Source organism: Saccostrea cucullata, unplaced genomic scaffold (genome assembly GCF_032062105.1).
Source record: "Saccostrea cucullata isolate Sc308-1 unplaced genomic scaffold, CSIRO_AGI_Scuc_v1 ctg2398, whole genome shotgun sequence".
NCBI classification, from domain to species: Eukaryota; Metazoa; Mollusca; class Bivalvia; order Ostreida; family Ostreidae; genus Saccostrea; species Saccostrea cuccullata.
The window spans coordinates 1-72,089 of NW_026941668.1; the positions used below are offsets into that span (position 1 = coordinate 1).

General features: G+C 33.6%; 4 protein-coding genes across 4 annotated transcripts; all 4 read right to left on the bottom strand.

Moving 5' to 3' along the window:
• Nucleotides 1-4,306: 4,306 nt before the first annotated feature.
• LOC134258225 (uncharacterized) lies at nt 4,307-7,953 on the bottom strand. The gene is made up of 4 exons (XM_062740763.1): nt 7,567-7,953; nt 7,275-7,414; nt 6,809-6,984; nt 4,307-5,172 (listed from the first exon to the last, which is right to left on the bottom strand). Exons 1-4 carry the CDS (start codon nt 7,951-7,953, stop codon nt 4,364-4,366), a joined length of 1,512 nt encoding a protein of 503 aa, XP_062596747.1. The 3' UTR covers nt 4,307-4,363.
• Nucleotides 7,954-8,065: 112 nt separating this feature from the next.
• LOC134258226 (uncharacterized) lies at nt 8,066-11,147 on the bottom strand. The gene is made up of 4 exons (XM_062740764.1): nt 11,041-11,147; nt 10,495-10,674; nt 10,140-10,225; nt 8,066-8,361 (listed from the first exon to the last, which is right to left on the bottom strand). The coding sequence occupies exons 1-4, from the start codon at nt 11,067-11,069 to the stop codon at nt 8,066-8,068; spliced, it is 591 nt and encodes a 196-aa protein (XP_062596748.1). The 5' UTR covers nt 11,070-11,147.
• Nucleotides 11,148-32,182: 21,035 nt separating this feature from the next.
• Nucleotides 32,183-32,698, bottom strand: LOC134258228 (uncharacterized). The gene has a single exon (XM_062740766.1). The coding sequence runs from the start codon at nt 32,696-32,698 to the stop codon at nt 32,183-32,185; it is 516 nt and encodes a 171-aa protein (XP_062596750.1).
• A 22,768-nt stretch (nt 32,699-55,466) lies between these two features.
• Nucleotides 55,467-66,889, bottom strand: LOC134258227 (uncharacterized). Its single transcript, XM_062740765.1, has 12 exons — nt 66,864-66,889; nt 66,529-66,748; nt 65,803-65,910; nt 65,423-65,552; nt 64,005-64,090; nt 63,696-63,749; nt 63,461-63,513; nt 62,837-62,939; nt 62,204-62,253; nt 56,167-56,257; nt 55,801-55,862; nt 55,467-55,711 (listed from the first exon to the last, which is right to left on the bottom strand). The coding sequence occupies exons 4-12, from the start codon at nt 65,527-65,529 to the stop codon at nt 55,550-55,552; spliced, it is 768 nt and encodes a 255-aa protein (XP_062596749.1). The 5' UTR covers nt 65,530-65,552; nt 65,803-65,910; nt 66,529-66,748; nt 66,864-66,889; the 3' UTR covers nt 55,467-55,549.
• Between the last annotated feature and the right edge of the window lie 5,200 nt (nt 66,890-72,089).

Sequence of the window (72,089 nt, forward strand, 5' to 3'; positions counted from 1 at the left end):
AGAGTTATGAATTTCTAAAAGTTGTTTCAGATTGAGGGTTTGTCTTGACAAAGAGCCAAGGTTATTCTGTTAAAATCAAGGTCACTGACAGAAGAAATCCGTTCTTTTCCAGGCTATGAACTAGTAAGTGAAAATCATTGGAGGCTCTTACTTGAAACATAGATTACTTATGATTGGAGGTTGTGTCATGTCACCCTGATCAAAGGTCTTTCTGGCAAATCAAGGTCACTGAGAGAGAAAAAATGTTTAAGCATAACCTTGTAATTAAGATTCACTGGAGGCTCATGATGAGAAGAAAAGGTTGTTTACATAAGAAAGTGCAGTGACCTTGACCCAAGGTCGGTACTTCCTGTCCACAGCTCCAACGGAAGACCTACTCGTTGCTTTGCAACGAGCTCGGCTCTAGTTTACTTTAGTTTTGTTTTGTTTTTTTTTGCTATTTAAAAGAATCAAAATATTAAAGATATAAATAATATAGAAATGAATCATTCATTAATAAAAGTGTCTTTGTTAGTTTTCATGTTTTTTCAAAGCCTGCACGAGGTTTTAAAACTATATTTGTTTAATACACACGATGAAAAGAAAACTAATTCAATTCTTGCTTAACATCAAGTTATTGTATTTTAGAAGTATGCTATCTTTGTAGAAGCTGTTGTGATGGTTATAGATTTGATCCTGAGGAAGACAGATGTATAGGTAAGAAAATATTTGTATTTAATTTTTAAAAAAGTTACATATCTAATTATTTGACTAATTATTAAACTTGCACAACACAATTGACTCCACACAACTTGAAAATGTTTACAAATGGATGGATCTATTGTAATTCTTGAGAATATTCCAAAACATTCTACAGGTGTATTCATATTTAAAATTTTAATCCCATTTTGTGACCACATCCTATCACAAGGGAACCATGCTGTCAAGAACATTTCAATCTATACTATGTAAAAAGGCTACCATTTCTCCGGGGAGCGTACAGTCCCTTTGTTTTTGAGATTTATTCAAAAATTATTCAATATAAATTTCTCATCCCTAGGCCTACTTTGACGCAAACTATCTTCGGCACTTTTGCTTCGAACAATTAGGAAATTATTAGGAAGCTTTTCAAGTCTTGTGGCTATTAAATAGAGGATATGTTTTTAAATTTTTTTTTAAATGAGTTATGAGTAATCTAGAATCCTCACTATGTCATAAAGCTTACATATATATTTTCTACATTTTCTGTTCTGGTGATTTCTTTTTCTTTTCATTTCAATGTAAAACAGACCCTTTATTGAGACTTATTGCTACCCCTGGGGGCAATGTTTGATATGAAATGCACACTTAATTCCCCATAAAGTTTTGACAAAAAATTCATCTGATCATTTTTTGTATGTTATTGACTCTATTTTTGAAGTAAGCTGGGTCTTTCATTTGAATAATAATTTTAAATCCCTTTACCAAATGATGCTTGTAAAAACGTTGGTTGAATAAGCCCCTGACAGTGGTTTTTAACAAATTTTAAAAAAAGTGAAAATGCAAAAGACGGAAAAACATAATTTAGGAAATACAGACGGACAAACAGACACTGGGACAACATAAATTTAAAAAAAAAAACTTTCTGTATAAATCTCTGAAAGAATGAATAACAATTCGTCGCAGCACAAAAAATTGGGATATTTCCGTTTACTCTTAACCATAAATAGGTCTGTCAGAAGGAACATTATACCTATCCACAGAAATGTCACTTCTTCGTTAATAAAGAACAATTTTCACTTAAACAAAAACAAACGCCAATTATATTTCAAGAGTTGTTCAAAAACTTCGTGGACGATGTCAATCTTCGTTACATCATCATCTAAAGTTTAAATTTAGCACAATATTATATATGTGAAATTTTATGCTTTGTTGATGTATGAAGTTTCATTCCATTCGATTCGACAGAAATCAATTTACTTAATTTTAAAATCAATATGTTTTGTAGCCGCAGAGCACACTCAACAGCAATGTAAAGTCAAAACATAGCGTCAAGAATTTCTAAAAAATACCATTCCTAAAGTAAAACATTTCATACAGTGTAATCCAAAGACCACTCATTAAGTCCCTCTAATACCTGGCATTTATTTTTTTAAGAATTGCTCTCGTTGTATAATTTTCTTTGTTAAGGTTTTAATTTCCGTTATAACTTAACACTGCTTTCACAGGATAAGAAACTATGTCTTTCCTTGACGTTCCAACTTTTTGTTCAGATTTTTACAGTTAAACAATTTCTTAACAGATTGCCCTTATCCGATACAGAGTTTCCGGCACACAAATACTGCATGTACTATTTGGACACACATGCACAACTCGCTTGTTACATATTTTTTTTATTCCTCTTAAATATTTTAGAGTTTATACAGGATTTTTCCTGAGTAAAACACAAAACTGCATCATCTGCTGCTCCGTGACTTTATAAAACGTCATTGTTTTGTCGTTTTCAATGCAAGGATTTCTTTTCAACAAATCAAATTATTAAGGATGTATCTTATGACACGCGGAAAAACGTGCATTAAACTTTTCAAATGCTTCTATTTTTCTGAAAGTGTAATATCCAAGGAATAATTTAAAAACAAGAAAAGTGTATGTTAGTGTTCATCTAAGAGAGATTCAACCCTTCGAACATAGGCCAAAATAGAGCATGCGAAATTTCATTAAAAATGCTATTAGACCATAAAATACCCCCATAAACTTATAAATACAATCAATTAAAACTTAATTTTGCTTAGATTTACTTGAAAGTATTGCATAGTTGATTTTTTAAGCAAAATATGAGCCAATAAATACCATTTAAATAAATTATGCCCAAAAATGTTGTTCACCGGTGTCAAAATTAGGCAAATTTTTCCCTATAAAATTGCTCGAAAAACCAAAGAAAAACATATTTCTACAATTAAACTTTTTGAGAAAATTGTTGTACAGTTTCTTTAGGTAATATGGCTCCTTTTCATAGCAAGAAAAGTAGGGGTTAGTGCACATATTAGAAAGTTTTGATATTTTTTATATCCCCACCCCCCCTTTTTCTTTTTCAGCATTTCATGGGAAAAAAACGTTGTTTACGCAGCAAATTATGCATTTTTTTTCACCAGATATCGAAAAAAGTGTGATAATGTAAAAAAAAAATTTGCTATTTCATTTTCAAAAGCTTTAATGAACATACAATAAACATACAATAAATATATTTTCATAATAATTTCATTTACAAGCAATTTTAGTGCAAATAGTGACCTTGACCTTTGTGTAAATACCCTTGAATTTCATATTGCTTCTGGTTATCACACTGAATGTTCTCATTTTAAAAATTCAGGAACACATTATGAAGATTAAAATGTAATATTTGGTCATTTTCTGAAATAAAAAAGGATGAACAGGTATTTGATGAACAGCAATTCTAAAGGAATACATAAAGATCAATTATGACAAAGAAAAAAGTTCATGTTCTGAAGAAATAGTTTTAATCAGTTTAATTAGTTTCTACCACTTCCATTCCATATCAATAAAATAAAAAGAAACCTAAAATAGCCATCAGAAGTCTCTGATGAGACTAGAGCTCTACTGGTGTGCATCTTAGCATCATACTGACGAGTTTCTGAGTATACATGGAAGTGGTACTGTATACTGGGTTATTTTGACCCGTGTTATTTTCGCCATATAACACTTGCAATACAAATTTGTTCCATTTTAAATTCGCCAAGTCCCAGTTCTGCTTAAGAATTTATAATGTGTTCTTTAAATTTGCGCCATTTTAAATTCGCCCACTTGTGACAAGGGCGAAAGAGGCAAAAATAAAATGGGCGAAAATTTCCCTGTAGACAGTATTCATATCAATTTCACAGTTGGCTTACTAAAAAAGCACAGCAAAAATAAAAATATATCACAAAGTACATGGTTACTGTCTTGAAATATAAGTGATATATGGGCTCGGCAAGCGTCGTCCTCCATCATGCTTGGTTACCCCCACCCATACATTGCTTATATTTCAGGACTAAGTATCAAAGACCATTTGACCAGTTCAACTAAAATGAGGTTCAAACTATCATTTTATACTGTAGATCACTATATTCTTGTGACACCTTATTTTCAAGAGTTAGCTATTTCGTATTTATTTGGGTAGAATAAATTTCCGTAAGCTATTGTATATAATCCTTAAAGTTTATAATACAAATACATGTATACACAAGAATAACTTTCATAAACAGACAGACTGGTGTAATAACACGAAAATTAAGTTCTCACAAATATTTTAGAAATACTTTTTCAACTTTCACTTGCATTTGCAAACAGACAGACTGGTGTAATTACACAAAATTTAAGTTCTCGCAAATATTTTAGAAATACTTTTTCAACTTTCACTTGCAAATGTATTTCCAAAGTGTTCAGCTACAGCATGTATAATCTTTGATGATTTAGTTACTCTAGGACCACCCCCACACTCCTCCGAAAAAACTTGTCTTATGCCCTCTTCTCCTCCCCTGTGAAATGCTAATTTCAACGCTGCATAGTTCAAGTCACTGGTGGCTATTTTTTTACCCATTGACATTGTTATGATCTTGTCACTGACAAGTCCTTGAAGTGATGGCAAATTGGCAGCCAGTACTTTCAGACTCTGATGTGAAAAAATGGCGCTTGACACTGAGATGGAAGCCTTCCTTTTGTTTTCCTCACAGATTTCAATTGAAGACACAAGTCTTTGAAGGTAGATCACATCCTGGAGAGCATCGTGTGCAGGGTATTCACATTCCAAGAACGACGCTACCAAAGCCTGTTGAGTATATGAAGGCAAACCTGGGAACTGTGACTGAAACAAAAGCTTTGTATCAAAAAATCCTGGAACAATAGTCTCGAAATCCTCCAGCTTTCCACTAGCCTCCAAGGCATGGAACAACACATGGCAATCAAATGACTTTATGTTATGTCCACAAAGAATGGTACCATTTCCTTGTTTAGAAATGAACTGCATGAAGGATTCCAAAGCATCTGAAATATTGCTGGATTGCACAGGTTTGCCTCTGTGAAACATTAGGCCATTTCTCACTGTTATTCCTGTCACATCAGATGCACTGGAAGAAATGGGGATTTTTGGTCGGACAAAACGCTGCCACTGTTCATCGACACATACTGCAGCTATCTGTGTAATATGGGAATTACGACCTGCAAAATAAAAGTGAATATATAATAAACAATGATATTAATTTTTGCTCATTTCATGAGATAACAATACTTTATTACATTTTTACAAGTGAAATACTGTAATTTATTCAATGAATAAAAATGACATCCTGTCACAGTGTGAAATGATCTCAAAATGATATCCTGTCACAGTGTGACAAATATCAAAAGTGTGGTAAAACTCTCAATTTTTCTTCCCATAATGGAGAGTGTTGTAAAAAAAATCTTCCTTGACCTGATATAAGATAGATAGAAATAAATAAACCATTCTGACAGAGAATGAAACTGCCAATATAGCCAAAAATATGATGCTAAATTCAAAGTTTTCACTTCACTTAGCTATTTCGTCTCAACCGCTCAACTATGACGTCATGTAGCCTATGACTGTATTACAAAAAGACAGAGGCAAAGGAAAAATCAAAGATATTTTTAAAAATGTAATAAACAGAAATTTTTTTTGTTTTTAGTTGAATATGGAATTTATTTCACTCGTGCTTCACACTCATGAAAATATTTTTAAAAAATCCTGTCCCACTCATGAAATAAATTCCATATTAAACTACAAAACATTGAATATCCTTAATCTATTTTTGGCAGTAATCCCTTTTTAACTCACCTGAGCCGAAGGCTCAAATGAGCTTTTCTGATCACATTTTGTCCGGCGTCTGTTTGTCCGTCCGTCTGTCTGTCTGTCTGTCTGTCTGTAAACTTTTCACATTTTCAACTTCTTCTCAAGAACAGCTGGGCCAATTTCAACCAAACTTGCCACAAAGTATCCTTGGGTGAAGGGGATTCAAGTTTGTTCAAATGAAGGGCCATGCCCTCATTCAAGGGGAGATAATTGGGAATTAATGAAAATTTGGTGGCATATTTTAAAAATCTTCTTCTCAAGAACCACTGTGCCAGGAAAAATGAAACTTATGGGGAAACATCCTCAGGTAGTGTAGATTCAAGTTTGTTCAAATCATGACCCCCGGGGGTAGGGCGGGGCCAAAATGGCCGTCCAAAGTTTTACATAGAAATACATTGTATATAGGAAAATTCATTAAAAATCTTCTCAAGAATGAAAAAGCCATTATTCATCATATTTATAAGGAAGCATGCTCAGATAGTGTAGTTTCAAGTTTGTTCAAATCATGACCCCCGCGATAGGGCGGGGCCAAAATGGCCGACCAAAGTTTTACTTAGAAACATATAGGAAAATTCTTTAAAAATTTTCTTCTCAAGAATGACAAAGCCATAATTCATCATATTTATATGGAAGCATGCTCAGGTAGTGTAGATTCAAGTTTGTTCAAATCATGACCCCCGGGGGTAGGGCGGGGCCAAAATGGCCGACTAAAGTCTTTAAAAATTATTTTCTAAAAAATAGCAAATCCATAATTGGTCATGGGACTACTTTTGGATTTAAACTTTACAATAAAAAGCCATTTTCTACTTTTTCCTACCCTTAGTGCTCAGGTGAGCGATGTGGCCCATGGGCCTCGTTTTTTTTGGCAAGCTTTTTTAGATCACAGAAAAACTGAAAGTTGCATAAAATTGGGTTCTTTTTAGATTACAAAGAGATTACGTGTCATAATGACCAACATAAGTGGTGTAAATTGAGTTGAATATTCACCTAATCCTGTGGTCTCTAAATCAAAATACACAGGTTTTGTGACTGCTGACAGAGTCCCCTCTACTGGTGGTCTCCTTGGAGGAGGGATCTCTGTGATATCTGGTTGAGTTTTGAGGTCCACTGAGCTGCTGTAGCTCTCCCCCTCTCTGAGTTCTGAGACTGCATTTGACTTGGCACTAAATAAATAAAAGAAAAATATTATTTCAGGACAATCTGATGAAATATCAAGCCCAAGGAGATCTTTGCTTTTAGTAACAAGGTGTAATTTTAAGTTCTTTGGCAATGGTTTGGGAAAAGGTAGTTACGACTTCTAGCTCACTTTGCCATACCCATGGTATGAGATATTAATGCTCAATGTACCAAAGTTCATGTGTATATTTTTTTTTGAAAGTTATTTTATCAAAAGCAAGTGATGAATAGTATTTTTCACTTCTTTTTTTTTTTAACTGACAACACTAAAAAATACCTTCTGTTCTTGAGTTGAATTCTCCTCAATTTATACTGCCTTGATGAACATATTGCTTTTCTCTTTCTGGCCTGCATATCACGAAGTGAAGCAAGTCTCCTAGTGTGGCATCCAGGGGAAAGTCCTAGCTCTTTGTACACCTTAAATGAACAGACAATTATACAGGTAATAGAATTGGAAAGAAACCTCTACAGTATTCACTGATAAGAAACATTTGACATGTATAATAAATAAAACACTATGAAGACTTGCTAAAAAATAACTTATAATATATACAAACACCACTGAATACCTTTAATAAATAACTCTGTCCATCATTCTTTTGTGCAACAGCAGAAGCTACCCTCCTGTTCAAACTGGCTGATCCTCCATAAAAGTGTGTTTTAGGGGCTTTCGATGCAACGGTTTTATTAAAGCTCTCGTTGCCTTGGGTGCTGCCCATTGTAGATAGCTTTTGGCTCTGGGCTTTATATTTGCACATAATATCTCCAAGAGCTGTCTGGAGTGGAATATCTCGCAGAGGTTTTCCATACGGAAATGATGTATATTTTCTGCCAGGGGTGTCAATATGTTGGCACCATGTAGACTCACAAAAGGTATGGTCTCCAAATGGATGCCGATACATTGCGTTGAATCCTTTCTCTATACCTTGGGCATTTCCTTGGTTTTGTGCAAGCATATAGTCCAGACACCTCTGCAAATACTTGAAAATCTTTGGGTTTTGCAACTTCTTATGCTTGTTTCTCAAGGAGTACAAGGCATTACCTATATTCTTCTTCACATGGTTTTTGTCACATTTTTTTTTTAATATCAGGATTCACATTTTGTTTTATTCTAGCAATGGTTGTAGTGTCATCATCCGCAATTATTGTTTCAATACTGGCTCCGTTTTCTTTACATGTTCCCATCAATTCTACAACCATGTCCTGCTCCATTCCTTTGGCGCTTCCGGTCCAGTTCATGCGACAGTCATGCTTTTTAGGTGTTTTTCCTTTCCGAGCCGCTTCATCACATGTCTTGCAGTACTTACTGCGTACACTGCACCCAATTACTTTTCCAGTCTGGGCTCCTATCATAGAGCAGTGACCTACAAGATAAAATATAAAAATACACTATCAATTATAGTATGTATGAACAAAATGAGTCAATTAGCCTTGATTAATAACATCCTCCTAAAAATCAAAACCAGATCTTTCCATGAACAAAATATCATTCATATTGAAACAAAAATGGTGGCATTTGCAACTTCCTCTTAAGAAGCACAGGGCCAATTTTATCCATACTTGGTACAAAGGAGAACTAGAATTTCATAGTGACAACATAAGTGATCAAGGTGTTCAATTCATTCAATTTATTCCATAGAGGTTTGAAAAAAAATAGCATTTTATGGGTTTGAAACTATAGTCCCAAACTGTTGTTAATAATTTAATCACAAATTTAAATACAAGAGGCCCATGAGCCTTAAAGGTCAATGGAGCATTATAAAACAACTTTCCAGTGATTGAATTTGATTTGTGTTTTAAGCCAGATGCCAGGGCATTTACAATGTTGAAAGAGGCACCATTGATCATCATAACTATACAGTTAGCAGTTGCTTAGTTTGGTTACTCAATACCCATGGGCAGGGTAGGGGAACAAAAAATGCATTTCAACTAATCAGTAATATTCAGCAATAATCAGTAGTGCCCCTACCACACATGAACCCCTGACCCTTAGGCCTAGATCCACACATTGCACAATTTTTGAAAAGGCATCCTTGCTTTTTAAAAATATTTGATTAATACCAAGGAGCAGATTTCAAACAATCCATTCATTTTTAGTATAAAAGTACAGCCCCCCCCCATCTATAGTTCTCCTGACCCTGGTGCTTGAAATTCACAATTCTGGAAGATTATGGCCCTTACTCATCATAACTATAAAGGTAGTTCATCTGCTTAATACCCAGGAGCAGAAAAGTAAATTTTCAAAGATTTAATGTATTTTCACTATATAATCAATAGATCCCCACCCTAACACCAGAACCCCTGACCCTGGGGCCATAAAATTCACAATTTTTGGTAGAGGCATTCTTGTTCATCATAACCATGTACTTAGTTGGTTTCTCTAATACCCAGGAGCAGAAAAGAAGATTTTCAAAGAAATAATGCATTTTCACTATATACTTATTTAGCCCCGCCCTAGCATTAGAACCCGTGACCTCAGGACCATGAATTTCACAATTTTAGTAGAGGACTCAATGCTGATTACAATCTTGCCAACAGTTTGACTGCTTGATGTCCAGGAGTAAAGAAGAAGATCTTTAAAGATTGCATTAATTTTAGTGGTGTTGACCCCACCCCTCAGGCCCCAGAGGGGCATGGATCATGAAAATTCACAAATTTTTTTTCTCCTTCACCCATAGATGCTTTAAGCCAAATTTGGTTGAAATTGGTTGAGTGGATGCAGAGAAGAAGCTGAAAATGTTCAAATGTTAACACATGACCCTTGACGACGGACAAAACGGATAGCTATAGGTCACCCGAGTTTACTCAGGTGACCTAATAAGTAATAAAGTATACTTTTAAAATTTTTATCTGGAAGTAAATATGGATGGGCATATGATCAAATCTACCAAAAATGTTTTGGGGTTTAGATCTTAAAGTCAACCCATATACCAGGTATATTTACATTCTGATTAAGGTTTAAAAATGAGCCTTTAACCCAGATGAGCTAAAATGTGCTGACCAATGAATATCGAGGAAAGGCTTGAAATATTTCAGAATAGACGATAATAAAATGATGGGTCTAGCAACAGCTATCTAGAGTTTCTTTGTTTAAGTTAAATTGAGAACCTTAAAAGAGAGCTTGTTTATAAGTAATAATAACCTGACAGACTGTCATAAGATCTTCCACTACCCCTCTTCTGCCAGGCACCATCAACGCTCGCTGTTAATCCACTTGTCTTTTCACCTCTGAAACAAATAAAATTTTGTAAAATTCTAAACCTGTCAAAATGACAGTAACAACTTTTAGTGAACACAGCTTAATTACAGTGTAATGGGACTACATATTATAGAGTACTAACACTTGCAACAGATTGAAAATGATAATTGGAAGTGTTGGCATATACAGGATGGATGTATTCTGCTTTACACAGAACAAATTCCTAAATACATGAATCACATTGGAGCATTATACAAGATATTTTATTGTGACAAAAATAACAGAAATAAACTCTTACGCTTTTGACAATCTCACTTCTTCTGATAAGCTTTCCTTCATACTGGCAGTTGCAACACGCTCCAAGGCTGGTCCCATTTCTTTCTCTCTTTGGGAAAGGACAACATTGCTAACTGTTGGAATATTAAGGGCTGACAAAAAGCTGTTTACTTTCTCCCACCAATACCACTGTGTACCATTGCTACTCAAAAAAACAACAACAAACATGTGCATATACATGTAAATGTAAATTGTTATTACTTGAAAATCACTTTTCACAAAGAATATATTTTTAACCTATTTATCATTAGAAGGCTTATCCTCTTTATACTAAAATAAAAGTTACATGATCTTGACACTGATGATAACAACAATACAATATGACCTTTGTTTTTCTGGCTCACATATTTGCAGTCTTATTTGCTTTACAGTGAGAATGAGTTTGTGGAAACTTTGTTATTCTCATATTTTTGAAAAGACAAAAATCTCTTTTTATAAAAACACATTAATTAATTTGACTCATTTTGAACTAATTAAATAAAGGTGTCTGGTAATATCTTGGGTTTACCTGTTGCTAGTTTTGAATTTGCATCCCATATGCCATCATGTCGCTTTCCAGTAGGTATGGAATTAATTTCATTGCAATTTGTATTGTAACAAGGAACCTGAAAATCCATAAAAATTTTATCCATTTTGTTTAACATAAATTGCCTACGTCACAATGATCGAGCTATGTCAAAGAACATATTAATTACTCCACTTGACATTTTTTATTTACTTTTACAATTAATCAATGTGAAGCCTTATTATGGGGAAAAAATTATCTCATTGTCTTGCACTGAAATTAAATTATAAGGAATGAAACATTTCAACCTATATTATACGATTAATATAACAAAACTTGGGGCAGTTTATGCTTTTTTATAAACCGCTTCATAGTCATAAGAATCCTTTATGATCAACCTAAATCCAGTTCATTCAATAAATGTCTTGGCCAGATGTATAAAAAAAATTAAAAGTTAAGCTATATATGATCATGATGATATGATTATTACTTTTTAGTATAATTTTATAAAGCATATTTTAAACTGTATAAAGTACAAGTAAATGTGTTCATTTGGTTGTCCATAAACTGAACCAGTATATACCTAGTTATTGTTATTACTCTTTGTAGTTTTGTAATTTGGTATTAAAACTTCGACTTGAGACCGGCCATTGCTATATACGATCATTTGAGTGCTTTGTAAGGAAAGTCTGTTTACATGATGATCGTGCATGCAAACAGCTACCGTAAATCTGTAGATAAATTTTTGGCAAGTTTGCGAGTTCACTGCATTCGCAAAAATATTTTTCTTAAAAAAAAATTACGGAATAAAAAAATGTAAACAAAACAGTGGTAATTCGCAAAATTTTGAAACCTAAAATTTAATCAACACCATTTTGACCCGAATTGGCAAAATAAAATTGACGTAAAAATTTTCAGATTTACGGTATTGCAAATTTCCTGAGAGTGAGATATATACAAGATAGTCATATGGGTGTAAAAGTCTATCTACATGACCGCATGTCCTACATGTTCAGGTTTGCCTGTTGCATTATTGTCCCAGAGGTGTATGTTGTCAACATCACGCAAATACCCCCAAATAGCAGATCATACGAAAAAGTATAATTACATGCAGTGTCTTCCCTTTATTTCAAAGTAAAGGGTTAGAGATCAATTGTGACATGCTAGAGGTTGAGGTGTATGACAAATTTCTGTGCACCTTGCAAAATTAATATTGAATTTATTTTTTTTTATTTCAAAGTGGAAATGGTCAATTTGGCCAACATTTCTTAGGGAAAAAACTGTACACTACAGTTGTGTAAATAGCTGATGATAACACAAGTGCACATTGTCATGGACACAGAGTACACTGCCATTATACATGATATTTCATTGTGTATCCAATGTTCATTATTCCAATGCTATATATATATAGGCCTTTACCCCACCTCTGATGATTTTTCCGTGAAATCCTGGCTTACGATTGGTTGAAGTCTGTCACGTGAAGGCGGTGGATTACTTATACCCGGTCAGTTGTAAATCCATACCCGGTCAGTTGTAATCTATACCCGGTCGATGTATTACGTCACAAACACAAACGTGACGTCATAATAGGCACAGTATAAGCGCGATGAAGCATTTAGCAGAGAAAACCATTTATAAACTACAGATAAAACGTAAATGTTACATCGGTGGGGTAAATTCGTTACACAGTCTTTTAGTGACAGGGTATGGGATGATACCTGGTTAGTAAATTTCATACCTGACTCGGCTCCGCCTCGCCAGGTATGAAATTTACTAACCAGGTATCATCCCATACCCTGTCACTAAAAGACTATATAATATTAGTTACATAGTCTTTTAGTGACAGGGTATGGGATGATACCTGGTTAGTAAATTTCATACCTGGCGAGGCGAAGCCGAGTCAGGTATGAAATTTACTAACCAGGTATCATCCCATACCCTGTCACTAAATGACTATGTAACGAATTTACCCCACCGATGAAACATTTACGTTTTATCTGTAGTTTATAAATAGTTTTCTCTGCTAAATGCTTCATCGCGCTTATACTGTGCCTATTATGACGTCACGTTTGTGTTTGTGACGTTATACATCGACCGGGTATAGATTTCTACTGACCGGGTATGGATTAACAACTGACTGGGTATAAGTAATCCACCGCCTTCACTTGACAGACTTCAACCAATCGTAAGCAAGGATTTCACGGAAAAATCAACAGAGGTGGGGTAACTAATAATACTCTGACATTAGTTTGATGTGTAAGACACCACTGCTGTTCATTTTATTTAATTTATAGATATCATATAAGGCATAATATATGTTTAACACAGGTACTTGGGTCTTGAATTATAAATATATATGTACCTTAAAATATTAAATATACTTTTTTTATTTTTACATATCAATAAGATCACATAAATAGTTATAATCCAAGATAAGTACCTGTGATTTTAAAAATTACCATCTATATAGACTATGTACAAATAACAGATACTTTATAAATTTGACAACCCTAGGCCTAACTTACTTTTACTGGACTTGAGTTAAATCGCAGAACTTGTAATGCCAATGCATGTGATAGCTGGAGTGGAAGGCCACACTTCCGACAGAGAAAAACACAAACTTCACATTGATGTATAAAATGATTAATGCCCGTCTCCCCACCTGATTATTTGTATGATTTGATTCAACCTTGTTTTCCTGTTCAACATGCTTACAACCTAAGGTCTGGATGTAATAACTTATGCATACCAGTTTGTAAAACAATGTCATACTATAATAGTTTTATTCCATCAACCGTAAAACTTTGGAACAGTCTTACTGAAGATGTAAAAAACTCTCCTTCATTAGCTATCTTTAAAGCTTTAAGAATTGGGGAGCAACTAATAAACCTGTAGGTACTTTAACTTTGGTAATAGGAAAGACAAATATCTTGCATTGTCAGCAAAACAATGATATAATCTTAATGCACATTTAAAAAATCATTTTTTATCAGATATTCAATCATGTCAAAAGTGTGGATTTCATACTGAAGATACTGAACATTATTTTATCAACTGTCCACGTATAATGTTGAAAGAAACATATTTAAAAAAATTAAATGATAAATGTTTTTTTGAAAAAATGTAAATAAAGGAAAATAATGTTATCAAACAAATTGTCAAATATTTTCATATGTATATAGAATTTATAAAATCTTCTAAAAGACTAAATTAATAAATATTAAATATTCTATTAAATGCATAATTTTTTTTGTTCAAAAATTTGTATTATTTTTAAGCTGGAACAGTATGTAAATAATATAATACATAATATAGGGGGTTGTCATTTTTTTTTTTTTTTTTAGATATATTATTGATAAATAATACTTGATTGTGAATCTTTATTTTTCATTATAATTTTATTGATTATCATGTTCATGTATTATTTACTTCTAAATTGTATCTTGACCAATTATAAAAGGATTTGGTTCTTTACATAGGCATTGCCTGTTGCCCATTTATAACATTGAATTATTTATAAAATATGTTTAAAGTATAATTGAAAATTTTAAAAAAGATTTAAAATATGAATATTAAACAGAACACAGACATAATCAGTCAAGTACTCTGACAGTATCAAAAATAAATGAAAAGAATAATATGTCATGCTTTCTTATGTGTGATAACAATAAAAATATGCTTACAATTTTAAAAAGTGTGTATTTTCTTTTGAAAAGTTTAAACACTAGTACTCATAAATACACATTTATATTTTGGCTCAATAGCAAAGAAATAAAACCTAATGTTTCATATTATAGTGCCTACATTTTGCAACCATTTATTCAATATAGATGGCAATTGGGCCATTAAATATTCCTTTGTTTAATAAAATGTGTCAATTAGAAATTGATAAATTTTTTAATACCATTAAAAAAAAAAATTCAAAACGTAATTCATTTTAGTAAGTTATATTGTGATAGAAATTGAAATAATTTTAAGCATCACCATATTTTGAAATAGTTTTAAGATATAATTAAATATTTTATACTTATATCTTTTCTTATGTTTTACTGCAAATTAAAACATAAATGTATCAGATAAAATATAATGTTTCAGTTGTAAATCGCTTTCAAATTGATGGATAAATCAGCATTTTTGTGTTTACAACAAATAAACATAAGATCCGAAGCCCTGACATACAAAAATTTTGGTTAATTGTGACAAATAACAGTCCATATTACCTGTAAAAAGGATTTTTTGTATCAATAAAACATATTAAATATAATTTCAATATTTATAAAAAATATTAACTATAGATTTCCCAAATAAGTATTAATTTGAAAAATGAAAAAATTCATCGAATTTGTTGATTTTTTCCCCCGCTTTCGCGAAAAGGAGACATTAAATCTCATTCATAATTCATAATTGTCCTTCTCAACAAAATCTGTCCGCATTTTTTTTATTTTGTCATCACAAATATTTAACCTTGCCCATAACTTTTGATATAAGTGGAGCTATGTTGTTTCATATTGCACATGTTATTCTTTGTCTTTCTTTGGGTACCAACAAATTTGACCTTTTGACCTTGACCTTGGAGTTTGACCCACTTTAAACAAAAATTCCAAACTTTTACTTTATAACTTTTGAATGGTAGGTACTACGACTTTCATATTTTACATATGTCTTGTTTGTAGCAAGACCTTTCATTGGATACCAACAATTTTTGACCTTTTGACCTTGGTCTCAGAGATTTATGTACTTATGAAAAAACTTTAACCTTGACCAAAACTTTTGAATGGTAGGGGCTAGGGCTTTCATACTTCATGTATGTAATCCTTTTGAGAAGACCTTTCATTGAATACCAAGAACTTTGATCCTTTGACCTTGACCTTAAAAGTTTGACCTACTTTTTAAAAACTATAACCTTGGTTACAACTTTGGAACTGTAAATACTGGCACTTTCATATTTCATATATGTATTCTTTGTGGCAAGACCTTTCATTTGATACCAACAACCTTGACCTTTTGACCTTGACCTTGGACATTTTTTGTACTAATAAAAAACTTAAACCTTGACTATAACTTTTGAATGGTAAGGGCTAGGGCTTTCACACTTCAAATATGTAATCCTTATGAGAAGACTTGACACTGGATACCAAGAACTTTAACCCTTTGACCTTGACCTTGGATTCAGTGATGATTTCTAAATAAATGACATATGATACGGTGTTCATATTACACACTAAACGTCATAAAAAAATGACATCTCACCCACAATGACACTGAAAGCGGGGTAAAATTCCTTGAATTTGCTTGTTGAAAATTGATCTGGAGGTACAAAAAATTATGTTCGCACTTCTTGATTGACTCAGATAAAAGCAGGAAAAGAATAGCAGAGGTTCTTATTAAAAGTCCTTTTCTATTCAATGTTTTTATTTATTTATGCTAAATAGCATGTCTGTCTGAAATATGGAGATTGAGTTACTGTTTGTAGTTAAAAGTACATTTATTAAACTGTTAAAACATTTTGACAGAAATTGTTCAAGTAAAAAAAAAAATCATTCTACATCAAACTTGAAATTAATATATGTCTTCTAGGTGAATCAATAGAATGTGCCTTCTAGAGTAGCTGAGGTGGATTCAAAAAATAGTATTTCACACAATAAAATTCAATTGTTCTTCAATTTAGAAAACACAAAGTATAAAATTTTTAGAAAAGAGATGGAAATGACATAAGCTGCTATTCCCAATCTTGCCAGTTAATGTTCCTCGGCCTTTAGACTAAGACCAACCTAGATGGTAAACTTTTTTTTGAAATTTCACAGTTTGATGACTTTTTAAAATTACTTCTACTTGACTGCAGAAGAAATCTCTAGGACAGAAATACAAAATACATGGGGGGGGATGTAATAATCTGGCGCTTTTCAAACAAATTTCCATAGGATTCAGTAGTAAATTTGACAACTTTTGAGATGATACCCAAAGAAATCAGCACTTTGATTTTTTAAATCTTAAAACAAAAAAATATAACAGTAAAAATTAACAAAAAATTATCGAGATCCCTAGTGTAGAAATAATTAGGCTTGGCCTCGTTAAGATATGCAGATTAAAATATCTTCAGTAAACGTTTATGTTTATTGAATACACCTAAACATAGGATGAATGTAAGTAAACATACAGGCATGCTCATGAAAATTTCCTAAGATGTTTCTTACATAATGTAAGACGCGTCTTAGGAATCTTTATGACATATCTTAAGATAGGTCTTAGGGTGTAAAACGAAACATTAGGAATATCCTAAGTTAAGATTTCGTAAATTCTATCTTTTATTTTATTTTTTTGTAAAATAAACACTACGCTGAGTTCCTATTTCAAGTTTATTTCATAATTATGTATTTGCAAATGTAGTGGGGAGGGGTCTGCAGTTGTTGTTATACAACGTTAACAGAGCATATATTTGCGCAACAAATATACACTTTTTCAATGGGTGGCACTGTGGCTTTCTGGTCGTGCATTTCAATTTTTTCAGAACCAGCGAGCTGAAGAACTGCAGCTAATGTATATATATGACAAGTACGTTTTCTTTTCATAATTATTTATATTAGGGAATAAGTAAATTAGAAAAGTAATAAGGCGAAACATCATATCTTGTCGCTGTTTGTCCCAAGTTGATGAACAAATCTCTCTCTCTCTTTCACTCTCTCTCTCTCTCTCTTTTTTTCACTCTCTCTTTCACTCTCTCTCTCTCTCTCTCTCTCTCTCTCTCTCTCTCTCTCTCTCTCCACTACAGAATAAATCTGGATCTGACAGTGCGCCACCCAAAGAAAGACTTTTGATTCCTTAAAATACCGTGTAATCGTTTTAAAAATCTGTTTCTATCATAAGTTGTAAAACACATTTTTAAAATAGTTTTTGAGACATTAAACACAGCATTAATAAAAGAACATAACACGGTCAGTCCTCAGTAACCTATTCCGTATTATAACTACACGTTCTGTGCCCAACTCAGATAGATCTGTTTATTTCTTTGGGACATTTTATGTGTGTGTTCTACATATTTCTACGTACGACATTTTTTTCTGTCGGTAAACGGGATGCCAGGACTCAACAAAATTATTATGATGACATTGATTAACAAAACAGACATTGTTAAAATACTTCGTCCCTTACCTTCCGAAGTTTGTGTCCATCCATCTTTAGATATTTTCTTCAGCAATTCAATCCATTATAAAGATTATATTGCGCATCATGCTTTGCTTGAAAAAAGGACTCGAAAATAAACATCCAGAATTTGTCAAATAAACCGGGTAATTCCAGGCGCACTGATGCAAATCATTCTACCGGACGTTTAAATACACAATACAAAAAATTCAACGAGCTTCGCGTTCATGGATTACCAAAATAGGGAAGAGGTTGAATACCCCCAGATTTGAAAAGAAAAAAATGGAAATGGGGGGGGGGGGGGGCAGCCCCCAATAATCTGTAATACAAGAATTTGTAACAAACGTCAATATTTTCATGTTTAAGAAAATAATTAATAGCGATTTTTCCTCATATGAAAAAAAACATTTTTTTTTTTTAATTCTCTTTTTAATGTGTCGTTTGACTGCATTCGGCTTCAGCCAAGTGCTTGCACTCGATGATGTTTACATCTAAAAACGTGGCGACATCAGCTGAGATATGCAGTGAATTTATATGTTCCAATCAGGCAATCTTTAAAGAGAATAAGGACAAAATAAAAGACAAGGCTTCGTTTATCCCTTTTGCAGAATATGAGGACGTTATTTCGGATAAATTAATCATGGAACGTAGTAGTGTAAAAACATAAAAAAAACATAGTGTAAAAACTAGCAGATACTTTACTATAGGCTCTACAATTGAGCTGTGAAGCCTGACTGACGTTATACATCACCATAACAACAATCTAAAGAAAAATAGGAAGTTATTAACGTCATTCATGACCATAGTAATTATCATAGCAACAAGGATCGAGTCGATGACGTTAAAGTAACCATGGAAACAAACACCCCGCCTTTGTTCTTATGTTTCCATTGTTCACCTCCGTCTTTTGATCAGTTGTTCACCTCATTTCTTTATTCTATTGTTCACCCCCTTAAAATAACTAAAAGCAACAAAAAGACATTATAATGAAAAGTATTAAATCCCTTGGTATTGAAGTATATGCATAGATTAATGGAGAATTGAAGAGGTCAATGATTAAACAGACCGGGAAAAAACATAGAGCGGCTTCTTCTAGGGAATTTTCCATGACGTTCTTTGCAACCCCCTTTTAAGATGTGTTTCTCCTGATTCCCAAAATGATTTTCTATATCCCTTCATCTTGGCCAAATGTTTTGTTTTTCTTTCATAATTTATCATACATTATAAGTACTAAAAGCAATGACCCATTTATCATTGTTTATAGCCATTATATTTAATCTTCGTCACTTCGATCTCTTCTTCTCTAACTGAAGACTGTCAGTTGTCACATAATATTTGGTCCGCCTCGTTTAAAGGCTGGTAAGACCTAATTCTATAACATATTAGGTCCGCTTGGCTCGATAAGAAAAGGTCCGCCCTCGGCCTATATTATACAAATTGTACGAGTGGGACAGGATTTTCGAGATTTTAACGATGCGAAGCACGAGTGAAAATATAAAAAAAAATCCTGTCTCACGAGTGAAATAAATTCCATATTCAACTAGCACAACAAAACATTGAATTTTCTGTTTATTTTCTGTTTATGACATTTAAAAAAAAAATCTTAGATTATTTCCTTTGCCTCTGTCTTTTTGTGAAACAGTCATAGGCTCGTGACGTCATAGTTGAACGGTTGAGACGTCATAGCATTAGCCTTGTCCCCTGTCATCCTTGCCAAGGCAGTGTATATTGGAGAATACGAAGCAAAACAGGGACAGGGAACCAGGCTAGTCATAGCTAAGTGAGGAGAAAACACTGTAAACATGAATTTTGCAACATATTTTTGGTAATTTTGACAAAACACAGTTTATGTATGACGTTATCAGGACGTTACTTGGTGAGGGACAAGCAAAACACTGACCCCTATAAAAAAATGAAATGGAATCTTGTTACATAGACTTCTGCATATCAATGGAAAGATAAAATTGTGAATTTTGTAAATATCCAACTATAATACATTCATCAATTACTACCAGGGGGTATTTGACACCTGAAATACGGGGGATATTGGGTTGTTCAAGCATCCATTTTCAGTGCACCTATGCATTTTAACCCCCTTGCTCAACAAAAACAGAAAAAATCTGACAAAATAAGTTATATGCATTTACAGAACAAATCCTAAGGTTTTCTTTTAGTGTGCTTTTAGGGTACATTTTCCACCTCTTGAAAGAGCTACATTACCTGCTAATAGACTCATGCAATTCTGCACATGTGAAAACAGGATGTTTTGGGAGTTATCTCCCCCTATTAAAAAGTCTCACAATCTTTTTTTTCTAAAAATGAATGCACATTTTCTTCTTTAAATATTAAGATAAGATTCTACTTTATGTGAATAAAAACAAAAAAGATGCAGTTTTCATCTCTGGGAAATGCTTCTCCCCCCTGGATTTAATACAAAGCTGTGTTTAGCTACCTTAAAGGAAATAAAATTTTTTTGCAATTCACTTTTTTGTATTTAGGTGCAAAGAGGACAGAATTCCAAACATTTTGGTGCATAAGTTGTTGAATTTGGTCCAGAAATGGGCAAGTAATTGTAAATTTAGTATTACATGTCTACGACATTGGTCGACGCATAAAACAGGACTTCGAAGAAAAATTCAAACCTAACCGAATCAGCTCACACAATAATTTTATTTTTCTTAAATTTAAAAAACAAAAATTATGAAATATACATTATTTTAATATCAATAAAATTTTACATTATAATTTTTTTGAAAAGCTGCCAAACAATTTTTACATATATTGCTAGTTTCTGTATAAACAAGGGGGGGGGGTCTAATTGGAAATAGTCACTGTCTTAAGTCAGAAGATTACCTAAAAAATCTGGACGATGTCACCCTAACTAGATACTCAATTGGTCTATTTCACATGTATATCTATACAGAAGATACATATTCTCATTTGCGATCAATTAAATTGAAGGTCATGACCTTGCGAAGCTTCCATTTTTGACATGACGTCACACTTTGATGTCACAATGCTGTTGCGTCATAATGTAAAATAACAACTTAGCCCCCAGAATCCTTATCGTATGTATAAATTCTATGGAACATGTATCTAATAGGCATTATGCCTTACACAGTGTCAACCTGAGATTATATTGTATGGTTTACTACATAAATTAAAACAAATAAAGCAATTTTCTATGAACTTACAGGCAAATAAATGTGGGAAATGTCATCAAATGCTACTCCTTAAGGTCAAGATCTAGTAAATGGAAGGTGCCTATAGATTTTTCACATTTAAGAAATTAATTCCTTTAATGATGCTTTATAACATTAGCTTGGTCAAAATAGGCTTTTGCATAATTTACAGAAAACAAGATGAAAAATCATATTATAAACTGTCATTTTCAATGAAAAATTAAGAAAACCAGTATTGAAAATGGGAGTTTTTTTATCAGGCAAAGAAAATGTATCCAGACTGCCTACAGTTTCTCAGAAAACGATAATTTGTATGTTCTTAGTCTCTACTTTAAAATAATGTTAAATTTAAGATAGGTATCAGGACTACTTTTCATGTGATTTCAAATTGAATTCCATGAAAATACTTTATTTTCTACATAATTCTATTAGATCCGTAAAGTACGGGAAAAAGAAAGTTGAAAGTCATTATGACGTCATAATGGATTTAGTACTGAAAAGTTATTCTAAAGTCATTTACTAGATCTTGACCTTAAGGGTGCAAAACACAGTTTTATGTATGACGTTATCAGGACGTTACTTGGTGAGGGACAAGCAAAACTGACCCCTATAAAAAATAAAATGGAGGCTTCTTACATAGACTTCTGCATATCAATGGAAAGATAAAATTGTGAATTTTGTAAATATCCAACTATAATACATTCATCAATTACTACCAGGGGGTATTTGACACCTGAAATATGGGGGATATTGGGTTGTTCAAGCATCCATTTTCAGTGCACCTATGCATTTTTAACCCCCCTGCTCAACAAAAACAGAAAAAATCTGACAAAATAAGTTATATGCATTTTACAGAACAAGTCCTAAAGTTTTCTTTTAGTGTGCTTTTACGGTACATTTTCCACCTCTTGAAAGAGCTACATTACCTGCTAATAGACTCATGCAATTCTGCACATGTGAAAACAGGATGTTTTGGGAGTTATCTCTATATCCCTTCATCTTGGCCAAATGTTTTGTTTTTCTTTCATAATTTATCATACATTATAAGTACTAAAAGCAATGACCCATTTACCCATTTATCATTGTTTATAGCCATTATATTTAATCTTCGTCACTTCGATCTCTTCTACTCTAACTGAAGACTGTCAGTTGTCACATAATATTTGGTCCGCCTCGTTTAAAGGCTGGTAAGACCTAATTCTATAACATATTAGGTCCGCTTGGCTCGATAAGAAAAGGTCCGCCCTCGGCCTATATTATACAAATTGTACGAGTGGGACAGGATTTTCGAGATTTTAACGATGCGAAGCACGAGTGAAAATATAAAAAAAATCCTGTCTCACGAGTGAAATAAATTCCACAACTAGCACAACAAAACAGTAAATTTTCTGTTTATTACATTTAAAAAAAAAATTCTTAGATTATTTCCTTTGCCTCTGTCTTTTTGTAAAACAGTCATAGGCTCGTGACGTCATAGTTGAACGGTTGAGACGTCATAGCTAAGTGAGGAGAAAACACTGTAATCATGAATTTGGCAACATATTTTTGGTAATTTTGGCAGTTTTATTCAGAATGGTTTATATATTTCCATTTATCTTATATTAGGTCAAGGAAGATTTTTTTTTACAGCTATCTTTATTAATTATGGGAACGGAAATCGAGAGTTTTCCCCACTTCTGATATTCGTCCTTCTGTGACAGGATATCATTTTTATTCGATGAATAAATTACAGTATTTCACGGGTAAAAATGTAATAAAAAGTCGTATTAATAGCTAGTATTTACTCCAATAGACAGTAAACAGCAAGAAATTAATACATACTCGGTAATATACAGAAATGTACAGATTAATTGGATCGAGTTTCCTGTCGGGAAGATGGGATTTGCTTATTTTGTCGCTTAAATACATTTATATCAACATTATCATTTAAAAATATCAAAAAATATAAATGTACATACATTTACCTTTACCGCCTGTTTTATGGGCAGCGTAAAGGGCAAAAATTACCATAATGAGAAAACACACAATTATTTTAATTTCAATGACCATAAAAACTTAACAAACGATATGATATACAATGCATAATCAACAGACCCAAATGAACCCTAATGACGTTTTGACATGAAGATATCTGAAATACAGAGGGCGGACCTTTTCTGATAACTGTGTTTTAAGGTCCGCCCTGTCCCTTTATCTAGTTTTTAAGCTACGAAAATAACCCCTGTCCAAAAATTTCTCTGTGTTTTAAGGTCCGCCCTTTCTCTTTAGTTTTTTTTAATCTACGAAAATAAACTATGTCCAAAAATTTCCCTTTATGACATAAAGATATCTGAAATACAGAGGGTGGACTTTTTTTGATAATTGTGTTTTAAGGTCCGCCCTGTTTCTTTCTGTTGTTTGTTAAGCTACGAAAATAAACCCTGTCCCAAAATATCCATTTTTGACATAAAGATATCTGAAATACCGAGGGCGGAACTTTTCTGATAACTGCATTTTAAGGTCCACCCTGTCCCTTTCTTTACATGTAGTTTTTAAGCTACGAAAATAAGCCCTGTTACAAATTTCCTGTAATAACATAACGATATCTGAAATACAAAGGGTTGAAACTGTGATTTAAGGTCCGCCCTTTCTCTTTTTCTAGTTTTTAAAGCTACGAAAATAAACTCTGTCAAAAATTTCCCATTATGACATGAAGATATCTGAAATACAGAGGGCGAACCTTTTTTGATAACTGTGTTTTAAGGTCCGCCCTGTCTGCCGGCAAATTTGTCATAAAGATACTAGTATCTGAAATACAGAGGACGGACCTTTTTGGATAACTACGTTCTAAGGTCCGTCCTGTCTCTTTCTCGATTTTTTTAAGCTAAGAAAATAAACCCTGTCCAAAAATTTCACATTATGACATGAAGATATCTGAAATACAGAGGGCGGACCTTTTCTGATAACTGTCTTTTAAGGTCCGCCCTGTCTCTTTCTATAATTTTTAAGCTAAGAAAATAAACCCTTTCCAAAATTTTCAATGTATGACATAACGATATCTGAAATACAGAGGGTAGAACTTTTCTGATAACTGCGTTTTAAGGTTCAACCTGTCTTTTTCTCTAGTTTTCAAGCTACGAAAATAAACCCTGTCCAAAATTTCCTTTTATAGCATGATAGTTCGTTAACCGTTGTCGAAGATGACCATAATAACATCTCGTCTGTTACATTTTGTTGTGAATGCATAGATGGCCGATGAGTTCAATGTTCGCATAGAACGTCCTTCCACAAACTGGGCATGAAGGTCCTAGTGGAGTGTCAACAGTGGCTGCTCTCTCTTTACGCTTTGTGCGTTTTTGCGGTTTTACCCGGTGCTTCTTCTCTTTTTGGTACTCGTTTGCCCCTATCATCATGCTTGAGCGCCAGACACTGCGATCGAGTGCTAGGTTTTCCCATTTTGTAGGTTCTATATGGAACAGCCTCAAGGACATTTTAAATGAATCTTTGTATCTTTTTTCTGTCTACCCCTGGAACGTGTACCATTTACTAACTCGCCGTATAGGAGCTGCTTCGGGATGCGCGAGTCGTCCATTCTACGAACATCTTGGTCCATCCCAATGGAGTTGATTTGACCGTACATGGTATTGAATACGCTGTACATATTCGCCTGGTTTAGAACCTCTGTGTCTGGGATCGTGTCTTGCTATTCAATTCCCAATATTTTCCGGAGACAAACTGTGAGGAAATGATTAAGTTTCTTAGTGTGTCTCTGGTACACCGTCCAGGGTCCGCCGTTAAAAAAACATACTTAAGTCTGAGAATGCTCTCAAGTCTGAGAATTTTCTCAAATCCAAAATTCTCAGACTCAGCCACCGTCATAAAAAAGTGAAGAAAAATAAATTCCTTAAACTTTGTTTTATTCTTAAGTTCTAAGCTGAGTAATTCTCAAGACTTGAGTTGAGAATTTCTTTGAGAACTCTCAAAGTTTTATGACGGCGGACCCAGGTTTCACACGCATAAAATGGGGTTGTCAGTACAACTGCTCTGTACACACTAAGCTTTAATTTGTTGTTGTGGTAATGCCTCGTCGGTCCCATACTGCTTTGTTTAGGCAACCAAAGGCAGAACGTGCTTAAGCTATGCGTGAGTTAACTTCATCGTCAATATGGACATTTCTGGATACTGTGCAACCAAGATATGTAAACTTTTCCACAGGTTTGAGGCACTCAGATTTGATGTTAGGCTCAGTATAAGAGAGGTTTGGTGCCGGTTGGAACATGACTTCAGTTTTCTTAGTGCTAATTGTCAATCCAAAGTTGTCACAAGCATCCGAAAACCTGTTCAGGTTTGTTTGCATGTCAACCTCTGTTGATGCATTTAGGGCGCAATCGTCTGCAAATAAGAAGTCTCTCAGCCTTTCACTATGGACCTTAGTTTTCGCTCTCAGACGTTGCAGATTGAAGACTCCCCCATCCGTGGGGTATTTGATGTCAATGCCTGGATCATTTTCCGAGAAAGCATCTGTCAGCATAGCTGTGAACATCAAGCTGAACAACGTAGGGACAAGAACACAGTCTTGCTTGACACCATTTATGACCTCAAAAAGAAGCAGATTGGTTTCCATCATCAAGAACGTGGGCCTGCATGCCATCATGAAATTGACGCACCATGTTGATGAATCTTGGTGGACAACCAAATTTCTCTATTATTAGCCATAAACCAGTTCTGTTGACGGTATCAAAAGCTTTTGAGAGGTCTTCGAACGTTGTGTATAGGCTGGTATTTTGTTCCTGGCATTTTTCCTGCAGTTGTTTGGCAGCAAAAATCATGCCCACTGTTCCAAGGCCTGAACGGAACCCACATTGACTCTCCGGTAGCCCATTTTCAAGATGGCGAAGAAGTCTGAAATATACGTGCAAAGATCTTTCCAGCAATGGAGAGGAGTGAGATTCCTCTATGGTTATTAGAGGAATTTATATCGCCTTTACACTTGTAGAGGTGGACTATTGAGGTATCTTTAAGGTCCTGAGGTAGGGTTTCATTTTCCCACATTGCCTGAAAAGTTTGCTCAAATTCTGAGTCATCAGTGGTCCGGCAGATTTATAAATCTCGGCTGGAATAGCGTCGGCTCCGGGAGCTTTGCCTGTTGACATTTGCTTTATTGCTTTCAGAGACTCAGTGGCAGATGGAGGGTCGTAAAGTGCAGTGTTGATTGGGATCTGAGGTAGACGATTTATGGCATCGTTGCTGACTGAAGATGGCCTGTTTAGGACCGAGCTGAAATGCTCTGCCCACCTGTCTAGAATACCATGCTTGTCAGTAATGAGTTTCGTTCCATCAACTGAGAGCAGTGGTGCTGTACCAGCAGGTTGAGGTCCATACAGCATTCTTATGGCTTGATAAAAGCATTTGGAGTCGTGGATGTCAGCATAACCCTGAGTTTCTTCGGCCTTTTGGCTAAGCCAATCGTCTTTCTTATGCCTTAGTTCAGTCTGCACACTCTGCTTCATTTGGTGAAGAGCAGCTGTATTGGCCGGGGTCTTATTAGAAATGTTTTGCCTCAGAAGTCTGTTCTTTTCTTCAAGCAGTTTTCAATGGCCTTTTGTTTTCATCAAACCAATCCTGATGTGCATGCATTTAAGGATGTACAACACACCTACCCCAAAATATTCCTGTCGTTTAATTTTCGTTATTTTTGTATATTTAGTACATGACTATATCTACTGCATGAATGCATATTTTGGACAAAATCGTTCGAGTGGTTTTTGGACAGGAACTTCCGAAAGTTACCCCCCTTTAGTCGTTTACAAGGAGAGAAATTTTTTAATCAATGAACTACTTAAACCTTGATTTTTGAAAAAACCAGGGTAGATATAAATGTCAAATTTCATTGACTTATTCCTTTCACCATTTAACACAAAAACATAGTCATCTTTTTGATATACATATCATCAAAATAATTTTTAAAGACCTTAAACTGAAAAACTATGAATTTTCTAAGCCTTGAAAATTGCGTATTTTTCAAATTCAATTTTTTTTGGTGAAAAAAACCTGTCGTTTAATTTTGGTAAAAAACTTTCTTTAGGTAGCTGGTAGTAAAAATAATCTTCATATTTTTTTGTATAATTTTTGTACGACCAGTTTTGATTTAATAGCGGAAAATTACCCCCTCCCCTTTCTCAATAAGTCACGTTCCCGCGCGTCTTTCAGACGGGGGTCGATCACTTTGTTATATGAATCTACAAACACACATTTAAAAAAAATTAAATTAGAATAATGCTTTTGCTTGAAAAATATATTAACTTACAAATTTAAAAGTTCTCATCTGTAAAGCGTATTTAAATGTAGATTTTTAGGCAATTTTTGAATACCCCTATCACCCCCACCCCTTCCTTTTTGCGTCGCAGACCATTAGCGTTTGACGAAACGTCCTTTACAGTGCAAATATACTGGTATTTCGTCAAGAATCCCGGAGGTACGCATTAGTTTTTAAATTCATGAATGCAGAATAAATATTGACTACTCTTTTTATATGCATCAGGAAAAAATTACTGAAAGATTTTAGTGTTTAGTCCATATATGTATGCGTTATGCAATCCATATCACATGAAACCTGGATACGAATTCAAGTTTTGTTGAACTTCAATATGTTGATTTTTAATTTTATTTCTTTAATTTTATTCATTAAAAATGGTGTATGATCAACTCACCTGTGATATAAATGGAATAATTGTAGTTTCTTTCGTGACATTATTTCAAACGAGACAGTATGTGGCCGTGGGGATACATCGACATTTGCATTAGATGTACATACACCCTTAATGATATTGTACGCATTTCTTTCAATGTCACCGCTTCTTAAGTTAAAATGAAAATTCCGTATTCGTCCACATTAACTTCAAAATATCAAACATTAAACTCTTCATCTATTTTAATTTATATCAAATCGCACATTGATATTTTTTAAAATCTTATAGGCTACGTTTTGTTTTGATTCGAGGAAATGCGAACCGACATTGCTGACATAAAGTCAAAGTTACGATTTGCTGCAATAGGATATTCATAAATGAAGTTAATTTCAGTACAAGTGAACAATTCTTTTCAATTCTATACTTACATTGTGTATATGAGGTCTATTAGTATTCAATTCTCGGATTTATCAGGTCTTGCTGTAAATGTATCTGATTCTGTGGAAAACCGTGAATAAAGGGGAGGAAAATAAACATCTCCTACATTTTCAGAGTTGTTCCTCTTTGATCAGTAAGGGTCTGAGAACAACATCGATTTTACATTGTAAAAAAAGTTTTTTGTTTATTTATTGTTGTTTTATTTAATTAAAGAAGAAAAACAATACATGTATTTATATCGTGTATGCACAAATTGTAATGAAGATCATTAATCGGAATGTTATATAGCCAATTGTACATAATGAGAATTTCGGCAATGTAAAATAAAATTTTCAGAATAAAAAAAAATGCTGCGCTTTGATAAAAAATACAATTTATTGTATATGAAATGAAATGAAATAAACATTAAGGGATGGTATTCATGTCTTGCTTTTTACGGAGTTTAATCGGGTTAATTAAAAAAATACTTATTGATTGAGTATGGTACACTTATGGTACACAGCTAAGCCCCGTATCCCAATTTTCTTTCATGATTGATATACATCGGGATCGTTTTACTCGTCGTTTTGACGCTTTATTTTTGACGTTAAATTTGACCTCACGTCAAACATTCAATTGAAATCGCAAGAGTTATCTCCCCCAGTGTGTTGTACGTCTTTAAGGGGGGGCCTATGTCGTTCTACGTCAAAGCAGCGGTATGTGACGTCACAATAGCGACGTTTGTTTTTTACCTGTTCACTTTTGCAACTGTAATATACTAGGCAAAACATTGTTATTAATCAATAACGTACGAAATTTACAAAAAGAAAATTTATTCATAATTAATAACAGTTTTATTTGTTTTATGGAGTTTGTTAATATTAGAATTCTCTTCCTTAGGTTGATAATTCATAGCAATTTCAGTTGTGAAGAAATACTTCGATGATATGCTGATATACAAGTGCAAAAAATTAAGCAAAGAAAGCGGCTTAAGAAATATGTTTATTTTTAAATTTACCATTAATTGTATTTTCTGGATAAAACTCAGAAAAAAATTAAGAAATGTACTTGTACTTATATTTGCATATTGATTTATAGTACATGTAGATTTTATTGTATAAAATAATTCCTAGTTGTTGTTGACGAAGAAATGGGGGGGGGGGGGGCAGAATGATTAGAATGAAGAAGAAAAGAATTAACCTGTTTAAATTGTTTCTAATCAAAACAAAATAATTGTTTTTCGCAAAATAGTTTTATATTCAGATGTTTGTCAGTGCTTATTTACCTTTTTTAGTGCAGAAAGGTCAATATTTATGACACAAGAGTACGAAAATAAAAGAAAACGTCATATTTCTCGTTCATTTTATCATAAAGGTATACTTTTTTCTTTGTCAAAATAAAGAGATGAATAAGTTCTTTCAAACAATATGAATTACCACATTTTCACACAAAGACTTTTAAAGATATTACCTGTTATGCATGTCGGAATTGTAAAAAAAAAATACGACAAGAAAAACGGGGTGATACATACATTGCGCTCCTTTATAATTTTTCATGCGAGATAAATTACATTGAATTTGCCTTCATTTTAAAGATATAAGTCATATAAATTAAATACCTGTTGATATCGAATGTGATTTGACATTTTTGGTTCTTTTTAGCGCATATTTGAAGTAGAACAATAATGTTGAACATAATCTATTTTTAGCATTTTACACTATTTTTGCACGTGCTCCTGTGTAAAAATAAGCATATAAAGGTATTGTTTTTAATACATAAAAATTAAGAGCAAGTGGTCAGGAAAGAAATGTCAAAGTTTTAAAAATTTATACAGAGACTTTTCGGACGTAGGTCCCCCCTTGAGGACCTAGTGTGTCGACACATACAGAGTGTACAGTGTTCCTAAATTCTGCTCAATGTTGCCAAAGTACAAAGGCAAAGACCCAAGTTTTTCGTCCAAAGGTCTTCGACTTGCTGCTTGATATCATCATTGTGCAATTTCCAAGTGTTTAGTCTCTTGGGTAGTTTCCTTCCTTGTGGTCGCCTAGGTGGTTGAATATGGAAACTGAATCTACATATGATAAGGCGGCGGTCTGTCCAGCAGTCTGCACCATACATCGACTTTGTTACTTGCACGTCATTTCTGTCTCCTGTTTTAACGATTGCATAGTCAATGAGGTGCCAGTGTTTTGAGCGAGGATGCATCCAGGTGTTTTTGTTTCTTGTTGGCATCTTGAAGAGGGTATCTTGATACTGAGGCTGTGTTGGGTACACAATCTGAGGAGAAGCAGACTATTGCTGTTACATGAATCAACGCCGTGCTTTCCAGTGACGTCACCCAGGATTCTGCATCTGATCCAACCCTGGCATTGAAGTCGCCAAGAACCACAAGTTTGTCTTGTCTGGATGTGGAGGATATGATACTGTCAAGGAACTTGTCCTTGATATCATCAGGATTTGTCATGGTTGGCGCATAGCAACTGACAATTGTGGCACTTTCTCGCCCTTTAATTTCAGAGCAAGCGTCATAAGGCGATCGTTTTTCCATTTTGTTAAACTATTCAGCGTACTTATTAGATCGTTTTTAATGGCAAAGCCTACACCTGACTCACGGCGTTCATCTCTCCCACGCCCACTACAAAAGAATGTGTATCCGGCTTTTGGCTCCTTCGGTTGTCCTTCTTCAGCAAGACGAGTTTCACTTAGAGAAGCAAAGTCCGCATTGTATCTTCATAACTCCTTTGCCACAAGAGCTGTTTTTCTTATTGGTCTATTTGAGTCGCATTCGTCCAATAGCGTTCGAACGTTCCATGCTACAACTGTATTCGTATGTTTGATATTTTTTGTATTTCTTGCATTTCGACCGCATGGTGGGGGATCCCTGCCAGTCGCTGGTAAAATGACCCAGGTAGATTGAGACAGGCAATGTTTAGGGCATCTTTTCTAGTCCCTTCCCCAGGCTAAGGGGGTGAGCAGTGAATTCCTTAAGATGGTTGCTCAGTCACTCAAGATGTTGCCAGGTGCCTCTGCTGTCTCGATTAAAGAGCTAACGTCCAGTGTCTTGAGCCATCTGTGCGTAAGGTCACAACTGCACCTTCCAGTGTATCCACACCTCTTGTTTTCGTCATTTGCCAATCGCCACAGGACTTAAGGGTGTCACGAGATGAGATATGACTTGCGCTGAGACTTTGATTTAAGTGAAGCAGGGTCTGAATTCACCTTGACCTAGTGGCAAGACGTTGTCAAGACGGCTAGAGATGAATACAGATGCAGAAGTTGCCGGAGTCTTGCCACATGTGCACAAGAGATCGACTACGGGACTTCACTCCGAGTTTCCTGACCACAACCGAGTTCCACGTTTCCATAGTGGCACACTTGATCACATAATTTGAGCAGAAGGGTTTTATAACAGAAATATATATATCTGAAATACAGTGGGAGGAACTTTTCTGATAACTGCGTTTTAAGGTCTGTCCTGTCTTTCTCTAGTATTTTAAGCTTCGAAAATAAACCCTGTCCCAAAGTTTCCCTCTTTGACATAAAGATATCTGAAATACAGAGGGCGAACCTTTTTTGATAATTGCATTTAAGGTCCATCCTGTCCATCTCTCTTCAAATGTATATGTAGTGTAACTTTTAAATCTATAATTTTGCAACATATTTCTGTCGCAAACAACATTTTGAAAAGAATGTCCTATATTTGTATTCATTTTCAAATATATGAATTTATTTTTTTTATTGTTGAGAAACGAAACATAAAAATGCTTTGGAATTTTTCATCATTTTCCCACATTGCCTGAAAAGTTTGCTCAAATTCTGAGTCATCAGTGGTCCGGCAGATTTATAAATCTCGGCTGGAATAGCGTCGGCTCCGGGAGCTTTGCCTGTTGACATTTGCTTTATTGCTTTCAGAGACTCAGTGGCAGATGGAGGGTCGTAAAGTGCAGTGTTGATTGGGATCTGAGGTAGACGATTTATGGCATCGTTGCTGACTGAAGATGGCCTGTTTAGGACCGAGCTGAAATGCTCTGCCCACCTGTCTAGAATACCATGCTTGTCAGTAATGAGTTTCGTTCCATCAACTGAGAGCAGTGGTGCTGTACCAGCAGGTTGAGGTCCATACAGCATTCTTATGGCTTGATAAAAGCATTTGGAGTCGTGGATGTCAGCATAACCCTGAGTTTCTTCGGCCTTTTGGCTAAGCCAATCGTCTTTCTTATGCCTTAGTTCAGTCTGCACACTCTGCTTCATTTGGTGAAGAGCAGCTGTATTGGCCGGGGTCTTATTAGAAATGTTTTGCCTCAGAAGTCTGTTCTTTTCTTCAAGCAGTTTTCAATGGCCTTGTTGTTTTCATCAAACCAATCCTGATGTGCATGCATTTAAGGATGTACAACACACCTACCCCAAAATATTCCTGTCGTTTAATTTTCGTTATTTTTGTATATTTATTACATGACTATAGCTACTGCTTGTATGCACATTTTGGACAAAATCGTTCGAGTGGTTTTCAGACAGGAACTTCCAAAAGTTATCCCCCTTAAGTTCTTTAAATGGAGAAAATATTTTTCATCAACGAACTACTTAAACCTTGATTTTTAAAAAATACAGGTTAGATATAAATGTCAAATTTCATTGACTTATTTCTTTAACCAATTCACACAAAAACATATTCATATTTTTGATACATATCATCAAAACAATTTTTAAAGACCTTAAACTGAAAAACTATGAATTTTCTAAGCCTTGAAAATTGCGTATTTTTCAAATTCAATTTTTTTTGGTGAAAAAAACCTGTCGTTTAATTTTGGTAAAAAACTTTCTTTAGGTAGCTGGTAGTAAAAATAATCTTCATATTTTTTTGTATAATTTTTGTACGACCAGTTTTGATTTAATAGCGGAAAATTACCCCCTCCCCTTTCTCAATAAATCACGTTCCCGCGCGTCTTTCAGACGGGGGTCGATCACTTTGTTATATGAATCTACAAACACACATTTAAAAAAAATTAAATTAGAATAATGCTTTTGCTTGAAAAATATATTAACTTACAAATTTAAAAGTTCTCATCTGTAAAGCGTATTTAAATGTAGATTTTTAGGCAATTTTTGAATACCCCTATCACCCCCACCCCTTCCTTTTTGCGTCGCAGACCATTAGCGTTTGACGAAACGTCCTTTACAGTGCAAATATACTGGTATTTCGTCAAGAATCCAGGAGGTACGCATTAGTTTTTAAATTCATGAATGCAGAATAAATATTGACTACTCTTTTTATATGCATCAGGAAAAAATTACTGAAAGATTTTAGTGTTTAGTCCATATATGTATGCGTTATGCAATCCATATCACATGAAACCTGGATACGAATTCAAGTTTTGTTGAACTTCAATATGTTGATTTTTAATTTTATTTCTTTAATTTTATTCATTAAAAATGGTGTATGATCAACTCACCTGTGATATAAATGGAATAATTGTAGTTTCTTTCGTGTCATTATTTCAAACGAGACAGTATGTGGCCGTGGGGATACATCGACATTTGCATTAGATGTACATACACCCTTAATGATATTGTACGCATTTCTTTCAATGTCACCGCTTCTTAAGTTAAAATGAAAATTCCGTATTCGTCCACATTAACTTCAAAATATCAAACATTAAACTCTTCATCTATTTTAATTTATATCAAATCGCACATTGATATTTTTTAAAATCTTATAGGCTACGTTTTGTTTTGATTCGAGGAAATGCGAACCGACATTGCTGACATAAAGTCAAAGTTACGATTTGCTGCAATAGGATATTCATAAATGAAGTTAATTTCAGTACAAGTGAACAATTCTTTTCAATTCTATACTTACATTGTGTATATGAGGTCTATTAGTATTCAATTCTCGGATTTATCAGGTCTTGCTGTAAATGTATCTGATTCTGTGGAAAACCGTGAATAAAGGGGAGGAAAATAAACATCTCCTACATTTTCAGAGTTGTTCCTCTTTGATCAGTAAGGGTCTGAGAACAACATCGATTTTACATTGTAAAAAAAGTTTTTTGTTTATTTATTGTTGTTTTATTTAATTAAAGAAGAAAAACAATACATGTATTTATATCGTGTATGCACAAATTGTAATGAAGATCATTAATCGGAATGTTATATAGCCAATTGTACATAATGAGAATTTCGGCAATGTAAAATAAAATTTTCAGAATAAAAAAAAAAATGCTGCGCTTTGATAAAAAATACAATTTATTGTATATGAAATGAAATGAAATAAACATTAAGGGATGGTATTCATGTCTTGCTTTTTACGGAGTTTAATCGGGTTAATTAAAAAAATACTTATTGATTGAGTATGGTACACTTATGGTACACAGCTAAGCCCCGTATCCCAATTTTCTTTCATGATTGATATACATCGGGATCGTTTTACTCGTCGTTTTGACGCTTTATTTTTGACGTTAAATTTGACCTCACGTCAAACATTCAATTGAAATCGCAAGAGTTATCTCCCCCAGTGTGTTGTACGTCTTTAAGGGGGGGCCTATGTCGTTCTACGTCAAAGCAGCGGTATGTGACGTCACAATAGCGACGTTTGTTTTTTACCTGTTCACTTTTGCAACTGTAATATACTAGGCATAACATTGTTATTAATCAATAACGTACGAAATTTACAAAAAGAAAATTTATTCGTCATTAATAACAGTTTTATTTGTTTTATGGAGTTTGTTAATATTAGAATTCTCTTCCTTAGGTTGATAATTCATAGCAATTTCAGTTGTGAAGAAATACTTCGATGATATGCTGATATACAAGTGCAAAAAATTAAGCAAAGAAAGCGGCTTAAGAAATATGTTTATTTTTAAATTTACCATTAATTGTATTTTCTGGATAAAACTCAGAAAAAAATTAAGAAATGTACTTGTACTTATATTTGCATATTGATTTATAGTACATGTAGATTTTATTGTATAAAATAATTCCTAGTTGTTGTTGACGAAGAAATGGGGGGGGGGGGCAGAATGATTAGAATGAAGAAGAAAAGAATTAACCTGTTTAAATTGTTTCTAATCAAAACAAAATAATTGTTTTTCGCAAAATAGTTTTATATTCAGATGTTTGTCAGTGCTTATTTACCTTTTTTAGTGCAGAAAGGTCAATATTTATGACACAAGAGTACGAAAATAAAAGAAAACGTCATATTTCTCGTTCATTTTATCATAAAGGTATACTTTTTTCTTTGTCAAAATAAAGAGATGAATAAGTTCTGTCAAACAATATGAATTACCACATTTTCTCACAAAGACTTTTAAAGATATTACCTGTTATGCATGTCGGAATCGTAAAAAAAAAATACGACAAGAAAAACAGGGTGATACTTACATTGCGCTCCTTTATAATTTTTCATGCGAGATAAATTACATTGAATTTGCCTTCATTTTAAAGATATAAGTCATATAAATTAAATACCTGTTGATATCGAATGTGATTTGACATTTTTGGTTCTTTTTAGCGCATATTTGAAGTAGAACAATAATGTTGAACATAATCTATTTTTAGCATTTTACACTATTTTTGCACGTGCTCCTGTGTAAAAATAAGCATATAAAGGTATTGTTTTTAATACATAAAAATTAAGAGCAAGTGGTCAGGAAAGAAATGTCAAAGTTTTAAAAATTTATACAGAGACTTTTCGGACGTAGGTCCCCCCTTGAGGACCTAGTGTGTCGACACATACAGAGTGTACAGTGTTCCTAAATTCTGCTCAATGTTGCCAAAGTACAAAGGCAAAGACCCAAGTTTTTCGTCCAAAGGTCTTCGACTTGCTGCTTGATATCATCATTGCGCAATTTCCAAGTGTTTAGTCTCTTGGGTAGTTTCCTTCCTTGTGGTCGCCTAGGTGGTTGAATATGGAAACTGAATCTACATATGATAAGGCGGCGGTCTGTCCAGCAGTCTGCACCATACATCGACTTTGTTACTTGCACGTCATTTCTGTCTCCTGTTTTAACGATTTGGTGGCCCTGGAAATGCTTAGGTAGCTGAGTGACAGTGGCGAAAGGCGAGTCTCCGGCGCCTTGAAATAACTGGAACTTGTGACCTAAGGGAAGGAAAACCCTGACAGAAAACCACTGGTCCTCCGAGTCCAGGGGGTTTTGCTCAGGGTCAGCAACCCTGACATATAAAAAATCAGCAGCTACAGAAACCAAAGCCGAGGATAATTGTACCAGGGGAAGGATTGAAACTATTCAGGTAACTGAACACATGAAGGATGGCAGTCAAACCCAGCAGGAAGCTGACACCCAGATAGTGAACATCCTTCACCCTAAAGAAGTATGTAGAGTTGGTTGCTGGAATGTCCGCACCCTCTACCAGACAGGAAAATTGGCCCAAGTCTTAAAAGAAATAGAAAGGTATAACATCCAAATGCTAGGTATATGTGAAACCAGATGGACAGGAAACGGGATTCGCAATCTTGCCACTGGTCATCAGATACTGTACTCAGGAAGAAACGACGAACAGCACAGCAGTGGAGTAGGCTTAATACTCAGTAGGAAACTAGGAAAGTGCATGTTAGGTTGGAAACCATACAATGACAGACTTCTTTCTGCAAGATTCCATTCAAAATATGCTAAACTGACGGTTGTAGTCTGCTACTCGCCAACAGAAGACAAAGAAGAAGAAGAAAAGGATTCTTTCTATGACGAACTGCAGAGAGCTGTGGAGGAAACACCAGTTCACGATGTACTCATCATACTTGGTGATCTGAATGCGAAAATTGGTACCAACAACGAAGGAAAAGAATCCATTATGGGAAAACATGGATGTGGTGTGATTAACAACAATGGTAGTAGACTAGTAGATTTCTGCCTAGAAAATAAGTTAGTTATTGGAGGCACCATCTTCCAGCACAAGAACATCCATAAACTAACATGGACTTCACCAGATGGTCACACACAGAACCAAATTGACCATGTACTGATTAATAAAAGGTGGAGAGGTACACTGCAGGATGTAAGAGCATTGAGAGGGGCTGATGTAGGAAGTGACCACACTCTTGTCCTAGTAAAGCTGAAATTGAAATTGAGAAAGATAAAGAAAGGGGAACAACGGTCACCTCAAGTGGATGTGAACAAACTCAAAGATCCTGCACTCATGAAATCATTTCAGCTGGAGGTTAAAAACCGATTTAACATCCTAAAAGATGAACAAGAACTCAGTATTGAACAATTTAACACCACACTTGTTGAAGCGGGAAAGAAAACACTGGGGTTGAAAAGGAAGAAGAAGGAAGAATGGATATCATCTAAGACCTGGGAAATGGTGGAACTAAGACGCAAAACAAAGAAGAAAATATTAACAGCCAAGTCAGCTAGGTTAAAAGATCAGCTAAAAGAAACATACACAATACAAGACAAGGAAGTTAAGAAAAGTGCACGAAAGGACAAGAAGGATTACATTGACAAGCTTGCGCAAGATGCAGAAAATGCTGCCTCTAAACAAGACATGGGGACATTATACCAAATTACAAAAACTCTGAGTGGTGGTTTTAAAAGCACAGATACACCAGTGCGAAAACAAGATGGAGTATTGGCCTCAAGTATAGAAGAAGAGCTTACCTGTTGGAAAGAGCATTTTGAAAGGGTATTAAACCAGGAATGTCCATCAACAGAACATGCTGAAATTATTGAAAGTATGGACACTTTGGACATCGATACCAACACACCAACAATTGAGGAAGTAAAACATGCCATCAAACTTCTCAAGAATGGGAAAGCCCCAGGGATCGATCAAGTACATGCAGAAATGTTAAAAGCTGAGGAAGTAATAACACCCAGACTTCTCACAGATATCCTGCAAACTATTTGGCAGACAGAAACAGCACCAGATGATTGGAAGGTTGGTCTCATAGTAAAGCTGCCCAAGAAAGGTGACCTAGCGGACACAAATAATTGGAGAGGGATTATGTTGTTGTCAGTTACCAGCAAAGTCTTAAGCAGAGTCATCTTAAATAGAATGGCCTCAGTGGTAGACCCATACCTTCGTAAAGAGCAAGCTGGATTTAGAAAAGGAAAATCATGCACAGACCAGATATTTTCCTTGAGGCAAATCTTAGAACAAAGCAATGAATGGAATGCTACGTTGTATGCCAACTTCATTGACTTTGCCAAAGCATTTGACAGTATACACCGTCCTGCTTTATGGATGATCCTCAAACATTACGGCATCCCTAATAAGATCATATCCATCATTCAGATGCTATACAAGGACTTCCAGGCAAAGGTCATCTGCGGAACTGAACTAACAGACAGCTTCCCAATCCAAACCGGGGTACGACAGGGATGTCTGCTTTCACCATTGCTGTTTAGTTTCTGCATAGACTGGGTTATGAAAATCACTACCAGTCAGACCAGTCGAGGAATATCCTGGACATTTCAACAGTCACTAGAAGATCTTGACTTTGCAGATGATATCGCTTTACTATCACAGCGTTACAAAGATATTCAAAGTAAAACTGATGACCTGGTCAAGTATGGCAGACAAATTGGACTTAAGATAAATGTAAACAAAACAAAGTTAATGAGGATAAATACAAAGATAGATAAAGAAGTCACAGCAAACAACGACAGAATAGAAGAAGTAGACAATTTTACATACCTTGGCAGTAAGATCACAGCCAATGGAGATTCCACCATGGACGTAGATAATAGAATTTCAAAAGCCCGTGCCATCTTTGCCAACCTACGGAACATCTGGAAATCCTCAATTATCAGATCCAAAACCAAACTAAGGATATTTAAAACAAATGTCATCGGAGTCCTCCTCTATGGATCTGAGTCATGGAAGGTGACAAAGAACATCTCGCAAAAACTGGATACCTTTCAAACTAGATGTCTCCGTAGAATACTGAAGATATTCTGGCCAAACAAGATCACCAACGAGAAGCTGTATGAAAGAACATGCACAGCTGCTATATCTGACCAGATTAAAGAAAGACGCTGGAAATGGATTGGCCATGTGATGAGGATGAAACCATCAGAGATACCAAGGGTGGCCCTAAGATGGACTCCACCAGGAAAGAGAAACAGAGGGCGACCAAAGGAGACATGGCGACGATCGGTTGAAAAGGAAATGAACGATCAAGGGTGGACTTGGGGCACTGTACAGACAATGGCAGCAGACAGACAGAGATGGAGGTCCTCGGTGCAGGCCTTATGTGCTCCAAGCACGAAGAGGACTAAGTAAGTAAGTAAGTAATCTATTTTTAGCATTTTACACTATTTTTGCACGTGCTCCTGTGTAAAAATAAGCATATAAAGGTATTGTTTTTAATACATAAAAATTAAGAGCAAGTGGTCAGGAAAGAAATGTCAAAGTTTTAAAAATTTATACAGAGACTTTTCGGACGTAGGTCCCCCCTTGAGGACCTAGTGTGTCGACACATACAGAGTGTACAGTGTTCCTAAATTCTGCTCAATGTTGCCAAAGTACAAAGGCAAAGACCCAAGTTTTTCGTCCAAAGGTCTTCGACTTGCTGCTTGATATCATCATTGTGCAATTTCCAAGTGTTTAGTCTCTTGGGTAGTTTCCTTCCTTGTGGTCGCCTAGGTGGTTGAATATGGAAACTGAATCTACATATGATAAGGCGGCGGTCTGTCCAGCAGTCTGCACCATACATCGACTTTGTTACTTGCACGTCATTTCTGTCTCCTGTTTTAACGATTGCATAGTCAATGAGGTGCCAGTGTTTTGAGCGAGGATGCATCCAGGTGTTTTTGTTTCTTGTTGGCATCTTGAAGAGGGTATCTTGATACTGAGGCTGTGTTGGGTACACAATCTGAGGAGAAGCAGACTATTGCTGTTACATGAATCAACGCCGTGCTTTCCAATGACGTCACCCAGGATTCTGCATCTGATCCAACCCTGGCATTGAAGTCGCCAAGAACCACAAGTTTGTCTTGTCTGGATGTGGAGGATATGATACTGTCAAGGAACTTGTCCTTGATATCATCAGGATTTGTCATGGTTGGCGCATAGCAACTGACAATTGTGGCACTTTCTCGCCCTTTAATTTCAGAGCAAGCGTCATAAGGCGATCGTTTTTCCATTTTGTTAAACTATTCAGCGTACTTATTAGATCGTTTTTAATGGCAAAGCCAACTCCTGACTCACGGCGTTCATCTCTCCCACGCCCACTGCAAAAGAATGTGTATCCGGCTTTTGGCTCCTTCGGTTGTCCTTCTTCAGCAAGACGAGTTTCACTTAGAGAAGCAAAGTCCGCATTGTATCTTCATAACTCCTTTGCCACAAGAGCTGTTTTTCTTATTGGTCTATTTGAGTCGCATTCGTCCAATAGCGTTCGAACGTTCCATGCTACAACTGTATTCGTATGTTTGATATTTTTTGTATTTCTTGCATTTCGACCGCATGGTGGGGGATCCCTGCCAGTCGCTGGTAAAATGACCCAGGTAGATTGAGACAGGCAATGTTTAGGGCATCTTTTCTAGTCCCTTCCCCAGGCTAAGGGGGTGAGCAGTGAATTCCTTAAGATGGTTGCTCAGTCACTCAAGATGTTGCCAGGTGCCTCTGCTGTCTCGATTAAAGAGCTAAAGTCCAGTGTCTTGAGCCATCTGTGCGTAAGGTCACAACTGCACCTTCCAGTGTATCCACACCTCTTGTTTTCGTCATTTGCCAATCGCCACAGGACTTAAGGGTGTCACGAGATGAGATATGACTTGCGCTGAGACTTTGATTTAAGTGAAGCAGGGTCTGAATTCACCTTGACCTAGTGGCAAGACGTTGTCAAGACGGCTAGAGATGAATACAGATGCAGAAGTTGCCGGAGTCTTGCCACATGTGCACAAGAGATCGACTACGGGACTTCACTCCGAGTTTCCTGACCACAACCGAGTTCCACGTTTCCATAGTGGCACACTTGATCACATAATTTGAGCAGAAGGGTTTTATAACAGAAATATATATATCTGAAATACAGTGGGAGGAACTTTTCTGATAACTGCGTTTTAAGGTCTGTCCTGTCTTTCTCTAGTATTTTAAGCTTCGAAAATAAACCCTGTCCCAAAATTTCCCTCTTTGACATAAAGATATCTGAAATACAGAGGGCGAACCTTTTTTGATAATTGCATTTAAGGTCCATCCTGTCCATCTCTCTTCAAATGTACATGTAGTGTAACTTTTAAATCTATAATTTTGCAACATATTTCTGTCGCAAACAACATTTTGAAAAGAATGTCCTATATTTGTATTCATTTTCGAATATATGAATTTATTTTATTTATTGTTGAGAAAAGAAACATAAAAATGCTTTGGAATTTTTCATCTTTAACTAACAAAACATGACAATATACCATATAAACACAAGGCAAAAATCATCTGAAAGGAAACTCAAATATATATGTAAAACAAGAAATATGTCCATAGGACATGAATGCCCCCCAAGGCAATATTAGTAAAGCAACATGAAAAGTAGTATGTTTAAAAAATTTGATCAGAATATCTTGAATAGTGGTGCACTTGAATTAGTACAGGGTCAAAGGAAATGCCAAGGTCAAAAACTGTTGATGCAGTTGAATAGCTCTCATCAGTATGTTTCACCATATGAAGTTAAAAAAAATATCATAAATGGTTTCTTCAAATTGACTTTAACACAAATGAATATAAGTGAGGTCATGGTCAAATGAAAGGTCAAGGTAAAAATGATACACTTGAAATGCTTACCTCAATATCTATCAGCTTATGACGTTTGACACTAATTTAGGAAAATTGAGGTCAATATCAAAGGAAAGATTTAGGTAAAAAATGTTGATGCAGTTGCATATCTCTCATCAAATATGTATCAACATATGAAGTTTGATGAAAATATTTAGAAACGATGTCTTTAATTAAAACTGACTTAAACACAATTTGATAAAAGTGAGGTCAAGGTAAAAAAGGTCAAGGTCAAAATTGTTGAAGCAGTTAAATTGCCTACATCAAATTGTATTAGCATATGAAGTTTGACACTGATTTGTGAAAAGTGAGGTCAAGGTCAAAGGAGAGGTCAAGGTCAGAAATGTTGATGCAGTTGCATATCTCTCATCAAAATGCATTAACATATGAAGTTTGATAAAAATATCTAGAAATGATATCTTTAATTTAAACTGACTTAAACACAATTTGATAAAAGTGAGTTGAAAGTCAAATAAAAGGTCAAGGTCAAAATTGTTGATGCAGTTGAATTGCTTACATCAGTATGTATCATGAAGTTTGAAACTGATTTAGGAAAAGTGAGGTCAATGCCAAAGGAAATGTCAAGGTAAAAAATGTTGATGCAGTTAAATTGCTCTCATCAATATGTAACAGCAGGTTAAGGTTGATAAAAATATCTTGAATGGTATCTTTAAAACTAAGCTGAACGCTTATTTAAGATAAGTGAGTTCAAAGGTCAAAGGAAAGGTCAAGGTCAAAAACGTTCATGTAGTTGAATAGTTCTCATCTGTATTTATCAACGTGTGAAGTTTGATAACACCATCTTAAATGGTATGTTTAAGACTGAGCAAAACATTTATTTAAGAAAAGTGAGGTCAGGTCAAAGGAAAGGTCAAGGTCAAAAGTGTTGATGCAGTTGCATAGCTGCTATCAATATCTATCAACATATGAAGTTTGACGAAAATATCTTGGATAGTTTCTTTGAAACTTAGCTTTGAACAGAGCTAAACGCAAAGTGTGACAGAAGGACAAACGGAAGGACGGAAGACGGACATGACAAACACTATATGCCCCGGCCATATTCATGACGGGGCATAAAAATATCATGTTAGATTTCATTCAGATAAGAACGGCTGCTGCATGTACAAACTTTACAGCTGTGAAGGTCTCTTTCTGTGGCCCTAAATTAAACATTTATTCAGATCGTTGATGTTTTCTCCATTAATTTTATTCTTACATTGATTCGATACATTCATTTGAAGTAGTAAAAGAAACCTTTACTAGAAGAATACCTTTATGATTACCGTATGAAAGCATATGATGAACATGATGACTTCAATTTTTTGTATCCTCAACTTCCTTTATTTATTTAACAATAAAGCATTATCATTTGCATATGGAGTTTATTAGGATATCATTAAGTTAAGTGTCGACTGTTCCATAGACAGTGTGTAGTATTTCTTCAACTTGGGTGTGCACTTAATGTTCTAAGTAGATGTTTTAATGTAATACTGTTCTTGTTTTGTTTTTGTTTTGTTTTTTTTTTTGTCTTTCGAACACTTTTAATTATTATAAAGATGTTAACAGTTAGTGATTTAGCATATTAAACGCAAATTTCACATTTTTTAAAGTGTAGATTATAATGATAACATTGATTCTTGTAAAATAGCATGGCTATAAATGCAAATCATGCATGTATAAAAAGAAAGATTTATTGATTGACTGATTGATTTATAGCATTATTATATTGTTTAACATCCTTCTCGAGAATTTTTCACTCATATGGAGACGCCATTACTTGCTGGTGGAGAGCTGCAAATTTAACTTAAGTTAAAAAGTAAATTGATTCATTTGGGCGGTGAGGGATCTTTTTGTGCCAGCACCTACTACGGTCTCATCCGAAGGACCAGTCTCTATACGTCCAACAGAGGGATTTGAACCTGCTCCTTGCTTCGCGAGTGTAGAGCAGACGCTCTACTCTGCGTCACGCGGGCAACTAAAAAGAAAGATATGGCATATCAATGTCCGACATCACCCCTGGCAGAGATATTTTTAAATGGACGTATATATACCAATCGAAGTAAAAGTGACTTTACCCCTATCCATTTAGAAAACGCAGCCCCATCTGGAAAACGCGTACTACTTCGAATGTCATAGGTCTGAAGCTTTAAAAGTCAATGCTACACCCCCATCAACCCATCCCCCTCACCCCCCCCCTCCCAACTACTGCCACCACGAAATTGGTTTTTCACGTTTGAGAAATGAGTTAACGTTTTCATTGCTTGTTAAGAAATTTCTGGATATGAAATGTTTTTGAGTACGTGATCCCTCCCCACCTTGGGAAGAAATTCTTGGATCCACCTCTGATCAGTGAAATTCAATTAAATCTGTCACACATAATTTTTATTTCGTGGCCACGAATTTTATTTCGTTCCCACGAATTTTTATTTCGTGGCCACGAATTAATAAAAAAAATTCTCATACCATGTCCTATACCAGCCACCGTAGTGATGAATTAACAGCACTACACCACCAAATCACTGCCCACTTAGAAAAAATCGAATCTTACCACTTCACAGACCAGGAAATTTTTGAGATATTTTAATGGTATTTTTAGAGGCGATCTTCGCGGAAGATTTTGAACCTTTAACTAAAGCTTTGCCTTGTTGGATTAATATTTAACACCATTTGCACAAATACTACGTTTACTACGTTTTTACATAAATATTGATTTGAATTCCATATCAATAGAATAACAACAACAACAAAAACACCATAACACAGAAAACTCTATTCTAATTCTGACAAGTAGAATTGTTGAGTCTTAATTTTGTCAACAAAAAAATAATAATAACCCGCTATCGTATTACAAGTGTGTGTAATAAGAATGTTTGAACACAGCTTTTTTCCAAACGACCACTGTCATGGTAAAAAAAAACTGTCTTGAAGAGTTCCATTTATTTATTTTTTTTTTTAAAGAAACTGTTAATGATGCCGTAAAGCCTAAATTTAATTAATCGTAGGAATGTCGCATCTTTTTATTATTTCAAATGTTTGGGTTCTTAAGAAAAGTCGAACAATACTAGTATATGTTGTTTAGCGTATTTGGGAAGTTGTGTAAATTCTACTCTGAATTCTCAATATCTCCAAAGAAGTTTTGAAAAAATTAGAATTACATACTGATCAAATAAAATGAACTCATGTAGTTTCAATCCACTGATCTCCTAATGAGTCCATGTTTCACAACTTATTCAATACTCGAGAGATTGCATTAAAATCTCTCGAGGGATGATACCACTTTATGGAGGATTTTAATTCTCATTTCTTCTATGATGAGAAAGGTGAAGATAACGAACTTTGATCATTCTTTAAAAAAATCCTTATTATAATAGAATGTAGAAACCTGTGAAGAAGTCATAACCATGGAACCACGGTTCACTGGTCCTTTTGATCATGACAAGAAGCACACGGCGGGTGTGACCGGTCCGCAGGGGATGCTCACTCCTCAAAGGCATCAGATCCCACCTCTGATGTTTCGGGGGTCCGTGTTTGCTCTGCTCTTATTTTGTATTGTTTTATGGACTTTGAGATTGAATACTGTTTGTTATCTCCATATCCTTCTTTCACAAAAAGTCCTACGACTACGATAAAATATTCACATTATTCAACAAGTATCTAAGCTGTAATAGGACTCTAAAAATCTTAGATTTCTATTAATCTAAATATAAATTAATCTAATTAAAATATTTCAGACAATGTATGTTTGTGAAACACTATGTGCCCGGTGGCAATAAAAGAGCCTTGTCAGTGAACGCGCAAATAAAAATTCTGCTTAAATTTTAATTGCCCTTCGTCCCTCCCCAACACCATCTGTAATTACTGCCGTGTCAGCATAGTTATCTTTAAGGTAGGATTCTTCTCTGGTTTCTGACAAGATGAAACATTCAAAGCATATTTGCTTATATGTCTTACATATTGAGGTGTAAGGAATTTAAATGACTATATTTTTCTTTCCTCATCACAATTGTACAACTTTAAATAGAAATGGTAAACTGTGTTTGAAAACTAGCAGGGACTATATTTTTGGCGGAATGGTGGCGTATGAAAATATCTTCTTTTCTGCCTCTCAAAATTATAATAGAACAATGAATTTAGTTATAATTTTACACAATCGAAGACTTGGAGAAATTTTCAAATATAAGTTAGATTAATAATGAGGGACTAAACTTTCAAAATATATCAAATAGATATGATTTTCCAAACAAATTATAACTTTATTAGCTTTTAAACGCTTCCTATCAAAGTGCAGATTTGAGCCAAAAATCCATAAAAAGTATTTTTTCTCTCTTAGTAAACGATCAAAACTTTTTGTTTTTGTATCATTTTGTACATTTATAATACTACTTTATTATATGTGAAAATAAGAAAAAGTTAAATATAGAAAGCATATGAAAATAACTAATATATCCTAAAAAATTAAGAAAAACAGAGCAAATTCGGATTAACCAATATCCAGTTAAGTTAAATTATTTATGTAAATTCGGTAATATCATGCTATAGACCCGATATAGTACTATGTTTTTATGCAAAAAGAACAAGCATTAAACTTTTGAAATAAAAGTAGGTATCACATGATTGGCAACATTTATTTTTTATTCTTAATGTCAAGGAGAAAGATAATGACCTTGACCTGACCTTGCCTCTAATATAAAACGGTCAAATTTAATTCCACTGATACTATCACTTACTGATGTTGTCTTCTTGATTCTGTGAAAATTTCATTAATTTTTAAATATTAGAAATATGAGAAGAATCCTACCTTAAATGGTTGTGTATGATACAATCATGTTATTTTAGAATAGTTGTTCACTTTTATGTTTATTTTGTCAAAATATGTAAGATTGTGGTGTCTGCGAATTTTGTACCCGACCTTTGATATCTATTGCAACAAAATTGATTATATCTTTCAATTGTTCAATTTTTCTGATTCTGCATTATCAGGCACGTAGCACGGGGGGCCTGCCCCTCCCACTTCTTTCCCCAACATTACCTTTGCTATAGAAAATGTCCATTGAAAAGATGGTTCCCCCCCCCCCCACTTTTTACAACAGTATATAGCTAGCAAGGAAATATAGGGAAAAAATTGGAAGTTAAAGGAAGTTGGCCTTGAAAAAAGTATGATTCTGCATTATCAGGCAAGTAGCAACGGGAGGGGGGGGGTCAGGGGGGCCAGCCCCCCCCCCTACTTTTTTCCCCAACATTACCTTTGCTATAGAAAATGTCCATTGAAAAGATGGTTGGCCCCCCACTTTTTACAACAGTATATAGCTAGCAAGGAAATATAGGGAAAAATTGGAAGTTAAAGGAAGTTGGCCTTGAAAAAAGTTGGCCACTACCCCCCAACCCCCCCCCCCCCTCCCCCACCCCCACGAAATAGGATTTTCGAGTTTGGATACTTTTTAATTTTTTTTTTTTGCCTGTCTACGAAAGCCCAATGAGCTCATTTTCGTAGGTAAGAAAAAAAAATTACGCGTTATAACGCGACGCTTTCGCGAATAAACGCGTAACTTTGGCGTTATAACGCGAAACTTTCGCGTTATAACGCGAAATTTTTCCGAATAAACGCGTAACTTTCGCGTTATATCGCGAAACTTTTGCGAATAAACGCGTCACTTTCGCGTTATAACGCGAAACTTTCGCGATATAACGCGTAACCTTCGCGTTATAACGCGAAACTTTTACTGTTTAACCAGACATTTGATTTAATCTCAACGTTCTTTTGATTTTGTCATCAATTTTATTCATTACAATGATAATCAAAAGGCTATTTTGATCTTGGACTGTCACAAGTTAAATTTTAAGCTTTCTTGCTATTGAATCCATCTTAATCGTTACAATTTGTCTTTCTCAACGCTGTTCAACCAATTCAAAGTTTATGCGAATTCCACAAGTTAAACTTCAAGCTTATTAATTTCGGGGAAAATCACCCCTTTCCGGTTTTCCGGCACTATCTAGAGAATTTGAAATAATTTTATTCTATAGAGATCAAGATCTCAGAAAATTGACAAAATGAGGTAAATCTGTCAATTGTGTCCCACCGCATTTGTGAAAATTGGATAGCAGATTTTCATTTGTCTCCGTTGGATTCACTGTGGAAATTAGATATCCTATTTTGAGGTTGCACCACGTTGGCACTCCATTGCTTACGAAAACATTGACAATTCAAAGTGTACACACTCTGCTGTATACCTTCATACTTTTTATTTATGGCTAGTCCACGAACTTCTCTATAACCAAATATAAAAATATTGGAGACAAGGAAATTATACATTGTTCATTCACTTTAGAATTATGTTTCTACAGTGTATAATTTTTTGTCCAAAATGATTGATTGCTTAATTTACTAGTGGTACAGTCGTAGTAAATGTTACTGATTAAAAACAGCTAGAAAAAATGTCAAGTAAAGATTTTCCTTAAGAATTAATCAGTCTAAAGAATTCAACAATTGAAAAACATATATAAGAAAGTAAAATTCATTTTATTAATTCAATAGTAAGGTTTTAAAATAAAATAAAATATTCTGATGACTAATCTATCCTATTCTAGCATCATATTTTTTTCGCGAAATAACGCAAAAGTTACGCGTTTATTCGCAAAAGTTTCGCGAAAGTTACGCGTTTATTCGCGAAAGTTTCTCGTTATAATGCAAAAGTTCCGCATTAATTTGCGAAATTTACGCGTTAATTCGCGAAAGTTTCGCGTAATAACGCGAAATTTACGCGTTTATTCGCGAAAGTTTCGCGTTATAAAGCGAAAGTTACGCGTTAATTCGCGAAAGTTTCGCGTTATATCGCGAAAATTACGCGTTATATCGCAAAAGTTTCGCGTTATATCGCGAAAGTTACGCGTTTATTCGCAAAAGTTTCGCGTTATAACGCGAAAGTTACGCGTTTATTCGCGAAAGTTTCGCGTTATAACGCGATAATTTTATTTTTATTTTACCTACGAAAATGAGCTCATTGGGCTTTCGTACTTGTCAACTTTTTTTTAGGTACGTAAGAAAAAATTTCCCGGGTTGACCCCCCCCCTTTCAAAAACGATGCTACGTGTCTGATTGTGTTTATATGCATGCCATTTTGTGTTTTTTCATATAGTCATTTATAATAAATAAATGGCATTTTTCAATTTACATAATCTTATTTTTGTTTCTTCGTATCAAACAGAGTTAAACTATTGTCACTGGATTTACATAAATAGATTAATATTTAGTATGAAAAACTTCAGTCAGCATTTGACTCAGTTATAAATTGTATTTGCTATCAAGGTGTATTGTATCAACCAAAGAACTTACGAAATTATGACTTTACACAAGACTGCTAATATTCTTGTTTCAGCAACGTTTTTGACAATAATTCACACCGTTAAAGAAATTGTTCATATGTATAGAGCAGACTCTTGTGTATCCAATCATATATAAATAAAACATAATACGTATAAGATATATAAACTCCGTATGCAGGTGAGGAAGGTATATTGCTGCATAAGTAGGGGAAGTTGGAAATATAAAAATAAAGTCATTAGCTTTATAATAGAGTTTGAGTGTTAGAAAGTCATTAGCTTTATAATAGAGTTTGAGTGTTAGATTACCATATCTAATTGAAGTAAAATATCCAAATATAAAACAGGTGTGTCAGACGTTAATTTATGGTATCTTTTATCTCAAGGTTACTAGAATATATCGTAAAGACATAACGCTACATCATAGAGGTAAGTCACCGAAATGTTTGTAGCAATTATAGAGATAATTGAAAATAGTGAAAATCCGGTGGCATGTTCTAAAATTTTAAAAAAATCCTCTCTTCAAGAACAGCAAAGCCATGGTTGCTCATATTTATATGAAAGCATCATCAGGTAATGTAGTTTCATGTTTGTTCAAATCATGACCCCCGGTTAGGGCGGGGCTTGCCACAAGGGACGATCAAAGTTTCACATAGAAATATATAGGAAAAATCTTTCAAAAATCTTCTTCTCAAGAACAGCAAAGCCATGATTGGTCATACTTATATGGAAGCATGCTCGGGTAGTGTAGATTTAAGTTTATTCAAATAATGGACCCCAGGAATATAACGCGAGGCCACTTGAACGATCAAAATTTTACATAAAAATATATCGGAAAAATCTTTTAAAAATCATCTCAAGGACATCATAGTCATGATTGACCATATTTTTATAAATGTAAATGTAATGTAGATTCAAGTTTGTTCAAATTATCACCCGCAGCGGAAGGGCGGGGCCACGAGGGACAATCAAAGTTTTATATTGTAATATACAGGATTTTTATTCACGGGCACAGCAAAGCCATAATTAATCATATCTACATGGAACCATCCTCGGGTAGTGTAGATTTAATTTTGTCCCGATAATCACGACCAGAGGGGGGACGTAAAGGGTAAAAAAAAAAAGCTATTGTTAGACTAAGAAATACGCAGGCAGCTTTGTTAGTATAGATTCATGCAACCAAATTCAAGTTTGTTGAAATCATTATCCCCTATATTAGCCACAGTGCTCAGGTGAGCGATGTGGCCCATGAGCCTCTTGTTTGTATTGATGTCAACTAACTATGCTCTTATTTTATGGTTGCCTGGTCTTTAAAGAGAAACTCAGAACTTTGATGACTGAGGGACCCCCTAGCTCCCCTCCTAAAAAACCTTTTATCTTCATCACCAGCCATCAATCAACGATCAATGTTATCAAAGATCCAAGGTACATTATTCAAGTCTCTTTTGACATCATTTTATTCAGTCTCTGACTTTGTTTTAGAATTAAGATTGTCAATTTTTTGCTAATTAATTCTTTATCAATCAGAGAACGTCCTCTTTCTAAGCCTACTAGAGGAAGGATATGGAGATATTGAACAGTATTCAATCTCAAAGTCCGTGAAATAATACAAATTAGATCCAGAGCAAACATAGACCTCCGAAACATCAGAGGTTTTATTAGGTGTCATGGAGGAGTGAGCATCCCCTGCTGACCGGTCACACCAGTTGTGTGCTCCTTGTCATGATCGGGAAATAACAAAAAAATCCGTCGACAAAATGATGTATAAATCATTGACTAACAATTGATATGAAAAACGTCAGTCAGCATTTGATTCCACGAAAAAATTGTATTCGCTGACAAGTACATGGTATCGACCATTGAACTTACGAAATGATGACTTTAAACGAGCCTGATGATATTCTTGTTTCATCAACTTGTTTGTCAATTATTTACCTCTTTTAAGAAATTGTTCATACATAGAGCATGCTCTTGCGTTTCGAATCAATTGAGATATATATACTCCGTATGCAGGTGATGAAGGTATATATTGCTGCATAAGTAAGGGAAGCTGATGATAGAAAAAAAGTCATCACGTTTACCACTTTATATACGTTTATATCTTTGTTGTAGATAACCATTAACGTCTTTTTCAGGTAAAATATCTAAGTATGAAACAAATGTGTCAGACTCTCTGGTATGTTTTATCTCAAGCTCACCAGGATATGTCGTATCGACGTAGGAATGGAAATTACCATTGTTTATTGACAATACGTCTTCGATATATCTAAATGTCGAGTTGAAGGCCACAGAAAGTGTTTTCTTCTTTTCATGCATAAGATTTTGCACAAATTCTGCTTCATATGAATGTAATTAAAATAGGTCTGCTTATAACGGAGCGCAATTGGTACCCATGAGAATTCCAATAGATTGTTGGAAGAATTGATCTCCAAAACCACATAGATACATGTAAAGTCAATTAGAAACTCAAGCATCTCTTTGATGTCAACTTCAGAGTATTCGTGTGTTTAATCAGAATGTGTTTTAACTAAATAATTTTGCAAATGACCAATGACCAGGTAAAAAAATTACAAGTTCCATTTTTTTGAAAATACAGCAGTCAGTGATTTCAGAATGAGGAATGGTTGTGTATAAAGTTGAAAAGTCGAAAGTTTTTATGCTGTTGACTTTGGTAAAATCTTGTGATTTCAAATTGTCCGAAAGTTCTTTGAAAATTTTTCACATCTGACCCACACCACTTCTTGAATATATTGTTGCACAGTACTCTTGAAGTTTTTGCATCACTTCTGTCAATATCTTAGTGAGGAGTAACGAAAGAGGCTTGGCTGAACATTGACTGGAACCTGCAATGTATCTTTATTTGTAAGGATTTTTATGAAGTTTCTGAATCCAATATTTGTACGGTAGTTCAAATTCATTTTGGCTCTGTGGAATATTAAAAATATTTAAAACTGACACATGATTTTGAAGATTTTCTTCCTTAGAAAGGGAAGTATGAGTATACGTAGGATTAACACTTGTAGAATTAAGTTCTTCTAAAATACAATTTATTTAATGAGCCTTACAAACGAAGACAATGTTGTTACCTGCTTTGTCGGCAGTGACCAATACGTACTGATTATGTAATCAATCTATTTCTTTTTTCACTTCTAGATTACTGAACACAGAAAAATAGATGGTTTTCATATTGCCCTTCAATCTTTTAATACGTGACTATAACATGGATCTGATACATTTAATCCATTTTGACAAGGTGTCAACGTCTTCTTTTTTCATATCTGGCCCATTGTCTGGCGTAATTTTGCAGATGACGGAATCCATAATATTTATGAAATTTTGACGCCAGTTGAAGGATCGGGGTTCCCTATATTTAGGACCTTCTAAATTATTGATCTAAGGTCCTCATTATTAACTATATTTACATCACCAGTAATATCGTGGCCAGCGGGACTATAGTTATAGGGTGAAGAAGAACATGAACACGATGGAGGATAATGTTTCTGATACTCGGTATCCAGGCCATGTAAAGTTTTTTTTTGGTAATTGAAAAGTTTGGAAGCAATGGTCGATGTATATTTGTAGGAAATACAAGGTGCAGTTTTTAACTTAAAATAAGGTGGAATACAAGATTGGACCCTTTTGTGATTAAGAATATTACTTATATTGACCGTGTCAATTCCTTATTTGCATATTGAAGATTAAGGAAAAGAAGGATTGTTTGCTGCATTTTCTTCTGTAAAATGTGCGGTTTTAAGAAGCTTATGATATGCAATATCCATAATCACAGATCCGAGTTTATATTCAGGTGTCGAGGAAACAAAAATTGGACTTTACTTGGCCTTTTCAAGAAAACTATTTAAAAGTTTCAAAGGGACAGAGTAAAGTTTGGTGTGAGTATGATGTAGACCTCACTTTGTTTTTTAAAGTAGAAATGAATCAAAAGTGACGTCGTGTATTGCAGGGTTATTGTACGACCGATGCCCATGGCTATGCTTACGTCTCTGTGTGTGGTTCAAATGTCCCATCACATTTACATTATTACCCTGTGGACTGGAAAGATCTCCAGCACTATCGACATTGTCATTACATCCATAGGGAAAAGCTATCCCTAGTTTTCTAATCCAAAATTCTTCTCTTTTTCTATGGAAAGGTGTACTCAGCAACGGACTATTTGTGTGGTGATAAATCTTTTCGAGAATTCTAACTTTCATTGAAAAAATAGAATAATCAGGTAAATAAATAAATAATTGAATAAAAGCAGCTGCCCACCGTGATTTATTTGAAATCGATGACCTGATATTCTTTTGTAAAACGATCCCTTGGTTTCACCAACATAAACAAGTCCACACAAATTATATTCTATTCCATAGACAACATTAGAAGATTTGCAGTTCAGATTCTCCCAAGTTTTGGTATAGAAGCCCATTGATGAAAGAAGTGTTAGTTATCAAAATGTCACAGATTTTACAGTTTCGCACAGAACATTTTGAAACAGAAGACATGGGATCGGAAAAGGAATAATCAAATATATCTGTAACAGAAACCTTGTATTTCTTCAATATTTTGTACGATGTATTAATTGGTTTTTTTCAAAAACTGAGAATCTGAAGACTGTACATATGACATATGTTTAATATTCCTGAAATTATCATCCCTGAAGCTTATTGATTAGAGTTGAAAAAACGTTTCAGCAAATAGCCAAAAAACCCAAATTTCAATTCATTCTAAATTCATTCACAATAATTCACTGATTATTTTTTTTTGAAGTGTTGAAATGAATATACTGTAGGTGAAAATTAGCCTAAAATTCAATAATCTGTTAGGAAGATTTATCTCCTGTTTTACATCCCTTAAAGAAAAAGATAAATTTTGATGCACAAGTATATGAAATAAATAACTCAAAGATCTTTTGTGTAAATTTCATTTAATTTCATTAACTTTTAGTTGTCTTAAAGGTCTTACGCAAGGATATAGCCAATCAAAATGAACTCGGTCAAATGTAGTTCTACATATATAGAGACAATTTCTTTTTTCATTTTCGGCAACCTTTTTTAGGTCTACAGTTTTAATTTTGGACTTTTGTAATAGGAATATCATGCCGTTGACAGACTTGTGCCATTGAATTAAAGAAAACTCTTTTTTATGTGCGCATGATGCAACTTCGTGGATGGTTTGTGAGCCTTTTGTTAACATCTGAAACCCGCGTGAATACGCGTGTATTTCGGGGTAGGTATGTTTGCTCTCATTTTTCTATCTTAAAAGCCTCATTCAGGTTTTTTTTTTTATCTCAGCATTAGTCTTTATTTTCTATTTCATTTATTATCTTCTGAGGGTCAACCGGTAGTTAATAAATAATTTAATAAAAGCTATATAGTAACATATAGTGATATTATTTCATTTTATGAGACCTTAAGGCAGGCGGAGAGATAGGAAAAATTACGATGGAATAAAAACTGTAAACCGACTTTTATTCGCGTGTGAAAAATATTCGCTAGTTTTACGACCTACTATAAATCGCGAATATTAATCGCCGTGGACCATTCATGATGCTTTGTTTTTGTATAAAATGTTTCCTTGGATATGGATATAACGAACAATATTTAAGCTCCAAAGTCCATAAAACAATACAAGATTAGAGCAAAGGCACTAGACTGATTTTAAGGTCTGATAAAATTTTAATGTGTGCCCCACTGATAAAATACAGGTTTTTTTATTTTTTTTTTATGTTTCAAAAAATGTAAATTTACTTTAAAAGTAACTCCCACGCAACTTACAGTATATAAGTAATATTTTTATGGTCCTTTAGCGTACATAAGGTCTTCTAGATATCTTTTTTTACGCACAAATATTTAATTTTTATTTGGAAGAAAAAATCTTTCAAAAAATCGCAGTTTTATACTTTGTTTCCAAATATACAGAAAAAAATAACTGCTTACACAAAGGAAAATTTCCTTCTTTCATACTACGAGGCCATTCATTCTTAAGTCACAAAAATCAGAGTATTTTGACTCAAAATTAATGAAATTTTCAAAGAGAAAATTTAATGATGTTTGTTATTCTTCAACCACTTAAACATTTGAATGATATCTGTTTATCACAGTTTCCACCCTCGGTAATATAAGAAAGCTGCGCAGAAGAGGCAGATGCTTCTGATTCTGACTTCACTCTTCTTCTAGGTCTTACATATACCCTAGCTTCAACTGCATCAGAGTATTTTCTTACCTGTAAAAGTGTTTCAGTCGCATTTATACGAGTGCTAAAACTTTGTTTTTCTGAATGAAAATGATGTTTTTAAATACATATTCATTTACGTTTCTCTTAGATCTACCAAGGTCGCCGCCAGTTGGTGTTTCCTGACTGTTTTGTCTGATATCTGAAAAAATGTGTACAGTGAAAATAATTTCTTGCCTGCAAATAATAATAATAAGAACACAAAAAATCAATTATCATATACATGTACAACCATATGCCACTTTAAAGTATAAGAGATGCACATGTGTATTTCAAATATATTATTAATCATAAAGAGCCCAAATGCCAAATTGATGGTTTTATTTACCTGCTACTTTAATATTATTTTTAATAAATCCTTTTAATCTAAAAAGTATGCAATTGCAAATCGTTCATTCATTTATGTCTTTATTATTTGACACAAATGTTTTGTAATGTCATGTTACCTTCTCTGCACACAGGAGCCTTAAAGTCAAACTCTGTAATTCTGTTCTTCACTTCATCGAAATCTTCTTTGATAGCGCTTGAATCAGCGTTCTATGGAAACAAAGTAAGTAAGAACAATATTTTAAAAAATCACAGATTTATTCCTTGACATGAAATTCTATGACTTCACGCTGAATGTAAGTTATATTTTCCCTTTTAATCTAGTCTAATAAAGATAGATTTGAACTGAATTATGGTATTGAATGTATATCGATCATAATTTGTAACTACCAGCATTTTCCAGCTAAATCGTGGAAAAAACATATTGATCGAAATATACATTGTAATGGACACACTAAAGTTGCAAAGGTTTATTTATCACATTTAAGCACATCTTAATTTTTTTATGAAATGGAAACAATTTTTAAAGAAATACTTGAGTGCATGTGTGCAGGGTACAGCCATTCCTATCGTGCATGATGAAAAAGATATGCAAGTTTCTTCGGGGAATATGCAGGAATTATTCGTTAAAAGTTAAATAGATATGTTTAGGGTAAAAAAATTGTCATATTTTTAATTTACTATCTCTTATTTTGTCAATGGAACTTTTTAACAGTAATTTTTAGTAGTATCCCAAGCATTTTAATTGGGAAAGTGGTAAACACAACACACCAAACATGATAATGTTAGACTACATAATGGTGCACAGGAGAGCAGTTTTCTTTCATTTAGATATAATAATTACATCATTTAAAAAGTATATAAAAATATCACTTTTCCTTTAAGTTAGGTTTACAAATGGGTGTATTCAAAGCGGAGGCTTTTTGATCGAATCCCCGGGTAGGACAGAACATACGCTCAAACAACTATTGGCAGAAAAAATCAAAGTACTGAAAGTACTGTTAGACGGAGGCTTCATGTATGAGAGAACACAAAAGAAATATATATGTCATACATTGCTGTAAAGAATATTATGAGAAATAATGTGTAGTTTTTTTTTCAATTCAACATTTTTTTCAAAGGATACTCCAATATTCATGAGGTTTTTGGAATATTATAATTTCATCTTTGTAATGTAAACTTCGCCTTGATTAAAGTTCACTGTTATTTAGATGAGATACTTTCAATATTAAACCTTCCAAAGTAAGAAACAGTATTGACTAGGCCTGGTTGACATAAAACTTAGACGGGCTAACTTTTTATCCCAGTCTCACTTAAGGAATATATAGTGGAAAAGTGAGACTGAGATCAAAAGTGAGCTTGTCTAAGTTGTATGCCCCCAGGCCCGGTTTGATGAATGTAGGTTTAGTATGTTCTAGTCATGAGCCCACTGGCGGAATTAAAAGGGGCCACTGGCCCCCTCCCTTTTGAGTCCAAAAAATACGCAATATTTGATAAATGAGTGTTTTAATTGTGGCTGTGGGCCCCTTCCCTGACCTCAAACTGGTCCCCCTATTTCAGAATTTCTGGATTCAGCACTAGGCCTCAGCCTGTCAGGAGTCTCCATATTTCAAGATATCTTATTTATAGGTCACAGAGACCTACTGTTAACATGATTATGACATGTAACAGCTACCAAAATCAAAATTTCTCGGCCTTATTGTAATAATGTTATAATATGAGCTAACATGGAAAAAGAAGCAGCCAGGTAATTGGACATGAACAACATAATATAGTACAGTTTGTCTTAAACCTTTTTGATACAAAATGGGGTGACCTAGCTTGAAAGCAACACAGAATTTTCTTTAAGTAATACAACTTCATTAACATGCAATAAATGTTCGTGCCAGAACACAATTTTTTGAGTGGAATAAAATATACTTTCTTACTTTATGTAAACAGAACAATCAAGTTCATAAGACTTGCTATTTCACAAGTTTAAATTGTTTTTGGAGAACTGGAGTATTGCTTACAATAACAAAGATATATCTTGACAAATTTGACAACCAATATTTCTGGAATTATTAAATGTAGTATTTTATCATATGACAGATTAACCCATAAAATGTCTTTCTTTACTCGTATACCAGTGGAAATGGTTGTCCTTTTCAGTTTATCTGTTTAAAACAATCATTAACAATGAGACATGATTACAAATTACGTAGAGAAAAGTTATAAATATATAACTATGATTTCTGCTTTTCAGTTAAAACAATCACTTTACCAATGATGTAGGTTTAAAAAAATTGACATGAATACCAATGATCAGAAATACATGTAATCTTGTATATAAAAAATAATTAAAGTTTGGGATGTGAAAGAGGTAAAACACAAGTATCAAATGCAAATAAGGATCAACGATATGACAATAAGACAACTTATTTCAGAAGATATGATTTTTAATTATTAATTAGGATATTATGTGATAAATCATGTAAATCCTATGAACCAAGATTTGGGTTGTACCCAAGGGTCAAACGTTACAAATGCATTTTGATCTCAATATCAGAGTTGCCGTTTGTTTCTCTCTTATCTAATGTGAGGGTACCCCAAACACTCAAACCGGTTGTAGAAAGTGTAAATCTATTTTCATGTGTTTCCTGAAATTATACATAATATCAAATAAACAATTCAAAACTAGACTGTTAATATTCCTACATATAAAAATACTATGCATTTGTTTATTCATCGATCCTTGTCAGATTAAAAGACTCCATGAAACCTATTGATGCAAGCGTCAAAAATCGGCCGCAAACCAATTTTTCGGTCCTTTCAAAAAGAAATTAGAAAAGGAATGAAAATGAGATTACAAACAACAATCAAGCACAAAAAATTCCATTAAAAACTGAAATGCTTGATCTATTATTAAAATATCTTATATTTATACCTGCGACATAAAACATTTGCATGCGACATAGCAGGATTTTCTTCAATACATAATACAGGTACATCTGCGTCTCCACACTTAGTTTGATACACAGGCGAATTCTGGTGGAAGTTTTTGCAATTAAATATAAAACTAAAGTTTAAACTTATCTGTAACTAGAGATAGTTTTTACTTTAATAAAAGAAGCAATTGATAAGTGGGGTTCCTCGATCACTCTCCGCGGATGTTAACCCCCCCAACTCCCTCTAGATCCGCCACTTCATTTCTTCTCGTTCTTGTTTTGGTGTGAGAACCGGCGGGAAAAGGCTCGGCATATTGTAAAACATGCTTTATCATCGTCTGTTGGAACAAAATCTCCTAATATTCTGTCTGATAAAAAATTAATAGTAAATCACATTTTTTTTTACATATTCCGTAGGAAATGTATTTATATACACGTCATTTTAAAAAATATTAGACAAATCCTGTTTATTTAGAAAAAGTAGAACTGTTTGTTTATGTTTGTTTATACTTGTAGTCTTTGTTTTAGACTATGCCTATCCTTGCGGTCGGCGTAACGCAGAGTCGCTCTAAAAATTGAATTCTCAAGGTAATGAAAACAATTCCACCGATAGATGGTGCTTGGGAAATCCTTCCTGTTTACATTCCATGGGCAAGACAATCCCTATACACGGAGGCTGTCATACAGCCTCCGTCTAAAAACAATGTCACTGTTGACAGTCGTACGTTTGCCTATTTTTTTTTTATTTATAGTGAGAAAACTCCACAGGACTTACCAATAACTATTAAGAAAGTCCCATATTGGTTCCTTAAATGTTTATAGAGCATAAAGAGATACAAGAGTATCAATGAAATTCCTGAATTCCTAAATTTGAGACTTATCAAACTGTTTTATGAAAAACAAAACAGAAACTTGACGCTATGATACACACTTTGACATTATCATCCATGCTAAATAAAATATTAGAGAGGTTTAATATTTGAACGTGTACGTCTACTTGTACCTGTGAACTTAAAAGTAATTTTACACGGACATGTAACTATCGTCGGGTTCTGTTTAACAAACTGCACGTGTACCGGTACGTGTAAAACGACATTTCAGCAAGGTACTTTACAATCCATTTGTATCAAGTAAATCTATGACTTGAAATAAAAAGGATGCATTAGAGGTGCATAATAAATTCTCAACTTTATACCAAACATCGGCTGAAAAATATTTATTCTTTAGTTTAAGAAGCTACAAGTTCTCACCTACGCGTACTTACGAATCTACACGTTGTGTACAACTTGTAGAATTACGCGGTATGCAAAACTGATGACGTAAATTGCATTAAATTATGGGATTTCCCAAGCTACACCTACACGTAGACGTACACGGTCAACTGCTTTACCTCTCTATTTTGGCATTGCTATATGGCGTGTAAAACGTTGCTTTATTCAAAATCTTGTGATTTATATTTAAAATCTTGTGATGCATGTTCAAAGTCTTGTGATGCATGTTCAAAATCTTGCGATGTATATTCAAAATCTTATGATGTATATTCAAAATCTTATGATATATATTCTAAATCTTGTAATGTATATTCTAAATCTTGTAATATTATTCAAAATTTTGATGTATATGCAATATCTTGTGATGTACATGCAAAATCTTGAAATGTATAATCAAAATCTTGAGATGTATGATCTGTAATCTTGTGATCTATATGCAATATCTTGTTATGTATATTCAAGATCTTGTGATGTATACTCTGTAATCTTGTGATGTATATTCTGTAATCTTGTGATTTATGTGCAATATCTTGTGATGTATATTATGCAAAATATGTGATGTATATGCAGAATCTAGTTTGTATGTTTATACAATTTTGTGGCGTATATCGATATTCTTGTGATGTATATTCAATTAAACTTAATTGTGAGTATATGTGCAAGAATGGCATTGTGGGTAGTATGACGCAATGTAAAGACAATTTTCATTGGTTGGAAAGAACGAAAGTAGCGCGGGAGTGATGCATACGTAGATCAATTGGACTTTTAAACAAAGAAAAGAGACATAAGATATGCATTATGTATGCAGATATATTGAGGAAGATGTAAATGTAACGATTAGAGTGAAGCCTCAAATCATCGACTTTCTTTTTCACAGCGTTCTGGTCTAGTTCTACTTTAAAGTTTTATATCAATGAAAAGTCTTTTCGAATATTACCCACTATGTAATTACTGAATATACATCACAAGATTATAGAACATACATCAGAAGATTTAGCATATACATCAATTGTTATAAAACATATTCACTTGTCAGATTTTGCATAATTATACATCACAATACTTTTAACATACATCACAAATCGAACATACATCAAAAAATTAGAATATACATTAAAAAGATATTGCATATCCATCACAAGTTTATAGAACATAAGTCACAATATTTTCACATACATCACCAAATTTTGAACATACATCACACGGTTTTGAACATACATCACAAGATTTTGAATATATATCACAAGATTTTGAATATACATCACATGATTTTTCAATACACATCTCAATATTATCGAATAAAGCAACGTTTTACACGCCATATTTATATATGTATTTACAATTCGCTAGGTATATTGGTGAACTATGTACTAAAAGGAATTGAAAATTTTAAATCGCAGTGAAGATTATTTTTCACTCTAGACAATTGTTCCTCGATTTAATCGGATAACACTCGTATAAATGAATGGTTAGATATTTTCAATCATAGTAAAATTTTTGGTCGTTGATAAAAACAAACACTCTCACAAGGGAACCCAAAAAGTTTTGAATACTGTCTAATTAATTGCATTTTAAATTTTGCTAGTCTATTTGAAGTGTATTATTATGTCGTTTAATTATTCTGAAAAGTAATTGTAACTCTCGATTAAATGTGTATAATTTCTCTCTTTATGAAAATAATTAATTTGTTTCATCTTTGCCACAGATATTTCGACAAATCAATCATTCTTTTTTTTCAACATGCTCTTATGATTCTTACAAAAACCATTAAGGTGTAAAATAGACACTGTTTTATATACATGTAATTACATTACTTAGTCATTTGAATTTAGTTCCATTTACTGTCATCGTTATGAAGTAATGCATATTCAACAGGTTTACGCTTTATAGGCATTTTGACCAAAGTGAATCTAAAATACAGAAGTGTGTGCAACTCAATGGCGACTGAAATCTCGTACCTTTCTGCCTAAAAGTGGTGTGTTCTCCTGTGCTTCATCTGAGCTATAATCTTTTAAAAAATGTCGAATTGATTAACACTTTGTCTAAAAGATTCTTTCACACACACATACACTCACCCTCACAAACACCTTCAGACATCTCCCACAAACATATAAAACATATTGAAGATTTATAAAACTGGAGACTGATACATATTTAAAAGCAGTATAGATGCATTTAAATAATCACGATGAATGTAACAAAAAAATTATTAGATATCTAATACATTAATAGTAATGATTGAAAATATTGTTAAAATAAAAAGTTTTGATTTCACTTTGAAAGATTAATGTGTTTTCTTTTTGATAGAATTCCAATGTGATTTTTATATTGCAGTCCGAAATATTATGAGGTCATTATCAAATAACATCAAAGACTCGATATTTCCTCTCATTTTTTATTTTTATTGATAACATGTATCAATAAATAAATATTTATAGGGAGTAGTAACAGGGAGTAGCTTTGACTTTTAAGGGAGTAACCCTATTCAAATGGGGGAAATAGTCTCTTATCAAGGAAAATTTTCAGTTTTATGGAAAAAAAATTTATATAGATTAAATACAGTAGAGGAATAATATTAAAAAATATATTACCCTGTGATTGATATTTGGATGGAAGTGTTAATGGAATATTTTCCTCTTTGTCACCTTCAGACAAATATCGACGTCTTTCAAACTGTGTCTTTCGATTCAATTCCTGCAACAACAAAGCAATCCTTTTTATAACACATTCTTTAATGGGAAAATTGACAACCTGCTCAAATATATATTTTATTAATTAATTGGAAAAAATTGAGCAATTATAATTAGCTTCAAAACATAAGCTCCCCGAAAATATATTGACAGACCAGATTTCTGGCTACTTTTATTGTTCAAGATACTAAAGATTATAAAAACTGCGTCAATTGTAAATTAAATATTAAGGTTAGACATATTCAAATTAAGAAAAAGTGTGAATCTTTATATTTTTATAATCGATGAGAAAATAAAAAATAATTCATGTCTACAAAACCCGCAGTTTTGTGTAAAGAAATAGTTGCATTTAGAATTAAGAAATGTACATATTAAGTGATTACAATTTCAGATCATTTCTATGCATTTTCACCTATTAATATTGAGATGTCGTTTGCTTAATTCATTGGCTAACTAGCATTATCATCATACATGTAATTATAATGAAATGTAGGCCACCCTATTCTTGTATATATTATACTCTACCTTGAAATATTTGTATTTGGTTTTGACCTTTTGAGCCGCTGTAGTTTGAGATTCTAGAATAAATAGAAGCACATTACATTAAAAGGAAAAGTTGTGGTAAAGGATATACTTCCCTCCCATTATAGTCCCCAGCTTGTCCCACTTAGTTTTTAGCATCTTTTTTAACTTTAACATTTGGAGATATGATAAGTGAATTCTTTGCAAGTTAAAAGTAAATGTGAAAAAAGAATCAAACCTGGATCTTCATTATTGTTATTGAAAGTCACTGAAGGTGTACGTACAGGATTACCTATAAGACAAAATTTAAGTCTAAATATATTATAGTGTTCTATTTTCTACAATATTAAAATACTTTTATGATTTTTTATTTATCTCATTTTTCACATTTTATAATGCTAAAAATAATTCAAAATAAAAATATATAATTATCTTGCTTCCAGAATTTAACTTTGCCGTTAATGCTATTTTTTTTTATTAAAAACATTTTTTTTTTTTTACAAATTTTAAGAATGGATTTCTTTTCCCATAAAAATAAATACAATACCTTCTCTACGCCGTTTGATATAGAGGCCAATTGCAACAGAACAAACAATAACACAAACAAGTATACCAAAAAGTACACCAAATATCCTATAAAAAGAGACCATTTATATAATAAGCTTAACTACTAAGTATTATTCGGTAAAATGTACATCGATTGTCCCTCATTATTTCAAAATTATTTCGATCCTGTTCTTTCCAAATTAATAAATCCTAATCCTGATAATGCACCGAAGTAATCTTTATTTATTATATTAACTTAAGGTAAGTCACTCGTCAAATTTGTTAAATCAAGGATTTTTTGGGAAGTACATTTTGGATAAGTACTCACATAGTATGATTCAAAATCGCAGAGAAAATAGGGGGTCAGTGTGCATCTTACTGATCTATGGTACAATTAAGTTGACCTTTTTGCACTTAAATTTTAACTCTTTGATTTATTTCTTTATCTCTAATTTTATTTTATCAGATGTTACTACGCTAATAAATTTAATCTTATTTTACATAAAATAGTTGGAATAATATTTATCATTGAACAAATCTTGCAAATTAAAGCGCGTTTATTATTGTGTGACCTTTTTGCACTAAAAATAACATATTTGGGGTATTAAAAAACTAAATAGGCAATAAAATAATTTCTTGTATCAAGCTTTTTAGGAGTTAAGTGCTGGTCAGTCACAAGTATCGAGTAGTTTAAAATAATGAAAGAAAAATTTGGGGTCAGTGATGTTAAGTTTGAAATATTGGTCAAAATATGTGATTTTCAGGCAAAAAATGGTGTAAATTTTATCTTGACTTCTTTAATATATCTTCATTTCTTGGCAAAATTTGTTGAGGGAAGGTGTAAAACTTGTTCTAAAAATATAACTTAAGACCTATATTAAATATTCCTGCAATATCATAACGGAAAATATTCTCCGAGTAAAAGTATGTGAGGCTAAAGTTTCAAGACATTAAAATTAATAAATGTGCAGATTTGCAGAAATTTCTGCTGAATATTCTTCCACCACAAGAAATAGTCCCTCATAAATCTTGCTACTTTGTAGATTTTTAAGCAGTTTTTTCGATGAATGTTATAAAATTTACATGGTTGAATATAAATATTTTATAAAAATTGAATTTTAATAAATATTTTTAAGGTAAGAGGTTCTGCGTGAACTTTTCTAAAAAGCTTACGAGTGACATACCTTAAAAAGAAATTAAGAAATACACATATTTTACATAAATTGCACTTTTAGCTGGAATGAACTTTTTTCTTTGTGATCTTTATTGACGTCTTTCAAATTTTGAGACAAAGTATATTTGATTTTTTAAAGTTTAATTTTGTCTAAAAGTATATTTTTTATACTGAGGATACTTTCTTTGACCAAAAGCTTATTACAGTATTAATCTAACCCAAAAGCAAAAATGAAATTACTCAACCAATTGTTATTGTTTGTCTTTTCCGCATCATCATCTGCTACAGTTGAATCTGATGTTGGAAGTTCTGTAGTTGAATGGAATGTATTTACATCTTCCACCTCTCTCATCACTTGGTCGTAACATTCTGAATCTTTTCAAAGTAAAATATCATATTAAGCTTTCGTGAAGATTGAAAATTGAGAAAATTGATCCGTCATAATAATCATTATACAGATATAAAAATTGAGTAAAGAAAACTATACCAGAGAAAAGATAAAGCTGACATAAATTATCATTAATCATAAGACCCGTCGCTTTTAATAATGTATTATTAATACTACACCTCAAATGATGAATTTTTGAATCTTACGATATAATTTTTTTTTCAAAGTTATTCTTACATTGATATGAACCGTTCGACAAATAAAATTTCGGACAAGATTTACAGTTTCTGTGTTGATTGCCCTGTATGACAAAACCTCCAATGTTGAATTCTGCGCAGCGTTCATCTACAAATAAGAAATATTATAAACTCCTTTAAATGGGTTCAGTATTTCTTATGTCTGTGGGTCACTTTGTTTAGACTGTTTTCACGTTTATCCATACTGTGATTCTTTGTTTCAAGTATGTTTGATATTGATCTAAAATAACAATTTTAATATCACATCAGTTACATGTAAGTTGGTACTGTAAGACAGTTGACCGGTCAAACCCACCACAAATGTTTCTCGAGAGTGCCACACTACCTTTGAGACTATGACTTCTTTCTACACTTACTATGGAAGCTTTTCACTTTCGTTTTATCTTCGTTTTTATCGATTAGTGACATTTGCAATCAAAGTAATTAAATTGACCAATTTGCAAAATACTCCAATAATTAATTAAGCATTTTAAGAAAAATTGATTGGTAGTAGTTTTACTGACATATTTCACATTCCCATTGTTGAACATTTAACTAATTTACGTTAGTAGATATAAAAAAAGCTATGATTCTTATTTCACTATTTTCAAGTAAAAAACGGAATAGTTCCATAGCTTGATTGCTGTTGCAATACTCATAATGTCATTGTTATTAACAACACATGTGTTTGATTTTCACCGATGATAAGAATCATTATAATACTTACGAACAATTTGTCTGATTGGGGAGCATAGTTCATAAGTATCATTAAAAAAACTGTTAGGGAGACAGTGATAAACAAATATAGCGCAATTGTTTGGTATCTGGTTGCATCCTTTTCTGATCGCGGCATCCCTATTCTCCTTGGCTGTGGTCGGGCACCTTTTCACAGACTGTAATGTTTTTTCAACGTCTATACGACATTTAGGATCAAATCCATCGTATTTCTAAAACAAATATTTATTAATATATTTAATACATTGATATAATGTCAAATTGTAATTTTAGAAATATTTGTCAAAAATATTTTTTTTCTTTGAGAGGGGTAGTGGTGGTACAAACCTGCCCGATAAGATATCCAATGAACAACAACTGAACCAGTTGTATAGTACCCATTACTGAAAAAAAGATATAAATTTAGATCTGCTTTACTCTTAAGCTAGGATTATTCTCATATTTCTTTTATTTAAAAATTAATGCAATTTTCACAGAATCAATAAGACAATATCTGTAAGTGATGGTATCATTGAGATTAAATCTGACCGTTTAATATTGGAGGAAAGGTTAGGTCAATGTCATTACCTTTTCCCCGAACATTAAGAATAAAAGCTACTATTGCCAATCGTGTGATCTCTTCTCGCGTTTTACAAGTTTTTTTTTTCTTATCCGTAAAAAAAACCTCCATTTAGAGGTACAATTTTAAGCCATAATTAGGATCTATAAGCCATAATTAATCAAGCTTATAGGATGAAAGATATGGAAATAACAAACAGTATTCTAGATCAAAAGTCCATAAAACAATACAACATAGGAGCAGAGCAAACACGGACCCGAAACAATGGAGGTGGAATCAGGTGCCATAGAGGAATGACCATTCTCTGCCGACCCGTCAAACCCGCCATACGCATGTGCTCCTTGTTATTATCGGAAAATAACGGAAAAATCCGTCGGTTGGATAATGTTTAATCTTCTGTCACCGCTCAATTAGAAGCATTACTTTAGATGTTATCCGACTATGACTTATGACAATTGTCATTTCATTGGAAGTCCATTTAATAATCTTACATTTGTTCAAATCTTTGATAAACCAATTATACACGTGGATTAAGGTACATTTATAATTTTATAATCCCTTTAAACAAATTTAAATGACAGAGTATGAGAGTACTGTATTATTATTAAAAGAACAATTATGGCTATTTATAAAATATAATGATACATAGAATGGCCTTATTATCACATAATTTATTAATTGGGTCGTTTGTAGGCTGCCTTTTTATACCTATTGTTAGGCCTCTAAACAATACATAGGGGGTAAAAGCGGATGTGACCGGTGGATTAGGGATTCTTACTTCATCTTAACACCTAATCTCACCTCCATAATGTCCAGTAGTTTGAATTTTTTGCCCTCTTTACATATTTTTATTGATTTTCTTAGACAGATTACTGTTCATTGTTTTACCTTTAATCATTTAAGAGTGTCTGACCATTATGGAAAGACTGTAGTTGATATTAAAACCAAATATTGTACCCCATCGATCAAGATTGAAATTTTTTGGAAGGACGAACAATAGATAATAATATAAATAATTCTATAACAGTTAAACGTATGGGTAAGAGGTCACCCTGTCGTCACATCATGTTGATTAAAGTTATGTTTGAGATTTGTTTTGATAAACCAAATATTTTTTCAGTTGAGAAAAAGAATTTTAGATGTGTGTATTTTGGGTTTTATCTATTATAGAAGATATTATTCTATAAAGACACAAATAGAAAGAACATAAACATTGTTTTTACTAAGAATATGCCGAGTGTCACCCTATCTAAAGTTTTATAAACTCTTTGCTCACTCATATAAAATGTTGCTTGAACCTTAATGATTTTTCAAAAGAAATGTTTTTATAAGTAAAATAAAAACAATTTGGTTATCACCCCCTTTTCAGATTGACACCATTCTTGAGACCATTTGGTTATATGTTTTATGTCAATCATGCCATAATTGTATCTAGTCATTTGATGTAACTTTTTGTTGCTCTCAGGTACAAACTTGATTTTATTTGTCTCTTAACTATTGATGTTAATGCATATAATTTTAGTTACTTTTGAACATGTTTTTCTATTGTGCTTTTTTGATCCATTGTCATTTATTGCATATTTCAATAAATGACCATTTTTATTCTTGAAAGAGGAGTTCTGTTCTTATTTGATGTGGGTGGTGAGGAGTATCAATGAACCTTAAAATAATTTAAATAAAAGTATAATATACGTCTATGATTTTTTTCTTTTTTTATCTATGATCCTATGAACTCAAATAGTTCCAGTTGACAATAAAGACTTTAAATTTTTGTGTTGCTTTTCCCATTCCAACAAGTAAAAAAAAACCAACTTCTAGTTTGCAAATTTTGTGCAAATATTTAGAAAAAAACAAAAAAATGTGTTTCTTAAAAATTCATAAAAAGTACAGCTGGCATTTAGAGTTAAGTAAAGCAACAGACAACAAAAAGGAAATAAATTGTTTTTGTCGACCTGATATTAAAGATCATACAGAATCTTATAGGTGTACGGGTAATATATCGTTAAGATTTAGTGTACGTATCACTTAGTATAGGTATTTGTTATAAACCTAACTCTTGATCAAATTGTGATCTTTCTGGTCTCGTATATTTCCTTTAATATAAATTAATCTTTAAAGTACAAGGAAGAGGTGAATCACTTTATAATAATTTATTTCTATCATTTTTTTTTGTTATCATTTAAACTCAGTCGGTAACTCTACATGTAAAACAATTTTAAAGGTCAAGTCTAAAATTAAAACATACATGTATATATTTATTAATAGAAGTGGGGTTTTTGAACAGGTGATAATTCTATTTATAGCGTGAATTGTTTAAAAATTGAATTTTTATTAAATATTTTGTAAATTGAAGACATAATTAAATATTAGATTCTAACACTGCTCTCGACCTCTAGTGTGTTTTACTAGTACTCAAGCATGCACATCTAAAATATCGACCAAATACACATGTTATAAGCTTTCTCATTTGATTGAGCAAAATTATCCGCAGAGAAAGTTATTCCAGAGAAGCTTTCGAGGTTGAAAAACTATGACCTTACCTAGTTGTTCCAGAAATCAACGAACATATCTGCGTTGAATGGTGGTGTAAATAAGTAGAGATGACACGTTGCATCTATATTTTAAAGTTTCTTCTTCGTGAAAAGAAATGTAAACATTTAAAGTTTAATAAATGCAGTCCTTGCACCGGTTTAATCTAACAGATCAGTCTGCTGTTCTTGTCACGCACCCGTTACATTGATTAGAATTCCTAACCTCCTTGAATGGTGTACACTATTTTTTTCCTGTTTATCAAATTAGTGGTATGAAAATTCCATTATTAAAAATGAATGAGCTTTAAGAATGAGAAAACAGAAGGAATTCATTTTCAGCACACCTCCTGTTTTCATAGTCTGTGTAGTACTGAACTGAACGCCCTCTATCTCTTAAACTGAGTTACCTTTCTTCGGGGGCAGATAATAACGAAAAGGTAAATTCATTTTGTCATAAACTAAGTATCAAGACAAAGCTGGACGACAAAATCTCTTAAATAAATTAAAGTCAATTCTACTACGATTATTGGCGAGATCAAAGAAATGCCACGGACATTATTTAAGCAATAAAATGCTTTCTTTGTTTGTTGTTACTGGAGTTAACGGAAGCAGCTGTTGCAGGAAAAAATACATAACCCGCTTATGCGGGTTATGTACATTTTTTCGGCAATAGCTGCGACCTTAATTCCAGTAATAATAAACAAAGAAAGACATTTTATTGTTTATATTTATACATGTATCTGTTTAAATAATCATTCAATGTAGGATTTAAAAGATTAGTTATTGTATTAATGATGCGAACGCCTTTATACGTTTCTTTGATGGAACAGCCACTGATCAAGAAATCTGTACAGGCGACATGTCTAATGTAGTTCATGCAGTGATTAACGCAATGGGTTTTCTTAAGAAATAAAGGAGAAAATATTCAGTGGATGTAAATATTCTCCAATAAATCCCGAACAAAACATTATTAGATTAGAAACAAGTATCAAAGCTGTGCAGTTGAAATGTACATTTGACTTAAGAATGAAATACATATTAAGACCACATCAATGTGTTGTCTTTTGCAATTAAAACACTGTATCTTGCAGAAAGTAGCTGATGAATGTAGATGTTTCTAGAGCTATGCAGGGCTGTTCACGGACCTCCCTACGTCATCTTTATAACTCCGTGATTGTAGTGATCAAGTGGTAAAATAGGACGCTGGTTTTGTTTTTGTATATTGAAAAATATTTATCTTTATATTTATCTATATTTATATTTATCATCGGTCTTTTAAATGTTGTTTGAAATATAAAAGCGTCGGTTAATGCCTCGGCTTTTCTCTGTCAAACAACATTCCTCGACCTCGGACGTTATTCTGCAACATTCACGAAAACTCAGACTTTATTTCTTAAACAGTAGTTATACCTTTGTTTTTATACAACATTACACTACGGGATGTTCTGCCTGCTTGATCACTACACTTGACTCACGGCGGTTGGGACCTGTCAACAGGATATGCTAACTCCTTTTAGGCACATCATCCCACCTCTTGGAATATCCAGGGGGTCTGTGTTTATGTCCTGTTCAAAGATTGCTATTGAGTCATCACTATACATTGTCGTTAACTCTTTTTGAATTTATAGGATTTAATTTTATTCTCAGAATATACCTACGTTATAAGTACATCTCAAGCTCACCAGGATATATAGTATCGACATAAGAATGGAAATTACCATTGTTAATTTATAATACATCGTCAATGGTGAAGACCACAACAAGTGTTTTCTTCTTTTCACGTTTAAAATTTAGCACAAAAATAGTTCTGCTCATAACCTGCAAGCAACCTTTAGAGTTTTATTGTAAATCTGTTCGTCTTTTCTTATTGTATTTATAACATTATGTGATTGATGCTTGTTTTCAAGCCTTAGAAAATCAGAGATATTCTTTTCACCTTCATCAATCCATTTAGCCCTCGATCGTATTTGAGCACCCTTGATTTATATTCATATAATACATGTATATCTAATTCGTCTTCTAGATTTTTTTTTTTTTTTTTGTGAATCATGTTTATTTGTGTATAGTGACTGTTTCTATCTTTTCGATATCTTTTTCAATATTTTGTATTTTGCTTTTCAAAGATTTATTTTTTTTGGGTGCAGAAACGAATAAATATATTTTTATATATGTTTTAGCAATTCCCATTTGGTATGGGCGTTATTCTCATTTTCTTTATCTTTGGGAAGTTGAGTAAAAAAGTCATTTATCAAGGAACAATAATTGGGATCTTGTAGAGCCGAGATATTTTATTTCCAATAGCCTTTTCCCCTATCGTTAGATGAAACCGAACATTTAAAAAATAGTGAGAGATGATCACTCATTCTACATTTAGATACACTTGGTGCTTTACGTAAATATGTATTCGCAGTAGTAAAACAAAAAAATTGCTAATAAATCTATACATAATCTATTCTACTTTTA

Coding starts and splice junctions, on each gene's coding strand:
- LOC134258226 (XM_062740764.1), bottom strand. CDS start 11,069: ATGGGATGCAAATTCAAAACTAGCAACAG. Junction 10,675..11,040: donor AAATTCAAAACTAGCAACAG/GTAAACCCAAGA, acceptor TTTTTTGAGTAG/CAATGGTACACAGTGGTATT. Junction 10,226..10,494: donor GAAGTGAGATTGTCAAAAGC/GTAAGAGTTTAT, acceptor TATTTGTTTCAG/AGGTGAAAAGACAAGTGGAT.
- LOC134258227 (XM_062740765.1), bottom strand. CDS start 65,529: ATGAGAGAGGTGGAAGATGTAAATACATTCCATTCAACTACAGAACTT. Junction 62,940..63,460: donor CCAAATACAAATATTTCAAG/GTAGAGTATAAT, acceptor TTGTTGTTGCAG/GAATTGAATCGAAAGACACA. Junction 55,863..56,166: donor GGCTCCTGTGTGCAGAGAAG/GTAACATGACAT, acceptor ACATTTTTTCAG/ATATCAGACAAAACAGTCAG.
- LOC134258225 (XM_062740763.1), bottom strand. CDS start 7,953: ATGCTTGCACAAAACCAAGGAAATGCCCAAGGTATAGAGAAAGGATTC. Junction 6,985..7,274: donor ATTCAACTCAAGAACAGAAG/GTATTTTTTAGT, acceptor TTATTTATTTAG/TGCCAAGTCAAATGCAGTCT. Junction 5,173..6,808: donor TTTAGAGACCACAGGATTAG/GTGAATATTCAA, acceptor TTTATTTTGCAG/GTCGTAATTCCCATATTACA.
- LOC134258228 (XM_062740766.1), bottom strand. CDS start 32,698: ATGAAGCAGAGTGTGCAGACTGAACTAAGGCATAAGAAAGACGATTGG.